Source organism: Lithobates pipiens, unplaced genomic scaffold, assembly GCF_037356315.1.
Source record: "Lithobates pipiens isolate NorthernLeopardFrog02 unplaced genomic scaffold, aLitPip1_a1.2 Scaffold_19, whole genome shotgun sequence".
Lineage (NCBI taxonomy): Eukaryota > Metazoa > Chordata > Amphibia > Anura > Ranidae > Lithobates > Lithobates pipiens.
Genome location: NW_027507764.1, coordinates 133,081,391 through 133,153,479, shown reverse-complemented (window position 1 = coordinate 133,153,479; position 72,089 = coordinate 133,081,391). Strand labels below are relative to the sequence as shown.

Sequence of the window (72,089 nt, the reverse complement as noted above, 5' to 3'; positions counted from 1 at the left end):
CTTATGCCAGTTGGGCAGAACCAACCCTGCCTGCTCCCTGGGTTCCTGCAATACCTTTATTCCCACTCTAGAAGACCCAGGGGCCCAGAGGTAAAATGAAATTATGCTGTCAAGTTTACGATAGTATGACTTTGGGACCCAGACAGGTGCATGCCTAAGGAAATATAAGATGACAGGGAGGAATTACATTTTTAATAAGCTAATCCTGCCGACTAGGGACAATGGAAGTTTAGTCCAAGTCTGTACCTTCTTTTTGAGTAGCTGTATTAAGGAGAGCAGGTTTAGTGACATATAGTCTTGAACTTTCGCTGTAACCTGGATACCGAAGTATTTTATGGACTCGACCCATTGCAGTGGTAATCTGGGGTCTCTGGCCACCGCATCTATTGGCAGAATAGAAGACATTCCCCAGTTCACCTTTAACCATGAGAAGGTGGTTAAAAGGTTCTATAATCCCTAGGGCCGCCTTCAACAAGTTTCGGGGTCATTTAGGAACAACAGCATATCGTCTGCGTAAAGCGCTAGGATCTCATCTATTGTACCTACTCTGATAGGTTTAATATCTCTGGAGAAGCGAAGTACAACTGGCAATGAGTCCAAGGCCAGAGCAAATAAAAAAGGGGATAAAGGGCATCCCTGTCGGGTTCCCCTGCCCACCTCAAAAAATCTGAGGTGGATGATCCCAGTCTAATCGCTGATTTTGGATGTCTGTATAGCATGGATACCCACTTTCTAAACTGTGGACCAAACCCCATGATTTCTAACACTTTAGACATGTATAGCCAATCCACAGAGTCAAAGGCCTTCTCAAAATCAATTGAGACCACTACTCTCAAATTGCTAGGCCCAGGCTGGATTTGTAAATGGGTGAAAAGCCTTCTTAGATTTGTGTCGGTTGACTTATCTGGCATAAAACCTGTTTGATTGATGTTAACAACTGAAGGGAGTATGTTCGCTAATCTAAGGGACAGTATTTTTGTTAAAATTTTTAAGCCCATGTTCAACAGAGCTATTGGTCGATATGATGCGCACTTCATGGGGTCCTTTCCTGGCTTCAATAGGAGGACCATGTAGGCCTCCAGCATGGAGTTCGGAAGGGTATTGTGTTTATGACCACATTCTAGAAGCAGATTAATTCTAGGAGCTAGCATTTCCATGTTAGCGTTGTATAAATCCACCAGTAGTCCGTCAGGGCCAGGGGCTTTATTTGGGGGAAATGTGAATATTGCTTTCTGGATTTCTTCAATTGTGATTTTAGCATCCAATATGTTCCTGTCATTTTCCGATAGTTTAGGCATTGGAAGGTCCCCTAATAAGGAGACCAGAGCTGAGGGGTCATAAGAAGGAATAGGGGAGTAGACTTGGCAATAATACCCGACAAACTCCTGCATAATTCTCCCGGGATCGCTAATCAGTCTCCCGCGCTGGTCTCTGATAACTGGAATGCAGGTGAGCGGGTGGTAGTCAGCTACCAGCATTGCCAGAAGTTTCCCATTCGTATCTCCCTCCGCAAAGACTGTCTGGGCCTTTTTCGCTATCTCTACTCGGGATTGACTTGTAAAGTGTATGGATAAAGTGCGCCTCGCCTCCATCAGAGCCTCATATGATGCTCCTGTTGGGGAGTCCGCATGTGCCTAGGCTTCCTGACTCTCTCGTTGCAGCAAAACATTTGTCACCTCATCGTCTTTTAACCGTGCCGTTTTGATGGCTGAGATAAACTCCCCCCGTGTTACTGCTTTAAATGCGTCCCATACCATCTGGGGGTCATCCGTATCAATGCTAGAGGACCAATATGACTGCATGGCCCCAGATACCTGAGTGGAGAACAGTTCATTTTGTATCCACCCAGGTCAGAGTCTCCAAGCCCCCGCCCCTGGCTGAAGCGTCAGGCTAACCGCAAGGGGTTTGTGATCGGTCAGACCCCCAGCCAGGTACAACACCTTAGTCACATAAGGTAGCATTAGGGTATTCCCAAAGGCTAGATCAGTTCTGGCCGAGGACCTGTGGGTTGACAACACATGTGAGTAGCAACCCTCGGCTGGGTGCTTCCAGCGCCACAGCACCGTGAGTCCTGCCAAAGACCCCTAGCCATTCAGATCAGCTGATTCCCCCATTTGGATTGAAATCCCCTAACCAAACTACCGGGAGATGGGCGTATGGCGCAATTTTGGACAATAAGTCATAAAGCATCTTAACCTGAAAAGGAGGGGGCACATATATATTTACCACTACTATTTGTCTATGACACACATCCATGACCACCGCCACAAACCTCCCTCCTGGGTCGGAAAAGACCTGATGTTTCATGCAAGGGGTACTTCTACTGATTAAAATAGAAACCCCTCTAGCAAACATTGAATACATTGAGTGTATAGCTCTCTGTATCCACGGCTTACGGAGAGAAAGGATCCTACTGCCATCTAAGTGCGTTTCCTGCAGAAGGATGATGTGTGGTTTGGACAGCTTAAGAAATTGGAATATTGAGGCCCTCTTAACCTTCTGACCAAGGCCCCGAAAATTCCAAGATACAATTCTTATATCATCCGCCATTACCTTGGTTAATGCTAAAAGTGATCCAGGATACCATTCGTAAGGGGGGCTTAATCACAAACAAAACATATAGCACATTTGCTAGGAAAACACAAACATTGTATGTACCCCCAAGTCGAGCTGTGACTCTCTCAAAACCCTCCCTTGCCAACAACAACCCCAACCAGTCCGGTATATAGCTTCTTCCCTAAACCAAAAAACAAAAAAACAGTTACAGCAAAATCCTGCCGCAGTGATTGAAAGTCTGGCAGTCCCTTGGTTGTTACCTCAGCATCTCCACATGCTCCCAACAGAAATTATTGGAGCCATATGCGGTAATACAAGATTTGACAATATGATGTGGTCAGAGGAAGTGCACCAAAATATAGATGGAACAAATGACAATGATTAAAGAGAGGTAGCCCTATGGCCCGTATCATAAAAAGGGGGTTGGAAGGCTGCCTCCTCAGGTGTAGCCAAGATGTAGCACTAGGTCCAAGCAGGAGGAGACCACCCGTGGTACTAGGTAGGTATTAACTAGGAAAGAAGAACCAGGAAGAGGGCCCTAGTTGGTGGCCCCTGACTGCTGTACGGAACTCCCATCACCCTTAAAAGTTGGATATTTAATATATCATAAGAACAATTATAACTCAGGTCTCTGTCTAACAGAAAAGTTATGGGACACAGACCCTTCAAAACTTTAGCAAAGGGCTCTGAGACTAAGGTATCCAAGTCAGAGTTCAAAATAACTCCATGTACAACATACCAGCTCCATCTGTGTCACAGCAGTGTAAACATAGGGCCTCAGAGTTCCTTGTCCATCCATTCGCTGGCTTATTCTGGGTGCTCAAAGAACTTTACTGATCCTTTGTGTTGAACCCTGAGTTTGCTCGTGTATAGCATGCTGTACTTGACTTATTTTTCTCTCAGGCGTCGTTTAACATTGTTGAAAGATCTTCTTTTCTGTTGCGTGGCTGCAGAAAAATCCGGAAACAGCATGATCCTCACGTTGTCATGGTGTAGCTCTTGTAATTTCCTGGCCTGGGTCAGGATCATGTCTCTGTCCCAAACGTTCAGAAAATGAACCAGGAAGGGCCGAGGGAAAGCTCCTGGGGGCCTGCTACCAGTGGGGAGCCTGTGTGCTCGATCGACCACATATGTAGGCGACATTTCTTGCATGGACAACAATTGTTTAAATAGATGTTCAGCGAATTGGGCAGGTTTGTCACCTTCAGCCCCTCTGGGAGCCCCACCACCCTGATTTTTATTTTGTCTTTGTCCAACCTCAGCATCTATGGCTTTATGTACATTCTCCTCCTCCTCCATAGCCTGCGCCATCTTTACTGCTATGGGTTTGGCGCACTGTCTTCAGCGGGGAAGACAAGATGGCAGGGGCGTGGCCAAGCACCATGTCTCTTGCAGCGCGTCTTCTGCTGGTCCGTGTGCGCCTTCTTGGCGGCTGATGAGGGCATCTCTGGCTTCAGCTCACCTTCCCCTGTCCAGCGGTACGGCTTGCCTTGATCACATCCGGCCGGAAGTAATGCTTTGCTTTCTAGCAAGAATTATGCCTGATATTTGCTCATCGGGCAATATCGCCTGCCGAATGCAACCCATTCACTTGAATGGGGCCACAACGCAGCTTCTCTGAAGAGAGCAGTCACCAGCACATGTGACACATCTCTCTCAATGTAAGTAAAGTCCCTTGTGCTGATTTAAAAAAACTAAAATAAAAAAATAATAAAAAAATAAATAAAAAAAAGACTAAAAAACATAAATCAGAACTAAAGTCAAGAATACTCAGCTATTCTCCAATGATCCTATGTTGGCATCTTGTCCCTGGCTTCTGCTGGGTACCAGTCCCTGACTGTCTTGATTGCACAGTGCGGGATGATGTCACTCATTCAACCTGGTACACGGAAATCTAAATGGTGCTGTGCATGCACAGCTCGGTGTCCATTATGTGGAGAATTGTGAACCGGCAGGTGAGAGTATTTTATGGAATGTCTCTCCTGCATTAATGAGCCTGCCTGTTGAGAGATTTCCCCTCCTGCTGACAATATCACTATACAGGAAGTGAGGGGAAATTTGCACCAGGAACACAAACAGATATAAAGATTGGACAGTCTGTCTATGTCTGTCAGTGGCTGAGTCCCCTCACCTCCTGTCTGGTAATGGGTTGTCAGCGGGACAGGAAATGAGGGTAAATCTCTGGAATTGAGCCCCATAACAATACATGAAATGGCCAGTTTCTTTAACCCTTTAACTCTCTGCTCAGACTAAGTTGTGCACAGGGTGATAACACCACTCTCATATCACTGTAGGATGTAGAGTTGTCATACTGATGACAGGGAAGATATCCTCTATTATAGGAGGACGCGGACTGTGTGATACAAGCCCTTAGGTGGTCCTGGTTCCCTTATTCAACCTGGAAACAGGAGGGTCCACCACTGGAGGGACAGTCTACTTCCTTCTACTTCCGGTGTGGGATACCACACCGCAAAATGTTTAGGAACCACAAAATGGTGTTTTGGGTGCTTCCAATCTTTGTAGGCAAATTTGTCAAAATAGGAGAGATAAGGAAACACTTTTGCCGTGTGAGCTGGCTTGTGAGTACCAAAATGAACTGCCACCTCCGCAACCACCACAGCTGCATCCTCCATCTTCAATGTCTCCAGCACAGATGTAAGAAGTGCGTCCACCAGCGCCTTCTCGTATGCCGCTGCAGTGACGGATCAGGGAGTGTGGCCTCAAGCCCCGCAGGGTGGGCCACGTCTGCGGCGACAGAGCCAGATTCAGGATCTGATGAGACAGAGGAGGCAGGAGAGGGCGGAGGGTGCTTTCTGCTAGCCCTCCACCCAAAAGCCACCTTCAACCAAGGAACAAAGGACTCTAGGACTGCAGGCAGTGCATCAATGGATGGCTGGGACCCCAAGGAGAGAACCCACCACACATTTGGAATCGCCAGGGGACTCACCTAACCAGAACCTACATTCCCCGCACTACTGCAGGGGTACTCAGAGCCAGTGACCCCGCTACCTGCAGCAGAGAGAAGGACCCCCACCGGAGGAGCGCTGGTCATCAAGCACCAGAGAGCCAGGGATCCAAGTTCAGCATCCAAGGGAAAAGGTAAACCCGGGAGTCAACAACAGGGGAACGAGGAGGGGGCCACAAGGCACTTATCATTGCTCCTCGGCTCCACTAGCATGGCCGCCACTCCTGTGAATGCAGGAACAACCAAACACGGCTGCTGGACCCCAAAACATGGCTGCCTGAGGAAAAGGGAAAACGACCGCCAAAGCGCCGCACCATGAGGCTCCCAGGGACAACAGCACCCATCTATGAAACCTAAGCTTATCACACCGTGGCAGGAGTGGGACTCGGGCAGAAAGACCCCACAAGCCGGGTAGAGCTCCCACCTGCACAGGGACAGTCCCCGCCGCCCCCCCCCCACAACAGTACAGTGCCCCATCACAAAGCGAACCCCCCAACAGCCCACTGGGCTACCCCTGAGGGGAAACACGTAGAAGGGAAGTGAGGGCAAGGGTGGAACTGCATAGGGAACCCCCCCACACACAGAGAGGGCCCAGGAGGGAGGAGGGGAATCCACAGGTCTGACCCTCCCGGGGGGTAGCCATGTCCACCGATCCACGGGAAAGGCGGGTACCACACACCAGACAGAACCCCCTCACCACCGAAATGGGGGGCTGTCAGCCAGAGGAATGCTGTGACTCGGCCCAGAGCCCGGTCATATGAGGCCTTGTGAGGCATTTAACTCGCTGGCCAGCCCCCGTTCAGTGGGACTATGTCACGGCCAACCCAGTGCATAGCTTCAGTCTGCGCACGCTCAATGGCCGGTCTGGGGGGACCACTGGATCTACATATCCAGCCCGGCAGTTGATTGTCGATCTCCACAAAAAAAAAAAAAACAGGAAGACATAAGAAAAAAAGAGAAAAAAATGCCAGAACCAGAGATCCCAGCAGGGAGCAAGGTCCTTACTCGTGAACTAGGCAGAAAAAAAACTGAAGGCCTATAGCAGAGAGGGGGGTAGCCAAGTTGTTTTTTTCTGCCAAGTGTCCTACTCCTGTAGGGGGAGATTTTACTGAATATGGAGCGCTGTGTCCATCAATGAATGAAAGAGAAATGTTTTTTTGTTTTTTTTTTCATGGAAAATAGGGACTTTGCACTTAATTGCAATTCATCTGATCACTCTACATAACATTCTGGAGTATATTCAAATTACCATCATAAAAACTGAGGCAGCAGACTTTCTGAAAATTATTATTTGTGTCATTCTCAAAACTTTTGGCCAGGGCTGTATATATACAGTAAGTGAAAAAGGAAAAAATACTGCGCTCCTAACTAAATAATTATAAAAAAAAAGTGAATAGCAGCAGCTACTATGTATGATACACACAAAAGAGTAAAATATAAAGGAAGGTAGCTGTGCTGACAATGACACCCCTGTTAGTGAATCAGAAGTAAATAAATAGGTAAATTAATAAACAATCAAATGTGAAATACCGCCAGCCAACGGTGTGCAAATAAATAGAAATTGTATTGTGAGTGATAAGAAATTATGAAAAATGAATACAATAAATATATAATATACAAATCAAATATTATAAAGTCCAAGTGATAAAATAAGTGGTTGTGATAAATTCATGCAATCTTCCGTCACCAATACGTGTTGACCACCATAAAGAATGCACGCTTACCAGAGGCAAGCATCAACCAGCTTGCAAACACCCCGATAGGGTCCCAATGAAAGATCCTGTATGGTAATTCAAAAGGCAGCAGGCCAGGAACACAAAGCACCCAATGGTCGACTGAAGAGACGTGAGACAATTGTCACCCAGAAATAAAACAAAAGGGACTTCCCATAGTGTAAAACTGGTAGACTATTTTAATAAAAATGGATAAAAGCACTTACAAACATATGAAGAAAACAGCGTATATGCCGGCAAGCAAGTGAGCGCCCGTTCGCTCAGAATTCCAACGTGATCGCGTCAGCATGTCCTAGCCACCCGACGGGCTTTTTGTCATAGGATGACATCGTCTGGGGTACAGGCGACACGCTGACGCCTCATGTTTAAATACACAATAGTGTTAACCAAGCCTCGATCTGAGGTGAAGGTGGAGACATAACTAATAAAAAATGGCATACTTGTGACTCCACATCCGCCATACTGAAATAAGGCAAAAGGAATGGCAAAGAGCAAAAAACAAAATATTAATCAAAATTAACAGCAAATGAGTACACATTAGAAAAGATTTAAACATTTGTTAATAAGAAAAATAAATTAATAAAAATTTATGAAAACATTTTTTTTTTTTTTTATGAAAAAAGAATTAAGCTGAATTTTTTTTAATTTTAACAAAAATGAAAATAATTCATCAAATAAAATAAGTAAAAAAAAAACATGGAAAATTGATATTGATGTAAATATTATAGAAAAAACCTTTTGTAAAAATATTTATTTTCTTATGGGTTTTAATAAGAAAAAAAAAATGTGGGAGGAGGATATCATCCATGTTTGCCAGAGAACCCAGCTAAAGCTGTGGGCTAGGTACATTGACGACATACTCCTCCCTATGGGAAGGTGACCATGTGGATTTGGAAGCCTTCATGGAGTATCTTAATACCAATACCAGGGGGATCAGTTTACTTTTCGATGCTAGTCAATCTAGTTTAAATTTTTTGGACCTGACTATCACCAAGTCCTCCGGTCAATTTATTACTTCCACCTATTTTAAAAGTACAGATAGGAACGCCTACATTTCGACTGACAGTTGTCAATCAAGAATCTTGGCTCAGGTCGATGTCAAAAAGTCAGTTTGTGAGAATTAAAGCGGAGGTCCACCCTAAAGTGGACCTCCGCTCATCGGAACCCTCCCCCCCTCCGGCGCCACAATTAGCACCTTTCAGGGGGGAGGGGGGTGCAGATACCTGTACAGTACAGGTATTCTGCACCCACTTCCGGGATAGCTCTCTGCGGAAAGGGGCGTAGATTACGCCCCTTTCCGCAAGTGCCCCGCTGCCTGCTGGGAAACACACAGATCCCAGAGGCAGCGGGGACCGTCCTTATTGAGCAGCGCGATTCGCGCATGCGCAGTAGGGAACCGGGAAATGAAGCCGAAAGGCTCAATTTCCTGATTCCCATACCCAAGATGGCGGCGGCAGCACCTTACAGACGATCTAGAGATCGGCTTCGGGTGCCGACATCGCGGGCGCGCTGGACAGGTAAGTGTCACTATTTTAAAAGTCAGCAGCTGCAGTATTTGTAGCTGCTGGCTTTTAAAAAAAAAAAAAAAAACGCGGAGTCCCGGTGGACTCCCGCTTTAAATGAAACTGCACTAACCCAGATCAGTTTCTGTTGCAGGCTGACATTTTGTCCAGACGGTTTCTGGACAAAGGATTTGCAGTTGACATGTTGAAAACCACCCTTGAGAGTGTTAAGGCCATTGATAGAGGTCTTCTTAAAGAGAGGGTCAAATTGTCTCACAATGATCAAACCACTGTTGTCCCTTTTATCACTATATATTTGGTGCAACATTTGGGTATTAAAAAATTGATCAACAAACACTGGCACGTTTTGAACAATGATCCTGTGCTAAATACAATATTACCAGACAGGCCCCCAGTAATATATAAGGGTGCTCCTTGTCTTAGAGATAGGTTGGCACCTAATATTTTAAACCCTCCAATCTCAAAGCAGGGTTTCTTTGAAAATCTTACAGACTTTTATCAGTGCAGAAGGTGTCGGGTCTGTTCATTTAATGGTTGCTCACATAGACAAACTCAATAGTTTTATTTCATCCAGTACATTACGTGAGAATACCATAGAACCTTTCATTACGTGCTCCACTGAAGGAATCGTTTATTTACTCCAATGTCCTTGTGGACGTCAATATGTTGGGAGGACTAAGTGACCCCTTTTTGTTTGTTTGAATGAGCACATTACTAACATCAAGAACGGCTTCCCTAAACATTCTGTATCAAAGCACTATCTTTTGGCCCATAATAAGGATCCTGCCAAAACAATACTTTTAGGCATTGATAGGTACAGTCCACATTGGAAGGGTAGCTCCCTTGTTAGGAGCATATCAAGGCTTGAAATGTCATGGATCCATCGTCTAAAAAGTTATGCCCCTTTTGGCCTTAATAATATTCAAGTGGATGTAAATTCTTTTATAGATAATTCATAAATTGGAAATTCTGAATTATGCTTGTGGACATATTTAATGTTTTATATTAATATTTCATATAATTATTTTTATTACTGGTAATTATGTTATAATTATGTTTTATCTACTCTTTACGGAAAAACATTCTGTGAACTTGATGTGAGTTGATGATTGGGACATTTAAATTAGATTTTTTTTTTTAACATCTTTTTAAAACCCATAAGAAAATAAATTTTAGTTGATGAATTATTATTTTCATTTTTATTAAAATTAAAAAAAATTCAGCTTAATTATTTTTTCATTATAAAAAAGTTTCATTAATTTTTATTCATTTATTTTTCTTATTAACATTTTTTTTGTGTTTTTAATGTGTATTCATTTGCTGTTAATTTTGATTAACATTTAGTTTTTTGCTCTTTGCCACTCCTTTTTCCATATTTCAATATGGCGGATGTGGAGTCACAAGTCCGCCATTTTTGCTTTAGTTATGTCTCCAGTTTCACCTCAGATCGAGGCTTGGTTAACACTATTGTGTAGTTAAACGTTATGCGTCAGTGCGTTGCCCGTACCCCAGACGACGTTCTATGACAAAACACGTGTCGGGTGGCTAGGATGTGCTGACACGATCACGTTGGAATCCTGAGCGAACGGGAGCTCGTTTGCCGGCTGGCTTTTATGCCGTTTTCTTCATATGTTTGTAAGTGCTTTTATCCATTTTTATTAAAATAGTCTACCAGTTTTACACTATGGGAAGTCCCTTTTGTTTTATTTCTGGGTGACAATTGTCTCATGTGGGGGCTTTGTTTTCCTGGCCTGCTGCCTTTTGAATTACCATATGGAATCTTTCATTGGGACCCTATCGGGGTGTTTGTTTGCAAGCTGGTTGATGCTTGCCTCTGGTAAGCGTGCATTCTTTATGGTGGTCAACCCATGCTGGTGACGAAAGATTGCATGAATTTATCACAACCACTTATTTTATCACTTGGACTTTATAATATTTGATTTGTATATTATATATTTATTGTATTCATTTTTCATAATTTCTTATCACTCACAATACAATTTCTATTTATTTGCACACCGTTGGCTGGCGGTATTTCACATTTGATTGTTTATTAATTTACCTATTTATTTATTTCTGATTCACTAACAGGGGTGTCATTGTCAGCGCAGCTACCTTTCTTTATGTATATATACAGTGCCTTGAAAAAGTATTCATACACCTTGAAATTTTCCACATTTTGTCATGTTACAACCAAAAAACTTAAATGTATTTTATTGGGATTTTATGTGATAGACCAACACAAAGTGGCACATAATTGTGAAGTGGAAGGGAAATGATAAATGCTTTTCAATTTTTTTTTTACAAGATAATATGTGGCGTTCATTTGTATTCATCCCTCCTGAGTCAATACTTTGTAGAACCACCTTTTGCTACAATTACAGTTCCAATGGGGTTATTTACTAAAGGAAAATCCACTTTGCACTACAAGAACACTTGAAAGTGCAGTCGTTTTAAATCTAAGGGGTATATCTGAAATGAGTGGAAGCTCTGCTGATTTTATCATCCAATCATGTGCAAGCTAAAAATAGGATTTTGTACTCACCGTAAAATCCTTCTCTCTGAGGTTCATTGACTGACATAGCACCTTAATCTTGACCTTAGGGTTATGTCGCCACCTTTGGGAGAGACTAGGCAGAACACAACAAAAAACAAGCACAGTACTGCCCAGGGGGCGGTCCTACTGGCTATAATCCCTCACTCCCAGCAGCTTAGTTAGTCAAAAAGCAGTACAAATAAAAATATAAATAGGAGGGGTGGATGCTGTGTCCATCAATGAACCTCAGAGTAAAGGATTTTACGGCGAGTACAAAAATCCTATTTTCTCTTTCGTTCATTGACAGACACAGCACCTTAATCTTGACCTTAGGGACGTCCCCAAGCAGTGCCAAAGTGGGAACACAAAGAAAATAAACACCCACAACAAAAAGAACTACCTAGCAGAGTCGTCGCAACCTCAGAAGGCTGCCTGCAAAACCTTGCGGCCGAGGCATGCATCCGAAGATGCACCCACATCGACCTTGTAAAAATTTGGTGAAAGTGTGTATGGACAACCAGGTAGCCGCCTTACACACCTGTGAAATGGACGCTTGATTCCGAAAAGCCCAGGAAGCACCAATTGCCCTGGTAGAATGCGCCGTGACAGGAAAGGGAGGCGCCTGCCCCCTTATGGCATATGCCTGAACCACAATCTGTCTGATCCACCGAGAAATGGTGGCCGACGAGACCGCCAGGCCCTTCTTCAGACCAGCCACTGAAACAAACAGTCCGACCTCCAGAAAGGAGCCGTAGCAGACAGATAAACCCACAGAGTCCAGACCACATCCAAAGAATGTAAAGCAACCTCCTTTGGATGAGACGCCTGAGGAAATAAGGACAGAAGCACAATGTCCTCATTTAGATGAAAGGCCAAAACAACCTTCGGAAGGAAAGAGGGCTGCGGATGCAGCACCATCTTATCCTTGTGGAGGATCAAGTAGGGAGACTTGCATTAAAGGCAGCCAACTCAGAAACCCGCCTTGCAGATGTAGTAGCCACTAGAAAGACTACTTTCTGAGAGAGTGTCAATAAAGGGATCTCCCTAATGTTTTTAAACGGTGGTTTCTAAAGCACAGAGAGCACCAGATTCAGAACCCACGGGGGCAGCGGCAGGCATACCGGAGGGGACACATGCCGAACCCCCTGAATAAACATACGCACCAATAAGTGAGTCGCCAAGGGTCGCTGAAAAAAAAGACAGCCACAGCCGATATCTGCCCCTTAATGGCGCTTAATGCAAGCTTCTGCTCCATTCCTCGCTGCAGAAACAGCAGGATCCTGGAAACTGAATATATACGTGAAAGCCACCTCATCTCCTCACAAAGGCCTTCCATGTGCGATAACAAATCTTCCAGGAAGAAGGCTTTCGCACCCTCAGCATAGTGGAAATTACCGTCAGCTCTCGGTCCCTCAGCACCTGGCTTTCAACAGCCATGCCATTAAAACCAGCAACGGTAAAGCAGGGTGGAGTATCGGACCTTTAGACAAAAGGTCCTCCTGCACCGGCAGCCGCCAAGGAACATCCACCACCATTCGTACTATCAGTGGCGTAACTAGAACCTTCAGGGCCCCGATGCAGGAAACCATGTAGGCCCCCCCCCCCCGACCTCCGGACAGGGCTCTTTTCTCCGAGCCCGATGGTGGAACACCAGGGCCCAGTCCCAATGGGTGGCTGCATATAAAGGAACCGATTTAAAAAACATCAATTACAGCCACTGTGCCCATCAAACGCCACCACTGTACCATCAAACGCCACCCCACGAGCGGGATCCTCCGTGCATCTCCTTCCATCCTCATCTCCCGTCCTCTCCTGATTGGTGGAGAGGCGGTTCAGGTTAGGAAAGTGAATATTAATTCACTTTTCTAACACACATGGTGCTCGCACTTCACCTTTTTTTGAAGCCTATTAGAGCCCATGGCTTTAATCAGGTGCTGCAAAAACACCCTCGCTGCTGTAATTCAGGCGCCCGGCACCCCAAAAGGGACCAGACACCTAAATATGGGGGTGGCAGCGGTGGCCATGGATAGATTCATGCTATGCTATGCATGAATCTATCCATTGGTCATAGAGGGGGTGGCTGGAGAGAGGGGGCGGCACCTGTGCACCCTTTTGGATGCACCGCCACTGATAAACACATGCACATTCACATACATACACATATATGCACACTCCCATACATGCGCGCACACACATGCATACAAGCATGCTCACATACATGCATGCTCACACACATACACACACAAGCATGCTCTCACACACACATACATGCATGCATGCTCACACACACACATACATGCATGCATGCTCACACACGCACACACAAGCATGCTCACACACACACGCACACACAAGCATGCTCACACACACACACACACACACACACATGCACGCACACACAAGCATGCTCACGCGCACACACACACAAGCATGCTCACGCGCACACACACACACAAGCATGCTCACGCGCACACACACACACAAGCATGCTCACGCGCACACATACAAGCATGCTCACACACAAACGCACATACAAGCATGCTCACACACACGCACATACAAGCATGCTCACACACAAACATGCTCACACACACACATACATGCATGCATGCTCACACACATAAACAAATACAGTAGCTAGTGTTATAAAAAAAAAAATGGCAGACCTTTACCTTGGCTCGTCCTGCTGGGTACTGCACTGTAGGGGGAGACAAAGAGCACACACTGCCCTTTCACTTTACTCTAATGTGAGGAGCTTCCCCATAGTGCCGATTACAGTTCGGCTGATGATCGGGTAGCTCCTCTCAGCCTCCCCTCCTATGGAAGAGTACAGGGGGCCCTCAAGGGCCCCCTGCAGCAAGGGGCCGGTCGCCATGGCGATCTTGGCGACCCCTATAATTCCGCCACTGCGTACTATGTCAGTGTACCAGGGATGACGAGGCCAGTCTGGGGCAACCAGGATCACCAGAATCCCCTCGGCCTCCACTCTGCATAGCAGACGAGGGAGGAGCCTGGGAGGAAGAAAGGCATAAATGAGCCGATAATGCCCCCATGGGGCCACCAATGCGCCTGGCACGTCCACCCAGGGATCCTTTGACCTGGTCACAAACCTCTGCACCTTCCGATTGAACCGAGAGGCCAGGAGATCCACATCTGGCATTCCCCACCGTAGGCAGAGCCGAAACACTTCTGGATGCAGTGACCATTCCCCGTGGTCCAGCAATTGACGCCTGCCAGTTTTCTATGCCAAAAATGTACACAGCTGACAGGGCCGGCACGTCCCGCTCTGCCCACTGTAGGATGCGAGACCTCCAGCACCACCGCCAAGCTCCTTGTCCCTCCCTGATGATTGACATATGCCACCGCCGTGGCGTTGTCAGACTGGATCCTGACCGGATCCTGACCGGATGCCCCTGCAGTCTCTGGGACCATGTGGAAAGGCACTGCCTGATTGCCCGAAGCACCAGCACATTGATCGACAGGAGGGATTCTTCCCGCGTCCAGCGACCCTGGGCCGTCTGGATGCCCAAAACTCCCCCCCAGCCGGTCAGGCTGGCGCCCGTCGAGATCACCGTCTATTGAAGAGGAAGGAACGATTTCCCGGACCGAAGGGAGATTTGCCCCATTTGGACAGGATCTCTTTCTGCAAGACTCAAGTGTGTTAGTACCTTTTGGGTCCCACAAGTCGGTAACCGCTAATACCTCTGCAGATGCCCCTGCCGTATCTTCTATGTTTAAGGTATAAAAAATGCCTACACTCCTAGCTGCCACAGACTGAGGGCCCCCCCCCCCCCCGCAGGACTCACCACCCTGACCAATGTGCTGCTGTGCCGCTGTCCATTCTCCCTTCTGCCTGCGTCCAAACCACAAGGTGTTCTGTGTCCGTTTTTGTGCTGTTCCTGGCTTAAATAGCCACCCAGCGCTAGAGACTAACAGAAATCGCCCCACGTGGCTACAGGAAAATGGCCACGGTTCCTGCAGTGAACACTCCCCCCTGCACGCGGCAAACAAAGGCAAAATTGAAGGGATAAACGAGCGGACCAAACGACGTTAAAAACGAAGTGATAAACGATCGGAACCACCAAAGTTAAAACGAAGGGATAAACGAGCGGAACAAAGGAAACGCACAGCACAGCCCCCTGCCAGGACCCAGAGACCAACCGGAGGACCCCCAGGCCAGGTACATGCTCCGTACCCCCTATGCCCAGCTACACAGCGCCCCCTTTGAATGGGGAGGAAGAAAAGAGGCAGGGAGAAAGATAAATACCCTAATCAACCTCCCAGAGAGTGCCCAGCTGCTCCATCCTGCCTAAACAGGTGGAAACATACTTACCCCTCCTGCAGGGATTGCTGGACGCACACACAGACATAACTATCAACCGAGCAGTACGGGGTGGCTGTCGGCTACAGCACACTATGACACAGACAGCAGTAGCCCAGTCACATGTGTGCCCCAGAGCATATAGCTCATCGGCCGCCCCTGGACCAGACTGGGGCCTGTTGTGGCTGAACCAGTGCGGAGCTAAGGTCTGCACGCACTCAATGGCCAGGCTGGAATTTAGCATATGGTACCACCTCGAAAGTGGATACCATGAGGCCCAGAACTCGCATGCAAAAACGCAGCAACGACCACCTGCGGGACATCAGTAACCGCACCGTGGATTGAAGAGTCTGCAGCTTGTTTAAAGGGTGAAAGATTCTCTCCTCTGAGTCCAGAATCAATCCCAAGTACTCCAGTCGCCGAGTCGGCAGCAACACTGGAGAACACTCAGCCAAACTCCTGAAGAGTCTGTATGGTGATTACCACATCCTCCCTTAGTTCTAAGGCAGAAGCTGCTCTCAGGAGGAGGTCGTCCAGGTAACCTACGATCGCGATCCCTCGTTGTCTCAGCAACACCAGAATCAGAGCCAGCACCTTGGTGTCGTCGCCAAGCCACAAATTGGTAGTGCTCATCCCCGACTGCAAATAGCAGGAACCTCTGGTGTCTCATGCATATGGGGACATGCAAGTATGCGTCCTGTTTTGTCCAAAGACGCCAGAAAATCCCCCTGATGAAGTGAAGCAACCACAGAATGAACCAATTCCATCCTGAACCTCCGAACCTGCACAAAACAATTGAGGGCCTTGAGATCCAGGACTGGATGGACCCCTTCCTTCTTTGGGATTACAAACAGATTGGAGTAGAATCCCTGAAACCTTTCCGACGTTGATACAGGCACTATAACCACACACAGTAGTAAGTCCTGTACTGCCCCAAACAGGGCCTCCCGATGAGCCGGAAGAAGATGAAAGTTGGAGGGAAAAAAAAATCTGTCAGGTGGACAAGAAAGAAACTATCTTGTAGCCTGATAAAACCAGCTCGCAGACCCACTAGTCGGAAAGAAGAGAGGTCAACCAGACTGCAAACTCCCGAAGACGACCCCCCCCCCCACCCGAGAGTCGGGCGGGGGCAAACCTTCATACGGCTGCTGATTTGTTCGCAGGTTTGCTCGGCTTGCGATACCAGTCTTTGGTACCCACTTTGGTCCCTTAGCGGGCACCTTGCCAGACTGGGAACGCTTACCTACCAACCCGGGTGAATGAAAAAGCGAGTGGAAAAAGAGAGCCCCTGGACTGTGCGAGCAAAGTACTCTTTCCCCCAGTAACATTCTTAATAATGTCATCCAGCGAAGCGACAAACAACCTCTCACCTTGGAAGGGCAAATCCACCAGCGCTTTCTTAGATGCCTGGTCCACAGACCAACACTTGAGCCAAATCAAGCGACGTAGCACTACTGCTGATACTGAGGCTCTAGAAAGCAAAGGGGCCGTATCCAGGGCCGCATCACAGACATACTTAAGGCCATGCACCAACTGGTCTGCCAGTTCCAAACAGACTTGGGAAAACTGTTTCTTCTCCAATTCACGGTGCAACAACTTAGCCCATTCAGTAAGCGTTTGGGACACCAGAATCGTGGCCAACACGACCGAAGCACTGACTCCACCATCGTAATAATGCCTTGGCCCTTCTGTCGACAGGGTCCTTGAAAGAGGGGGACCCTTCCACTGGAATCGTGGTCACCTTATTTAACCTAGATACCGGTTAAAGACCGGAGATGTCCATTTTTTCAGGAAACTCTTCCTCAAAGGGGTAATGCACCGCCATTCGTCTCGGGACTGAAAAGGCCCGCTGCGAGCTTTCCCACTCACACACTTGTAAAATAAACGTATCAAAATAAGTTAGGTAGGGAAACACCTTCGCGGTTACCGGCTTGTGGGACCCAAAAGGTACTAACACCTCTGCAGATGCCCCTGCCGTATCTTCTATGTTTAAGGTATCCCGCACCGCCGTGATAAACAGTGCGGGATACTAGCGCTTTTTCCTGCACTGAAACAAATGTGAAGTCTTCCTCCTCACTTGTCGAAGGGTCCTGGTCCACAACCTCTGAAGTGTCAGAACAGGGGCCGCCTGCCACAGCGGGACCAGAGTCTGAATCAGGGCTTTCCCCAGAAAATAGGGGTGGGGGGCGTTTTTTACCCACCTTGCGCCCGCACACCGCTTCCACCCTGGAAACAAATGATTCCAGGACCACCGACAGAGCATCCATGGGGATCGCAGGTGCAGGAGACCAGGTTGCTATCACTGTCTGAGGAAGAAGTGCCAGCCTCTGAGGCCATGCCTGACCCACTCTCGCCTGTCACCCGGGACCTAAGTCAAGAGACAAAAAAATGCCTACACTCCTAGCTGCCACAGACTGAGGGCCCCCCCCCCCCCGCAGGACTCACCACCCTGACCAATGTGCTGCTGTGCCGCTGTCCATTCTCCCTTCTGCCTGCGTCCAAACCACAAGGTGTTCTGTGTCCGTCTTTTGTGCTGTTCCTGGCTTAAATAGCCACCCAGCGCTAGAGACTAACAGAAATCGCCCCACGTGGCTACAATAAAATTCCCGTGGCTACAGGAAAATGGCCACGGTTCCTGCAGTGAACACTCCCCCATGCACGCGGCAAACAAAGGCAAAATTGAAGGGATAAACGAGCGGACCAAACGACGTTAAAAACAAAGTGATAAACGATCGGAATCACCAAAGTTAAAACGAAGGGATAAACGAGCGGAACAAAGGAAACGCACAGCACAGCCCCCTGCCAGGACCCAGAGACCAACCGGAGGACCCCCAGGCCAGGTACATGCTCCGTACCCCCTATGCCCAGCTACACAGCGCCCCCTTTGAATGGGGAGGAAGGAAAGAGGCAGGGAGAAAGATAAATACCCTAATCAACCTCCCAGAGAGTGCCCAGCTGCTCCATCCTGCCTAAACAGGTGGAAACATACTTACCCCTCCTGCAGGGATTGCTGGACGCACACACAGACATAACCATCAACCGAGCAGTACGGGGTGGCTGTCGGCTACAGCACACTATGACACAGACAGCAGTAGCCCGGTCACGTGTGCCCCAGAGCATATAGCTCCTCGGCCGCCCCTGGACCAGACTGGGGCCTGTTGTGGCTGACCCAGTGCGGAGCTAAGGTCTGCACGCACTCAATGGCCAGGCTGGGTAGACTACCAGGATATATATTATCCAGCCTGTCTGTTGATTGTAGATCACAGAAAGCAAAAAAACAGCAAAAAATAAAAAATTTCAAAGACCACTGGTCCCTACAGGGAGCCAGGTCCTTCTCCTAGACTAGGCAGAAAAAAAACTGAGCTGCTGGGAGCAGAGTGAGGGGTTATAGCCAGTAGAACCGCCCCCTGGGCGGTACTGTGCTTGTTTTTTGTTGTGTTCTGCCTAGTCCTCTCCAAAAGTGTCAGGGGTTCAGGCCATCCAGACGTCTCAGCTGTGTCCCTGCGCGGCAGAATGGCGCATGCGCATTCGCAGTCCAGCACTCAGGCGCACGCACATGAGCAAGCCTGTGCGCATTTCCACACGTTTAGTGTCCCCCTGGCGGCCTATAAAAGCTGCTCTGGCGCACACATTAATTGCTGGTTTGTCTTCAGCTCCTGTTACCTGAAAACCTGTTTGTGCATCTGATTACCCGTTGTGACCCGGATTGTTCTTTGACGCTGCTGCTTATCTCCTGGACTTGACCCTCGGCTTTGTTATATGGACTCCGCTTCTCTCCAGTGTTTAACCCTCTGCCTGTGACCCGGACTTGCCTCTCGTCTCCTGCCTCGACCCACGGCCTGTGACCTGGACTTGCTTGTGTCTCCCTAAGACACCTTACCTGAGCCTGTGCCTGTATCTAGGACTATCAGTGTTTGACCCCCAGCCAGGCGTTCTGCCCTCTACAGCTACCAGCCAGTTGCTACACAAGGTGTCCATCTCTACCAGACCTTCACGCAAGGCTTCCCCTGCCACCAGGGTTGCCTGTGCCTCTTTGTGCCATTTGCTTCCTGTATCACCTCCAGGGGGTGAACTGCGCTTAGTCGCAAGGGTGAACCACTCTCAGCATCTCAGCCTCGGTAAGTACTTCTCTGATAGTACAAACCATCCATGTCGGAGGCCGACAAAGCATATTCCCCTTTAGAAATCCTCTGTCAACAAGTATCTTCTCTCACCGATGCGGCTCAGAAACTGCAAGCAGGCTATACTCAAATTGGCAGCCGCCTCCAGCAGCTTACCGGGCTGTGCACGCCAGTTACCACAACCTCCGCTTCCACCAGTGGGGTCTCCTCTTCTGCAGCCTCTTCCAGCCCTACAGTGATCATGGCCTCTCCAGAACCCAGGGTCCGTACTCCGGAGCAGTTTTCTGGTGACTGCAAAAAATTTAGAGCCTTTAAAAACACCTGCTCTCTGTACCTGGCTCTCCAGCCTAAAACCTTCTCCTCCGAGGTGGTAAAAGTAGGGTTCATCATCTTTCTCTTGGCTGAAGAACCACAAGCCTGGGCCCACAGTCTAATGGAACAGAGGAACCCCGTACTAAATTCTGTGGATACCTTTTTTCGAAAGTATGGCACAACTGTACGATGACCCCCAAAGGGTGGCCATGGCTGAAGCCACCCTGCATAATCTGTCCTGGGGGCGGAGGCCGGTGGAAGATTATATCGTGGAATTCCGAAAGTGGTCGGCCGATAGCGGCTGGAATGAACCTGCCTTCAAATACCAGTTTCGTCAGGGGTTGTTGGAAGCCCTCAAGGACGAGCTGGCTCAGATGGACACTCCTGCCACCTTGGAGGACTTAATACAAGCAGCCACTAAACTAGACAGGCGTATGCGAGAACACCGTTCAGAACGCTTCCAGGCATCTTGTCCCAGCTGGGTGTTGCCTAAACCAGTTCCTGTCCATCCTTTATACACGGCTCTACCTGTCTCCACTTCTGAGGCTGAGCCCATGCAACTAGGACTAGTGCGGGCTCCCCTCACCCTAGAAGAACGCTTACGCAGGCGACAGGCCAACCTGTGCCTTTACTGTGGGGGTTCAGGACATTTTCTCCGCACCTGCCCTGTGAGGCCCAGTAAGTCCTCTTCTCAGTTTATTATGAACTATCAAGTCTCTGGCTTTTCTCAAACTTACATCACCCTCTTTGTTTCTCTACAGTTAATGGGAAAGGAAATCAGCCTGCCAGCCATAATTGATTCTGGAGCATGCAGCTGCTTTCCGGATGCCTCACTCGCTACCAGAATACACATCCCTCTTGTCCTCAAGAACCAAAGTCTCCAGGTACACCTTGCGGATGGGTCCATCCCTCGCTCTGGACTTGTTACGCAGGAAACCAGACCCACCATCATTTCAACAGACTACGGCCACCAGGAGTTCCTCCGCCTTGATATTATCCCTTCTCCCTTGTTCTCCATCATCTTAGGGCTCCCCTGGTTACAGGCACATGAACCACAAATCTGTTGGAAAAGTAAAGAGGTCTCCTTCCCTTCTCAGTATTGCTCCCAACACTGCTTCCGACCTGCTCCAGATTCTTGCTCCATGTTGGCACCTATACCTGACAGTCTGAAACATGCGCCTCCTACTTACCTGGAATTTAGGGACGTCTTTGATAAACAGCAGGCTGACCGTCTACCACCCCACCAGTCCTATGACTGTCCCATTGATCTTTTGCCAGGCTCTGAAATCCCTTTTGCCGGTATCTTCCCGCTATCAGAAATTTAACTAAAAGCTCTCAAAGCATACATCAACGAAAACCTGGAGAAGGGGTTTATTCATCCATCCTCATCACCAGCTGGAGCTGGTATTTTCTTTTTGGAAAAGAAGGACGGCTCATTAAGACCCTGTATTGACTATAGAGAGCTGAACAAAATCACCATCAAAAACAGGTACCCGCTTCCTCTCATCCCAGAATTGTTCCAGCGTTTCCGATCCGCCCAAATCTTTTCTAAATGAGATCTCCGCGGGGCCTATAACCTCATCCGGATCCGGGCCAGAGACGAATGGAAAACCGCCTTCAGATCCAGATTCGGGCATTATGAGTACCTGGTGATGCCTTTCGGGCTCTGTAATGCCCCAGCAACCTTTCAGTACCTGGTAAAGGACATTTTCCGGGAATATCTTGATGACTTCTTAGTAGTATACTTGGATGATATCCTCATCTTTTCAGCTACCTTGAAACTCCATCAAGTGCACGTTAAGCAGGTTCTCGCAATCCACAGAAAGCACAAACTTTACCTTAAAGCAGAGAAATGCGAGTTTGAAAAAACAACAGTACAGTTTTTGGGGTTCATCATTTCCACCAATGGGGTCACAATGGACCCCCAAAAGGTCAAAGCCATCCAGGAATGGCCAGCTCCTGTGGACAAAAAAAAGGGTCCAATGATTCATCGGTTTCTCAAATTTCTATTGGAGATTCATTGCCGGATTCTTGTCTATTGTAGCTCCTATTACCCAGCTGACACGCCAGCACTGTCGTTTCCACTGGCCCCCGGAGGCCCAAGAAGCCTTCCTCAAGCTACAGCATCCAGATCCTGCTTTATCCTTCATACTTGAAGTGGATGCCTCCGAAACAGCCACCGGGGCTATTCTTTCCCACAGGCAGGGGCCCAAGGCTCTCTTACACCCAGTAGCCTTCGCTTCCCAGAAACTAAGTCCTCCAGAGAGGAATTATCATGCGGGTGATAGGGAATTGCAAGCTATCAAATTTGCTCTTGAGGAGTGGAGGTATTTGCTGGAAGGGGCAGCCTATCCTGTCATGATCTGGACCAATCACAAGAACCTGGAATATCTTAGGACGGCCAAACGTTTGACACACCAGGCAAGCCCGATGGGCCCTCTTCTTTTCCAGATTTAATTTTCATATTGGCTATAGACCCGGTTCAAAAAACGGTAAAGTGGATGTTTAACGAGGCCGCCCAGGAGACTGAACCCAGTACCATCCTATCCCCACAAAACTTCTGTCTAATTACCCAGGCCGATCTCATGTCAAATCAGCCTCCAACCACCATCCCGACCTCAAAGAACTTTCCTTGGAGAGACGTGATGACTTACTCTGGACCAGAAATAAAATCTTTGTTTGATCTGAAGTAAGGCCCTTGATCCTCAGGACTTTTCATGACCATAAATTAGCCGGTCACTTCGGGTCTCTAAAGACTGGGGAACTCGTCTTTCGCTCTTTTTGGTGGCCAGCCTGGAAGCGGGACTGTAGAGAGAGTAGGTTTCTTTCTGTATCCCATGCCAACGCAGCAAAGGATCCAATGCCAAGCCATGGGGTCTGCTTAAACCCTTGTCTATTCCTGAAAGGCCTTGGGCAGAGGTCTCCATGGACTTTATTGTAGACTTGCCCCCATCGGGGGGATTAACTATCATCCTTGTCATCATTGACCAGCTCTCCAAGATGGCACATTTCATACCCATTGTGGGGACTCCCTCAGCTTCAACCACTGCCAATGTCTTTCTCAAAGAAATTGTTAGACTCCATGGTGTCCCCAAAAGCATCACCTCAGACAGAGGTGTCCAGTTTACTTCTAAGTTCTGGAGAGAGCTGTGTAAATCCCTGGAAATTAAAGTGTGCCTCTCTTCTGCATACCACCCTCAGAGTAATGGCCAGACAGAGAGGACTAACCAAACCTTGGAGCAATATCTCCGTTGCCTTTGTTCCAAGTCCCAGGATGATTGGTCCACTCTTCTGCCATACGCTGAATTCGCATATAACAACTCGGTTCATACTGCTACTAAACAGACACCCTTTTGGGCTAATTTTGGTTTCCACCCCTCGTACCTTCCAGGATACCTCCCTGAGGCCTCCGTTCCTGCGGTGCAAGACCGCATTGCTTCTGTACAATCAAATTTTCTAAAAATACAGGGGACTATGCAAAAGGCCCAGGATGGGTACAGCAAATACTACAATAAAGGTAGGAAGGAAAATCCAGCTTTTAAAATTGAGGGAGAGGTCTGGCTGTCATCCGCTAACCTTAAATTGCCTATTCCGTCGCGAAAACTGGAACCTAAATTCATTGGTCCTTTCAGAATCAAGAGGATGGTTAACCCCGTAGCTTTTGAACTTGATCTACCCAAATCCTATAAAATACACCTGGTCTTTCATGCATCCCTTCTGAAACCTGTCGTGCCTAGCCCTTTTCCGGTTCTTACTGATGGTGAAACAGAGTTGCAGGAAGGTGGGCAAACAACTCCAGTATCTGATTAAATGGAAGGGGTATCCTGCTAAGGATAACTCATGGGAACCCTCTAAGAATCTACACGCCGGGCGTAACCGGACGTGCATGGTAGTGAGAATGAGCGAGGAGTGAGAGCATGGTGTAGCTCTCCCCCTCTCCACCCTGCTTAGTCTGAACCTGCCGCTCTGACCCTCTACCATCTGGGCTACCTGATATTGGTTGAAGGTCTCCTCCATCTCGTTTTTTTGGGTGGCCCCCTTGCTTGTGCGGACACTGCTCACCTGTTCGGGATTCGCCGCTTTTGGGGCTCCGGGATCTGTCGGGCTGGAGTTTGGCTCCACGGGCGCTGGTAGGCTATTGGTGGAGAAGGGGCTGTGAATCTCGCAGAGGATATCGCGAGATCTTGAACGGCATCTGCGTTCCCGCAACACCGCTCGCTGCTACTGCCGAGATAGGAGGTCTCCTCGCGCTGCTGTCGCTCCACGCCGCAGAGGTAAAAACCTTGGCTATGAGTCTCGTCGGTTGGTGCTCCAGGCTTATGCAGTATTGAGGTCAAACGAGAGAGATCAGAGAGAACCTCCTTTGGACGTGCGGTGTGGTCTCGTTTTTATCTTTATATTACATATTGATGAAATTTGCTGCCCTGCTTTAATTGACTAAATAATATGTAGGAGAGTGGAACCAAATTGCTTGAGGGCATAGACCTCAGTGTTATATCTCATTGCTATCTTTTTTTTTTTTGGACTGTACCGCTTGACTTGACTGTACTGCTTATATAATATTAGCTTATATATAATCATTAGCTCCTTGCTGTTTGAGTTATCCTGCCTGGGGTTAAAGTGATCGGGGTCTATTCATCTATTTTTCCTAAAGTGGCTGTCTCCCCGCGCACTTGCTCATTGGGTAATGCACCCCCATACTGCTGTTCCCCTCCGTCTCGCTCTCTAAGACTTAAGTTTAAGTCGTACGGAGTCGCATATGCCGCTCTCTTTATAACTGCTTTATATACTGTCTGCACTTTACGATCAAATAGTGCTGAGAACTTCCCTGCTTGTAAGAACGTTCGAGCTACGACCCAGCTTATCGTTTTCTGCCCCCTCCCCTTACAAGGGGTCCCTTGTAGGATTTGGTTACTCCCGGATATGTTGGGTTGGGGTGACATGGTGGTCTATTGATGCTCTAGAGGGAAAAAAATTCTAGTCGCTATTTAAAGTTAATCATGTCCAGGAAAAGATCCCATGGAGGGGTCTCAAATAACCCGTTCGGCTAAGGATAAAGCCAATCATATGGCTTTGACTGCGGCCGCAAAACTAGAGCGATATTCACACCCGGGCCTGGTCTCACCTTCAAAGACGGGTAGCCAACAAAACATTCTACAGAATAAAGACTCTAAAAACCCGTCTGGAGATAGAAAGAGCCAAGGATACTCTGAGACTAACCCCCCCACTCCATCAGTTTCTAAATCTGATGGTACTAAGGGATCAGGGGGAGGAAAAACTGCAATGGCCACAATAAACACGGAAGCGATCGATACATCAGCTAGTATTTATACATCTATACCTGCTACACTGGAAGGGGAGCCTACACTAAGAGACATATTGAACGCAATTAAAGAATGTAAAGTCTCAATATCTAGATTTGACAGTCAGTTGAGATCTATTAAAGAGGAATTATTATATATGAGACAAGAATTAAATAGGACTTTATTAAGGACCACCGATCTTGAGGAACGCGTAGGCGTGATCGAGGACGAGTTGAGTCCTGTGAAGCATGAAGTCAAATCCCTTAAAAATATGATCAACAGTCAAGCGGCTAAGTTGGATGAGATGGAGAATAGGAACCGAAGAAACAACATTAGGGTGATAGGCCTCCCCGAGCATTGCGAGGGCACTAACTTAATAGGTTTTCTTGAGGGGTGGTTCCGTGACCTTTTTGGGGTTACTGCTCTTAGTCCCTTATTCGCAATAGAACGTGCACATCGAGCCCCTGCCAAAGCTCGCCATATGGGGGGATCATCCTAGGCCTATATTGATCAAAGTCCTTAATTATAATGATAAAGTGTCCTTACTGCAAGAAGCCAGGGAGAAGGGCACCATTAGATTTGAGGGAGCTAGGGTCTCTTTATATCCTGACTTCTCGCCAGATCTCCAGAAACGAAGAGCCGAATTCATTCCAGTCAAGCGTAGTATGATTAAGTATAAGATAGATTACGCTCTCCTCTATCCAGCTCGCCTGAGGGTAATAGCACTCGGTAGGACGCTTTTTTTTAAGGCTAGAAGAAAAAAAAAAAGGAATTATAGACCTATATAACTGGGTTGTTTTTCATGATTTAATACATTTTACTGTTTGCAATTTGCCGTGTGGGGGCTGAGGGGGGTGAAGATAGGGCATGAGATATCAATAATTTTCTGCATGCTTACTTTATGTATAAAAAGGAGTGTGGGGGGGGGGGGGGGTTGTACTGTGAGGGATTGAGGTTAAAAGAATGCATATGGGTGAGTGTGGAGGGGTGCATTTGTGCTCCTCGCTTTTGGTGTGGTTTTTGATTGAAGCATTAAGTAGAAATAGTGTAAGTAAGTGGTGGATGGGGTGTAAGAAGGTCACGGGTCAACCCCTAGGGGGGAGCCCTGTAGGGCAAGATAGGAGGGTGGGGAGGGGGGAGGTTCTAATTTTAGGATTTGGGAGGGATAGGGAGGGAAGGTTGGAAAATACTGCACTAATATATGTATACACAAGATTGAGGATCTACCTCCTGGGAGGAGGTGGGAGAAGGCACCACAACTGGGGGGGGGGGGTAAGAATCAAATTTATGTACTTGGGAATGGCACGATTGTAATCGTGTGGGAAAGGGAAGGTCTCTTGTTTTTCTTTTTTTTCCTTTTTCTTTTTTTCTTCTTCTCTTTTTTTTCTGTCTCAACTTGCCGTTATATAGGTTGATAAGATGAGATGCAGGTGAAAATAATTAGGGTAATGTTTATGGAATGTCCGGGGTTTGGGAGATCCGACCAAGAGAGCTGTGGTATTATCAGCATTAGAGGGCATAGGGCCCGGATTGCTCTGCTTGCAGGAGACGCACCTGACTGCAGAGACGGTTCTGCTCCTCTGTGGCCGGAAATTCCAAACTCAATTCCATTCGGTATTCTCTTCATATGCAAGAGGGGTGAGCATCTTGATTGATAGGGAGGTCTTGTTTTCCTGTTATAATAGTCGCGTAGACAGAAAGGGTCGTTAAATTTTTTTTATATTACTGTATTGAAAACAATCCATATGTGATAGCAAATATATATGTCCCACCTCCATTTAAGTTGGAGATTCTACACGAGTTAATATTATTCACAATAGATAAACCTGATATCCCCGTTATAGCAGTGGGGGATTTTAATGAAGTTCTGGACAAGTCCCTAGATAGATTCCCAACGGTAACTCCAACAACGACTGGGAACGAGACGAGACTATCTCGCTTCTTACACGAAGTGGGGTTATGCGACTCGTGGCGTACTGGGTATCCGTTGGAGCGACAATACTCCTGTTTTTCAATGTCTTTTTTTACTCTATCCAGACTCGATATGGCTCTGGTGAACAGCCAAGCTTTGGCCTTGGTGGAGGCAGTACAATATGGCCCAAGGGGAATATCAGACCATTCCTCTTTAACATTGACGCTTATTGTGGAGAAAAAGCAGTATTCTGGGCAATGGAAAATTGATCCTTCGTGGTTAGAGATATTGGACGATCCAGAGCAATTAATATCTGAACTGAAATACTTTATTTATATTAATGCGGGTACTGCAGCGGCGGGAGCGGTCTGGGATTCATTAAAAGCGTTTTTAAGGGGACTCTTTATCCAGCAAATTGCTGGAAATAAAGCTGAGATGAAGAACTGGGAGGAGGAGGCTAGGAAGACTGTGCAAGGGGTAGAACAGCAGTATATTATTAACCCAACCCCATTCACTCAGAAGGTATGGTTAGAAAAGCAGCAAGAGTACAAGATGACCATTAGGAGAAAGATAGATAATAGACGTATATTTCAGAGACAAGTGAGTTTTGGGGAAGGAGAAAAAGTGGGCCGTTTACGGTCTCTATTGGTTAAAATAAACCCCAGAGGGGGGGGGGGAATGATTGCTGCTTTTATGGGAAATATAAGCATACCAACCTTATCAGCAGAAGATTCTATGTTAATGGAGGCTCCAATAACTATTGATGAACTTCATAAAGCCGTGGCTGAGATGCCCAACCTAAAATCACCAGGACCTGACGGGATACCTATTGAGGTCTATAAGAAATATGGCGAGGTTCTGTTGCCAGAATTGCTGGAGGCATTGACTCAGGCTTTGGCGGTGGGGACGTTGCCTTCCTCAATGTTGGAAGCCACCATAGTGGTTGTCCCCAAGGAGGGAAAAGATCCTATGGATCCTGCTTCGTATCGCCCAATTTCGCTGTTATGCACTGATGTAAAGATCTTAGTGAAAATACTGGCAACACGTTTAAAAAAGTGTATTCATAAGCTCATCCATTCTGACCAGTCGGGATTTATCCCGAACAGGTCTACCAGTATTAATATACGTAGGGCCCATTTGAATATCCAGATCCCGGCAGACAATGGAGGCTCCAGGGCCATATTAGCCCTGGATGCAGCCAAGGCCTTCGATTGCCTTGAGTGGGAATATTTGTTTGCGGCTCTTGTTAGATTTGGGTTTGGGCCGACTTTTATCAAATGAACAAAGATGCTCTACACTAATCCAAGCGCGAAAATAAAAATCAACAATGAGTACTGCGATGTGCTCCAACTGGTACGAGGCAGGGTTGTCCCCTTTCCCCTCTGCTTTTCGTCCTGGCAATGGAACCATTGGCCATAGCTATCAGGGCTAACCCTGACATACAGGGATTTAGGAGAGGTCAGATGGAGGAAAAGATCGCATTATTTGCCGATGATATTTTGCTCTTCTTAGGAGAAGTCCAAATCTCGTTAAAAGCGGCAATGGGAATGATTAGGGAATTCGGCCAAATATCTGGATTGACTATCAACTGGGATAAATCTGCATTACTTCTGATAGACACGGGGGTCACTGACGTATTATGAGATACCTTTAACTTGAAGGTGGTGGAGAAATTTAAGTACTTGGGAGTTTGGATGGCAAGGGATGTAAATGGGTACCTGGAAGATAACTTAGCCCCTCTCCTGCTGAAGCTCAAATATAAGGCGGATATTTGGAGCCACCTCCCCTTATCGATGGCGGGACGTTGTAACTTGGTCAAGATGGTGTGGCTCCCTCAAAATCTATATTTTCTCCATAACTTGCCGATATGGATTGGTTCGAGGTGGTTTAAGAAAATAGAATCTCTGTTTAGAGATTTTATATGGAGAAAGGGGCCGCCTAGGATCAGTCTACGGACGTTGCAGCTACCGTTGGGGGAGGGGGGATGGCGGTTCCACATCCTAGACTTTGTTATTTGGCAGCACAGTTGCAGCACCTAGCAGGAGCAGGAATATCAAGCGAGGGTATGCCTCGTCACAGCCTGCTAATGTTAGGATGCCCACATAATACACTTATTGAGGCCCTCGAGGCAAACTCGTTTGGTATATGCTGTCCAACGATTAACCAGATTGTTAAACTCTGGAAAACAGCCAAGGTTTTACTAGGATACCAGGGGTTATCTGTATTGGCCCCTTTATGGAATAATAGAATGGGTGAACCAAGGGATAAACCAACTAATGCAAATATTTCAGGGTTCAGATATTAAATCATTCACTAGTTTAAAATTGGAGTTCTCGCTGTTGAACCGTTCGTTTTATAAATATCTCCAGGTCAGACATGCATTCCAGTCACAATTTGGACCTCAAAAAGGTACAGTGGATTCAGATTCCTGTGCTACCACAAATTATGTCCCAGGACACGCTTAAGGGACTGATTTCTTACATGTACGCTAGATTAGGGGATAAAATGCTAGATCATGAAGCCCTGCTGAAAAGTAGGAAAAGATGGGAGAATGACGTGGGTCCGCTGTCCAACTCCAAATGGGATCGGATAATCGATCACGGAACTAGAGTTTCGATTTCCCCTTCCCAGAAAGCTTCCCACCTTTACTTTTTTTATAGGGTATATCATACCCCCAAGAAAATGTTCAAATTAGGCTGGAGAAACAATGACCACTGTCCTAGATGCGGCTCAATTTCATCCACATGTTTTGGAGGTGTCCGAAATTATTTAGGTACTGGACGCAGGTTATAGCCCAGATTAACAGAATCTTTAACCACTACAATACAGGGCACTTTCACCCCCTTCCTTCCCAGCCCAATTTTCAGCTTTCATCGCTCTCGCGCTTTCAGTGACAATTGCGCGGTCATGCTACACTGTACCCAAATGAAATTGTTATCATTTTGTTCGCACAAATAGAGCTTTATTTTGGTGTTATTTATTCACGACTCCGTTTTTTATTTATTGCGATATAAGCGCAAAAAAAGCGGAAATTTGGAAAAAAAACAATATTTTCTTTTTTCTATTTGAAAAGAAATCCAATAAAATCAAATTTTGTCATAAATTTAAGCCAAAATGTATTCTGCTACATGTTTTTGGTAAAAAAAATTCTGTTAACTATAATAATTGGTTTGTGTGATCACGGACATATGTACGCAAATGATCATGTACATATGTGTGCAGGTGATCACGTACATATGTGTGCAGATAATCATTGGGACATGTGATTTTAGTGGGACATATGTGGGGGACATGTTTTTATTATTAGGGACATGTGTTTTTATTATTTGGGGACATGTATGTTTTGGGGACATGTGTGGTTTGGGGACATATGTGGGAACTGTGTTTGTACTGTGTGGTGTGTTGTGTGTTGACACTAGACTGATGATCAGTGAGTAAAAAGCTGTAAAAAGCAGCCCATACTCACTGATCATCAGCCGGCTGCAGCGTTCTGCTCTCCTCTCCTCAGCGATGACTTCCGTGTGAGGAGAGGAGAGCCGATTGCCTAGCAACCGGCTGTTTGTTTACATCACATGACGGCCGTGATTGGACACGGCCGTCATGTGATCAGGAGGGCCAATCACAGAGCCCTCCTGCCGATCTCAGATGTGCCGTGTCCGGGTGACACGAGCACATCGGGATCGCGCCGCTGCGCGGGCACGCGCGCGCGATCCCGCTACTTCTGAATGACGTTCAGGAACGTCCTATCAGGAGTAGACGGCTCCCACCCGGCCGTATATATGCATTGGCCGGGTGGGAAGTGGTTAATCTAACACTGAATGCAACGGTCAGGACTTGTCTCCTGACTATACCTGAGGGACTCACAATCCCTAACGTCACTAAAATACCAGTGATTAGATATCTCTTCCAAGCAAGGAAGTTAATTGCTCAACAATGGCATTCACATTTAGGCCCGTCAGTTGAAACTTGGCTGGCAACCATAAAAACGACAATAGGTAACGAAAGGGTCTTTTTCATCAAACGGCAATAACAAGAAGTTTATGAGTTTATGGGGGGTCTTGCTTGCGGAAGTTGGGGATCCTACTATAAGTAGACGGGCTGTAATAGCTTTTGCCATAGAAAACAGACTCTCCTCCCTGGCGTCTGGTGTCTCTCTCCTTTCTGCTGTGATCCCTTTATTATCTCTTTATTTTATTTTTTTCTCTATGAGTGTTTTTTCCCATTTCACGAAGGGTGGGCCCTTCCTCTTTTAGGGCTTCCCTGTGGGTCTCTCCACGACTCTGTTCGTTAACCAGAGAATGATTTTGCTATAGAACTGGGGAGAGGAGAGAGGAGGCTATATTTAAATTAGGTATACGAGGTGATCCTATGGGGATGGAGGGGGGGTGGGGGGAGGAAAATTCAATATAGGTATAAGATGCCAGGGCAAAAGGTATAGTCACTGTGTATATTCCGAGAACACCAAGGGTGTGGAGGCTTCTTTCTGTATTTCTTAAATGCTATGAATTTTTTATGTGACCACAAGGAATCTTTGAGAAAATATAGGAAATTAAATAAGCCACGATGATGTGGAATTGTGAACGAGACACAAATGAGCAGCAAGCTGAATCTAGTCTCCGGTATAAAAACACTGATGTGGCAGGAAAAAAAGAGAAAGGGAAAAGGAGAGAAAAAAAAAAAAAAAGAATCTACAACGCCCCACGCCTGATCCAGGCGTTCCACCAAGCTCATCCAGAGTTGATGTCCAGTTTGGGTGTCCAGAGGCCACCCCTCAGGGGGGGCGGGGTCACTGTCAGGGGTTCAGGCCCCTCAGCAGTGTCCCTGCGTGGTGGAACGGCGCTCCAGTGCACGCACAGCACAAGCCTGTGCAAATTTGCGCACGTTTAGCGACCCCCTGGCGGCCTATAAAAGCTGCTCTGGCGCACACATCAATTGCTGGTTTGTCTTCAGCTCCTGTTACCTGAAAACCTGTTTGTGCAGCTGATTACCCATTGTGACCCGGATTGTCCTTTGACGCTGCTGCTTATCTCCTGGACTTGACCCTTGGCTTTGTTATACGGACTCCGCTTCTCTCCAGTGTTTTACCCTCTGCCTGTGACCCAGACTTGCCTCTTGTCTCCTGCCACGGCCTGTGACCCGGACTTGTTTGTGTCTCCCTAAGACACCTTACCTGAGCCTGTATCTAGGACTATCAGTGTTTGACCCCCAGCCGGGCGTCCCACCCTCTACAGCTACCAGCCAGTTGCTACACAAGGTGTCCATCTCTACCAGACCTTCAAGCAAGGCTTCCCCTGCCACCTGGTTTGCCTGTGCCTCTTTGTGCCATTTGCTCCCTGTATCACCTCCAGGGGAGCGAACTGCGCTAAGTCGCAAGGGTGAACCACTCTCGGCCTCGGTAAGTACTTCTCTGATATAAAGGTGGCGATATAACCCTAAGGTCAACATTATGGTGCTGTGTCCATCAATGAACGAATGAGAAATCCTGTTTATTTTCCTTGCATGCCCCCCCTCAGATCTACAGTGACTTTACTTCCAAGGTCACTTTCAGTGCACTTGTAGTGCAAAGTAGATTTGCCTTTAGTAAATAACCTATACCTTTTTGGGGGATGTCTCTAGCAGATTTGCACATCTAGAAAGAGTGACATTTTTGCCCAACCTTTCCAAAATAGTTTAAGCTCTGTTGGATTGACTTGGATTAACAGACTCTGCGGAAAAACCTGCCAAAAAACCCACTGCCCAAAGGAGGAGAGGGAAGGACTTCAGAATTTGTTCTCTTGAAGATCCTGCCGACAGATGCGTTTGTATTTGTGTCAACCAAACTTCTAGGTTTCCAGCTACACAAGTAGACGCTAGGGCTGATTTAAGATTTACAATAGATGAGTCCCAGGTCCTGTGTAAAAAGGATATAACCTCTTTTTTTTTTTTTCCATCGGATCCCTAAGCATGCCCATATTGTCAAATGCTAGGTCCGAATTCTTAGAAATTTTTGACAGAGGTGCTTCTAACTTGGATTTTTTTGTTTCAAGGCTGCGCTGTGTCCTCCTCAAATGGAAACCTTTTTAGGTTACCGGAACAAGAATGTTTTTCTCTCTGGATTTTCCCACTCCAGCTTGTACCTTGAGCCCCTGATGGATTCTCTATCCCTGGGCACCGTCTTACCCCGATTCTTCCAGAGAAGAACAGGTAGATCTGGCTATAAGTATTTGCAGGTCAGGCACCCACTGGAGCAGCAGTTTAGAGGGAGGACCTTAGAATGGAGCGCAATCCCAGTTCTTCAAAAAATAATGCAGAAACAGGAAAAGGTTTAATTTTGAAAATATACCCACATATAAACAAGGGGAGAATGGGAGGGATAGAGACCCCTATGTACAAGAGGAAGTGGGAAAAAGATGTGGGAGATATCTCCGAAATACAATGGGATTGAATTCTTGAACTGGCTCCGTTGGTATCACTCTCTCCCTCTCAGAGGATGTCACATCTGTTCTTATTATATAGAACCTATTATACTCCTCGTAACCTCTTTCAATTTGGCCGATGGCCGGATGCAAGCTGCCCCCTCAGCGGGGACACGGAGGGAGACATGATTCACATGTTTTGGAGATGCCCGAAGTTGATCCGCTACTGGACGGAGGTGACAGGAACCGTTGATCGGGCGTTTGGAACCTCCACCAGGATGGAGGCGAAGTACTGTCTCCTGGGATTAGTTGAGAGAGTTGGAAACCCAGGAAGCAGCCAGACGGCGGTCCTGAGATGCCCATTTCAGGCAAGGAAACGGATTGCCCTAAGATGGTTGTCGGTGTCGCATCCGTCCAGTAGAGAATGGATAAATAACATGAATGTGGTAATTCTTAAAGAGAAAGCATTATATATATATATAAAACAAGGGACTTTAAAGAAATATGACAAGATGTGGAAACCTTGGTGGGAAGCCAGAGGGATTGATATGTGAATAATAACAGTGTGAAAAATAAATATTTTAACGATGAAAAGTGAGTCAATAAGAATTAAAGTAAGAGGGCAAATGAAGAGGGTGGAAGTGTGCGAGAATGGGGATGAGAGGGAAGTGTGATAGAGTGGGAATCTAGATTACATGGAACATCAGCTAGGATGGCCCTCATGATACCAATCCCCTCTTAGGCCACCCAAGATATGAACCATGCCTTTTTATATTTTTATCTGATAAGGTGATGGGAGGGGGATGTTCAATTTTGATGTATTTTGTAAACAAAATAAAAAACTTAAGAAATAAAGTTTAAAAAAAAAAGTTGACTTTTCAGTATTAATGATCCAGCTTAAGCTTTCCAAATACTGCACTGTGCATGTTATGCTCTGTTCTAGAGCCTGTAGTGAGTGATCTCTGAGCAGTAGATCATCCATATACTCAAGCACCAGGATCCCTTGAGCCCTTAAAAGACCCAGTACTGGTGCTAGGACCTTTGTGAACACCCGGTGAGCTATAGCAAGTCCGAAGGGTAGAGCCACAAACTGAAAATTACCTTTACTGCAAATCACAGAAACCTCTGATGAGGCTGAAAGATAGGTACAAGTAAATACGCGTCCTTTATATCAATGGAGGCTAGAAAGTCTCCCATCTGGAGTGAGGCTACTACTGAGCAGACAGAGGACTGGATCAGTAGATATTGGTTTAGGGATCTTAGGTCCAAAATGGGCCTTGTGTCCCTGTTTGGTTTTTGAACCTTAAATAGGTTTGAGTAAAACCCTGTGCCCCCTTTCGAGAACCCCTACCATTTCACAAAAAGTGTCAAAAATAGTAAAGACAGGAGACACTTTGGGACAAGTCCTTTACTAAAAAATAAAATTAAAATGTTCATTCATCTTCTATCATGCCACCCGACGAAACGGAAAAAGAAAAAAAAAACCGCAACAGCTCCGCCTGCATGGGAGACTACCGAGTGACGCTTCTCGGTGACAGACGTCCGAAAATAGTTCTAAAGCCTTAAGTGGTTTTTGATCCTAATGCATTCCCTGCATGAAGATTAAAACGAAACAAAAAAAAAAAAAAAACACCCCATTAACTTTTTCACCCCCCCCCCAAACACGTACCTGTGTGGGCTCGCCTAGGAAGCATCTTCCTATTAGGGGGCTACGAGAAAAGGAAAGCCAAGAACGCCAGCAGGGGACCTTAGAAGAGGAGGTTTTGGGCTGCTCTGTGCGAAACCAAATGCAAGTATAAGAAGTTTTTTTTTTTTTTTTTTAATAAAAAGAATCGATTTAACCACTTCCCACCCAAGGCACATCATACTTTAAGCGGGGATATCTGAATGATGCCTGCAGCTACAGGCATCATCCAGATATCTTTTCGGCCGGCAGATTCCCTGCACCCCACGAATAATCATGGGGGCAGTTCAGCAGCTTGATCATTTTTACAGGCAGTGGGAGGGGACTCTCGTCCCCCCTCTCCCGCCGTCCTCTGGTCCATGCGACTGGCGAGCTGGATAATGAATCAGTCACCGCCAGAAGTAGAGCATAGAGATTTCTGGTGATCAGATGGTCATCTCTATGACCCTCAGAGGCCCAGGAGCGACGTTATGACATTACGTCTGGGCCGGTGGAAGTAAACAATGCTGGGGACGGGACTGGAAAGGCTGAGACACAAATGTAAACGGTAGTCAAAAAACCTGTAAAAAAATTAAAAATTATGTTAAAGCGTCATCTATGGAGAGTTTTAAGTACCAAATTTTGGCGCCATTCCACAAGTGTGCGCAATTTTTATGACATGTTAGGTATCTATTTACTTGAGGTAACAAATTCTTTCACATTATACAAAAAATTTGGGCCAACTTTACAGATTTTTTTAATTCATGAAATTTTTTTTTTTTTTTTTTTTTTTATGCGTTTGAAAAAAAAAAAAATAAATAAATAAAATCGCTGCACAAATATCATGCGACATAAAAAGTTGCAAGGGCCGCCATTTTATTCTCTAGTGTCTCTGCTACAAAAACACACACTATATACATATTTATCTATTTATATTAATATGTTTGGGGGGTTTTGAGTAATTTTCGAGAAAAAAAAATATGATTTACATGCAAGAGCAAAGTGCCAGAATTGGCACAGATGTGAAGTGGTTAATAACACTTTAAACGTATTTATTAAAGAGGTTGTAAACTTTGAGAAAAAAAAAACAAAAAACCTGCAACACAAAGACATAATGAGCATACTAGCTCATTATGAAACACTTAAAGCGGGATTCCACCCTAAAGTGGAACCTCCGCTGATCGGATCCCTCCCCCCCTCTGGTGTCACAATTGACACCTTTCCAGGGGGGAGGGGGGTGGAGATACCTGTCAAAGACAGGTATTTTCACCCACTTCCGGGCATAGACTCCCACGGGAGTCTACGCCATTTCCTGCGCTGTCTGCTGGGACACACACGGGTCCCAGTGACAGCACGGAGATTTCCTATTGCGCGGTGCACAGTAGGGAACCGGGAAGTGAAGCCGATTCGCTTCACTTCCTGATTCCCTCACCTAGAATGGTGACTACAGCAGCCGAGAGCCGAGCGATCGATCGGCCTCGGCATCGCTGGAACCCGGGACAGGTGAGTGTCCATTTATTAAAAGTCAGCAGCTGTAGTATTTATAGCTGCTGGCTTTTAATATTTTTTTTTTTTTTATGGAATCCCTCTAACTTAGAACGATGCCCTGAAGCAGCGTCGGCACTCCAAGTACACTGCCGACATCTTCCACAGGAGTTACTTCCGGGCTCGCGGCTCCGGCGATCTGACTGGCCAGAGTCGCAATGACATCACTACCGTGCATACACGTGGGAGCCACCAGTCACGGCATGTCTACTGAAGAAACAGCACCAGCGGCCTGTTTCTGCAGTGCATATGTGCCAATGACGTCAACAGCAGCGTATATACCAAATATCTCCTAACCAGTACAAGTTTAGGAGATTTTCACGGTTCCTACAAGTAAGCCTTGTTAAAAGTGGTGTAACAAAGTTTACAACCCCTAACTATCTTTTTACATAAATACCCTAGTGTGAATTCATGTATGACTCAAGGATTTAAAATGTAAGCGCTCCAGTGGGAAAGGATTTATGTGGATGGCAGAGCATCTGGAATATGTTGGCACTATAATAAGAAAATATACAAAACTTAAAAGGTGAACTCTAGCCGTAGAAACACATTGTGTTACACTTGTATCTAGGGTGTAACATGTTGCTAAGCAACCCCCCCCCCCCCCCCCCCCCACACACAAACAGCTTGCCTAGGGTCATTTTCCTCATAGCAGCTGTAGCTTTTGAAATTAGCACGGCTGTGCTAAGTTCTGCTCACATCCACATTTATTTACAGAGATCCAACAGACTTGTAGTTCTCAATAGAATACGAGGGAGGTGATCAGCGCACTCGTGGTTTATCAATACTTCCTCCAGCTTTCAACTTAAAAATCTATATGGGCAGAGAGCTGGGAGGAAGTTTGCAGACTCCTGTAGGATAAAAAAAAAAAAAAAAGAAGGAAAAAGCACCAGATATTTCCCCCCTCCCCCCCATGAATTTAAAAAAAAAAAAAAAAATATAAATATAATATATATATATATATATATATATATATATATATATATATATATATATATATATATATATATATATATATATATATATATATATATATATATATATATATATATATATATAATTTATATATATATATTTTTTTTTTTTTTAACAAACTCAACTTGATGTTGAAAATTTCACCCTAAGATTTTCAGAAAAAACAAAAACAAAAATTCTAAATTCTGAAAATATGTTTAATATATTAAATGAACAGCCCACACCTCAATAAACAGGCTTGCTTTGCTATGCCACCTTTAAAAGATCTGCAGGTGGAGGGCACGTGGGAATGTTCCCTAGTGAAAACCTCTTGGATACAAACTGTAAGAGTTCTTTGTCAGAGAGTTCAGACTGTGGTGTAAAAACAGGATTTTTACTGCTGGCTTCTGATGTTGAGGTCACACTTGGTGGACGGCTTACTGACGCACCTGATGCTTGTCCAAATAATGAGGTAGTGGCAGAGCTTGCAGCACCCGCTTTGAATAAATCAGACACAGCACTTGTTTTTGACCCAAATCCTGATGTTACTGTATTAGCAGCAGGACCTCCAAAGCCAGAAGTACTTGGACCACCTCCAAAGACTGATGTGGCACTTTGCCCAAAACCAGAAGACACCGTTGTCCCCCCAAAGACTGATGTGGCACTTTGCCCAAAACCAGAAGCCGCTGTTGTCCCCCCAAAGCCTGATGTGGTACTTTGCCCAAAACCAGAAGCCGCTGTAGTCCCTCCAAAGGCACCTGTGACGGGAGAAGATGTACTTGCAGGCAGAGCAGTTGCGGCTGCCCCAAACCCAGAAAAAGCAGATGCTCCAGCACCTGAGGTGGTGGTGGGTGCAAAGGAAAATGTAGAAGCCGAAACTGCCTTTGTATTGTTGAAGCCAGATGATGCTCCATCAGAAGCGGTCGTTCCTGCAAAAGTAAATGAAGCTGCGGATCCCATCACTGCATTGCTAAAACCGATTGCTGGTTTGTTGGCAAATCCTGAAGCAGTGGGAAAACTGGAAATAGGCCCTGCACTAGGTGCCTGAGAATCCGGCTTGAAGCTGAAACTACTGGCAGACTGGGGTGCACTGCTGGCGGAGGAGCCTGCAAAATAAGAGATTACTGTTAAATCAGTGTAAGGCAGTAAAACCGTGGATCAGCTGCCTGCTCTTTCTGCCCCCTGAAAGCACGTCTGAATGAGCTCTTAGAAAACATTCATAAAGACAGGCTATCATGGATTACTATGCTATAAACCGCTTTTTTTTTTTTTTTTTTTTTATTGAACACTGACTATTGCACATGTTCAGCATAGATGCCTGGAATCTGTAAGATGTCCCATTTGGCAGGACAATGTAGCTCCAACACACGTGTAGAAGTTACATTATCAGTGCCTGCCCACTTGCTGAAGAAGGAAGATGTTGGTCCAGTAGAATAATTCCAAGAGCATGGCAGCCACTGCAACAGAGTGGCAATAGGAAGCCAGGAATGGTCATTGCTGGAAGAGGATAAACTTGGGAGGTAAATGGGCCATAATGCGCAAGATGCTGTGTATGCATACACATTATCACAAGTGCTTCCAACTCCAGCCAAAATCTTTTTTGATCGAGTGTAGCAGGGTTAGAAAGCTTAAAGTGATACTAAAGTCAGTTTTTTTTTTGTTTTGTTTTTAATAACAAACATGTTATACTTACCTGCTCTGTGCAGTGGTTTTGCACTTGGCAGCCCAGATCCTCCTCTTCTTGGATCCCTCTTCCTGGCCCCTCCCTCCTGTTGAGCGCCCCCACAGCAAGCTGCTTGCTAAAGGGGCACTGGAGCCCAGTCACAGCTCCGTGTGTCCATTCAGACATGGAGCTGTGGTTCCGCCCCTGCCTGATTGGCTAATTGACTTTGACTGACAGCAGCGGAAGTTAATGGCACCACTCCTGTGTCTCTGCCAATCAGGAGAGTCCCAGAAAGCCAAGGCACTCATGCACATCACTTGATAGAGAAACAAAAACAGGCAAACAGCTTGTCTTCAGCAAGCAAAAACTATCAAGTCCTGGTGCAAAAACAGTCCACACACCTCCAGTCCCACTCATTTTCAAGTTTCCAGCTGCCTAAGGGCTCCTTCACACAAGCGTTGAAATTAGGTGGTTGTGTCGTGTTTTATTGCTTCCCAAGCTCCTATTAAATTCAACACTGAATTGTTACAATAGGGAGCGGAGGAATGTGTTCACACTGCAGCGTTAGCATTGCTGTGAGGCAAAAATAATGCTGCCTGCAGAGAGTTTGGTAGCCATTGACACTTTGCAACGGTCTCCATTCACTTCACGACAACCGCACCTTAAACACACTGTAAATGTGTCTATGGCATTTACAGTGTGGTTGAAAAGGGTCAAAAGTGGCAAGTTCCCATATTGACCTTAAAAAAAAAAAAAAAAAAAAAAAAGACACACGGGGCATCTGAGAAGTGTTTAGCAAGTGTGTCTGGGCCACAAGCTTGTCCACATTGCTCACTCATCTGTGTTCTGCTCTCTCCCTCACAGACAGGTGCCATCTGTTTCTTCTTCCTTTTCTGGACTTGGTCTCCATAATCAGGGTTTGAAGATTTTTCCCTCCCAAAACCCTTGAAAGTCAATAATGTGGACTTACCAATCCAGAATGTACTTAAAAAAAAAAAAAAAAAAAAAGAAGTCCTCTTCTTCAGCCAGACTACCCCAGATCCCCTCACCCTGCATGATTGCTAACCCCTGAGTACTCAACAATGTCTTCAAACTGTCCCCCTTAAAAAGGGACCACAACCCAAATAGTGAGGAAATATACCTGCTGTCCAGGACCCATCTCTGGCATTCTGTGCAACATTTAAAAGGTTTGTTTGTTTAGTTAAGGGCCAGAGATTAGCTTGCATTTAAGGATATATTAGTGAATTTGACTGAAATATTTTGCACTGAAGGGCCAATTGTACAGTGCAATAGTCAATTTTTCAGGGGTTTAAAATGTCACATTTGAACAGGATGTTTCTGCATCTAGAACACAATGGCTGTTTACTGAAGCTAAATCTAAAATAGAATTAAAACTATGTAAACAATGGTGCCATATGGGGTGTCCCCAAGTAAAGCTGATGATTTTTTATCCACCTGATACAGTAATCCTGTCTGTGCTGGCCTACTGGTGTTCCCTTTATCGCATCGGTAATCAGTGTGAACAGTATCCACATACGAAAATGTATGACTTGCATAACTTTAATGGAAACTTACTTGCAGTGGGAAAGGAAGAGTTTTGTTGTCCTCCAAACATGGGAGCTGAGCTAATGGCAGGCTTGGTTAGCTCTTTGACCTGAGGAATAATAGACCAAGAATTAAAAAAAAAATGCACGACTGCAAATGTATTCTTTACAAATATTGCTTTAAAACTTAGTTGTTCAAGGCCCAGTCAAAGGTTCATTTACACTGCCAAAAAATATGCAAAAACTATCATTCCAGTTCAAACACATCGTGTTTTTTTTTCTTAAAAAAGTGTTTTGAGTCTGCATAAAGAGTGACATAAAAACACTTGTAAAAAAAAAACTGTGTAACACTACAGAAAAAAAAAAAAAAAATTAAAAATAAAAAATCAGATCCAGCCTTTAGGCCTCATGCATACTGGATGTTTTTGCAGCAGCCGTTTTTTTTGCTTCAGACATTTTTTTCTACAGTCAAACTCTCCAGCATTTTATCCTATGTGTCCATGCACGCATAGGCTGTTATCAACTGTTTTTGGCTGAAAAAAAACCCCCCACAACTAGTGGGTACTGAGAGGCAGATTTCAGCTCTAAAAACGGTCCAACGTTAAAAAAAAAAAAAAAAAACACACACACACACACACACACACACACACACACACACACACACACACACACATAACGTTTTCGATCCTTTAAAAAAAAATATATATATTTTTTTTAAATGCTAAAAAATGCTATTGCAAAAACTTATAAAAATGCCAGTAGCTTTGCAGTGAGTTTTTCAAAGGTTATTATAACGTCCAGTCTGAAGCTTACCCTCACAGTACTCGGTTTTCCTTAGTCTTCTGAGCTAAAGGACACCCAGTGTATATCTGTTGTCTCAGAGACTGAGGAGATCCTGTTTGCTCAGGCTGGTGGCCTGCATTTACTATTTAGTGATGCAGAGCACAGCACTGAACTCATTACATAGGAGCCATTTGAGGATCACCTATCTCCAAATGAAGACTGAAGAGGACCAAGCGAATTGCCAGACTAGCCCAACGATTTTGGATAAAAGGCAAGTATAATTTAAAATAATAAAAGCATAAAATACTGATGGGTGAGTGTCCAGGCAGCTGAGCCCAGAGTTGTGCTTTACAGGGAAAAAAACAAAAACATTTAAAATCTGAAAAACCAAACTACAGCAACAGAGAATTGTCATACTTGTTTTATGCAAATGTAAAATGCAAGCCTAGGAGTCACTTCAGTGTTTTGAAACAACAGATGCTAGGGTAGACTTGACAATAAAAAATACAATTAATATATTTTAGAGAAGTTCACCTTCATGTTCCCACTCCTGCAGCTCCCACCCAACGACAGCATGCCGGGGGGTCTACTCCCTGCACCCGCTTTCACAATTTAAAAACACTGCAGCAGTGTGAGACTCTGCCAACATGGCTGCATTATTCACAAGAGTCAATAGACTACAAGTACTGACATCCTTAGCAGCTGAAGGCTTGTAGCTCTCAATGAACTACCAGGGCGCTGGTGAACATTATTGTAGTTCATTGGATCTTCCTGGACTGAGGTAACCGCTTGCCCATAGTGGAGGTATGAGCAGACAGCGACACTGACAAGTTTGCAGGAGCCTGACACTGCACCACTTTCTTCTGATCGCTGGTGCAATGCTTTCCAGGCTCCTAAGAAAAGGAAAAAAAAAAATTGTAAATGCTAAATTTTTTTACCTGCAATAAATGTACAACTTATACTTTACTTACCTGTAAATTTAATATCTTGGAATACAGTGCAGGACATAGCCTGAGCAATCATGGATCCTAGCTGGTACCTTCAAAGTAAATCAATGCTGGAAATCTTTTGAGGACAAGGCCGTTGGATGTGTCCTCTAAGCCTACCTCACTTTGCGAGTCCTCCGTTTTGTAGCAAGCTAAGCAGCATAAGCCCGGTTCACACTGCCGTGACTTGTCATGCGACTGGAGCAGGGGTCCTCAAACTGTGGCCCGCGTAGGTCATTTACCCGACCCGCGGGAGGTGTGTTCAAGTGAGGCACGGCGGATGCTTTGATTTCAATCACTACTTCCAGGCCAGTCTTCTCATCTGGCCAACGCCATCTTGACCACCTCCTGGGCTTTATGAGCTGCAACCACCCCCCCGGTCACACTCATCAGCTTCATCCTGTCCCTAAGACTGTCTGGGGCTGGCCGGCTGGCCTGCCCTGTCCCACAGATCTGCCTGATATTTTCCCCATCCTCGCAGCCAGGCCTCATCTTGGCTCCTCTGTTGCACAGGTGTGGCTGCACTGATGGGCCCCCGGAGAGGCTGCACTGATGTCGTGTACCTCTGTGAAGAGGGAATGCCTTTGATAACCATTCTTTGGTGCGTACCTGTGCCCTTGGTGCCCTGTAAAGCCTCTGTATCCAACTGATGCATTTAGTGCTAAATCCATAGCGTTTCAGGACCTCCAATAGATAGACCCACTCCACAGAGTCAAATGCCTTTTCCGCATCTAGTTAGGCGATTACCCTAGCACTCTGATCATCGTGGGGAATGGAGAGGTTGAGAAAAAGGGGTCTTAGACTAATAACTGTTCCCTTGCCCGGCATGAACCCCATCTGATCAACATGGATCAAATCTTCAATCACAGTAGAGAGGCAATTCGACAATATTTTTGGCGTCGACATTTAACAGCGATATCGATTAACAGCCTATACGAGGCATATTGCTGAGGGTCCTTACCAGTTTTGGGAATGAGCACTATAACCTCTTCCAGCATAGACTCGGGGAGTACATCCAAGGAGGATAGATCAGAAAAGAGTGTTGTAAGTTTGGGGGCCACTACTTCCTTAAAATTAGCACAGAATTCAACGGGAAGCCCATCTGAACCCGGGGTCTTACCCGCCTGTGATCTACCTATGGCCGTTTGGATTTCTTCCAAGGTGACGTTGGCATCGAAGTGTTCTCCAGCCTGATCATGCAACATTGGAAATACAATAGGCTCTAGAAAGGTATCTAGGTCATCCTGCGACTATGCAACCCTGGAGCTTGCGACTATGCAACCCTGGAGCTATACAAAAATCGCAAAAAAACAAAACAAAAAACAAACCTGCCAAAATTCCTTATTAATCAATTCTGGGGCTACTATGAGGTGTCCTCCATATTCAAATACTTTTTGTTGGGAGTGGAACAGGGCCTTTTTAGTATTATCCACCCTCAAAAAGGGAAAGCTGTCTCAGGGTTCGCTGCCAGGCCCGATTCCTCTCCAACCCCGGATAGGTAACATACTCTTCCTCCAGTCCTAAGTCTCCAGAGATTCTAATGAGCGGGACGTCTCCCTCTAAAGTGCATTCTCCATTAGTATTCCAGAAATGACACACTGATTCCACCATATGTTCCTGCAGTCTATCGCCCGTTGCCCAGAATCATGGAAAGACGCCATAGTCTAGAGCCCGGGGAGGCAGACAAGGAGAGGGTCAGGCTAAGTGGAGCATGGTCAGAGATGCCCCTAGAGCAGTGATGGCGAACCTTGGCACCCCAGATGTTTTGGAACTACATTTCCCATGATGCTCATGCACTCTGCAGTGTAGTGGAGCATCATGGGAAATGTAGTTCCAAAACATCTGGGGTGCCAAGGTTCGCCATCACTGCCCTAGAGAGTATATCGGCCTCGGTAACCCAATTAAAAGCAGCAGGGGATGCAAACGCCAAATCCAACCTCACTAGGTTGGATTTGGAGACACAAGCAGCTGGATGCATGCCTCTCCAGACATCGCATAGACCACTTTTTAGTGAACTCTTTGAAAGGACAAAGCTCTGCGATGGTTTTGGGAGGAGTGAAAATCTTTTCTGGATTGACCCATCATAAAAAAAAGGAATTGTCTTTTTGGATTAGGGGCTGTTTGTACGCAAAGGAGCACAGCAAAAACAGGGGAGATTTAAAAAGGAGTTTTATCACCTTAATGCATCCTATGCATCAAGTTGAAAAAACACCTGGCAGTGACCTGAGCCCTGGAATTTCCAATGCCGAGGACGTGCTGTCCCTCTGCCCGGGGTTCTTGGCACTTGATTGGAAAGATATGTAGCATCGCAGCCATTGGCTCCTGCTGCGGTCACTCAAATCCAATGACGTGGGCATGAGGTCGAGTTATACATTCAGTGGCTATGGACATCAAATGCTGGACTTGGAAGCATGCCGCAAGGTAATCCCCCCCCCCCAAAAGCTTGCCAGTGTCCTGTCAGCTAAAAAAGGATCAGCCTATAACCGAGGGGCTAGCTAGGAATACTCAGGCTGTGTCCTGTAATATTACAAGTACACCAGTCATAAGATAATATTAATTAAGATATCTGTGAAGTTTTGAATTGATAAAAAGATTTCACGGGTGGGAGAAAATAAATAAATGGAAAGACAAATTGTGTTTAGCATTTAAAAAAAAAAAAACAAAAAAAAAAAAAAAAAAAAATGAAAATGGGAGAAAAAAGCAAAGCAATCTGTGCCCCTGCAGACAGACAACAAATAACAAAATTTTTATTTGGTTATTTACCAGTGCAGTTTGAGCTGAAATATTTGTGTTTTTAATCGCATGTATCCTCTGTTTCCACTGTGTGGCTAGTTGCTGTACTGAATTCACCTACCAAGAAAAGAACAGATAAAAGGCTTTGCAAATACCAGTGTACACTAAAACAGCTATAACAAAGACACCCTAACATTCATATAATAGAAAGGTAGCTGAAAAGGTTGCTCCCCTGGTGAAACCTTTTGAAGTTTTAAGAAAAAGATTGCACAATATTTAGAACGTCTGTAGTGGAAAAACTGGATAACCATGGGAAAAGATTAGAACCTCCACTGTCATTTTTACTGCTCTTTGGGCCTTTTAGATTTTCCTCCACTTAAACAGCCCATAGATCATACAGTTTTTTTTTTGCATTCAACAAGAAATTTGAATGGAAATAAAGAAAAAAAAACAGCTGACTGAGTATGTGGATGGGGGAATCCTCCTCACTGAATTATTGTATTCTGACAGTAGGCAGATTTTCCTTTTCGTCAGAATAGACTGATCAATGCTGGCTGCTGATTGAGCGGGCAAAATATAATAGGGTGGTCCATACATGGATAAAAATTCTGCCAGTCCCTACTGAAACATCCAAATTTTGATCCATGTATGTCCAGCTTTTGCTGCCCCTGTGACACCGGTTTCCCCAGACAGGATGTATATTGTAACAAATAACTTTATGACCTGTAAGATACCTGCTCTGGCAAAGTCAAAGTACATTTTCATTTTTTTGGTTTTTTTTTTTTTTAATTACATGTACAAGTCACATTTAGGGCCTGTTCACACCAAAATGCCTTGTATCCTGCCTGACCAAATTACACCATTGCATGCATTACTTTTTTCAAATGCAGTGCAATGCAGTCCACCACTTTGCACCACGGCCAACAGAACCAAATGAACGGTCACTGAGGGGAAGATTTACTAAAAACTTGTGCACTCAGAATCTGGTGCAGCTGTATATGGCAGCCAATTCCCTTCTAACTTCAGCTTGTTTAATTAAGCTTTAACAATAAAACCTGAAAGCTGATTGGTTTCTATGCAGAGCTGCACCAGAATTTGCACTCTGCAGTTTTAGGCTGGGTTCACACTATTGAGAATTGGATGCGGGTTTTCCACATCCAACTCGCATATCAGAAGATTGTGACCGGCTCCCAACGGAGCCGGTTCACACATCTCCAGAGCAAATTACATGGGAGTCCTGTGTGTCTTCTAGTCTGTTTCAGCCAAAAATTCAGACCAAAATTGGACGTGAAGCAGTGAACAGGGACGCACCGGGACCCTGCTGTATGCCGCTCCGTATGGCAGCGTGAACCCAGCCTTAATAAATATACCCCTCATGTGACATTCCATAAAAAAAAAAAAAAAAAGAAAGGGGGGGTATAATGGGGTGTTTAAAACCATACAACGTACCACAATCCTACCACACACCAGCGGCTGCATTCACTGGTGTGAACAAGCCCTTAGGAGATAAACAAAAAGATATTCCTCAAAAAAAAAAAAAAAAAAAAAAAAAAAAATCACACTAATCTGCCAAAATTAGGACAATTACATAGTTTTGCATATTTCCAGAATCTCGTGCTGTATAAAATTCCAGGCGCAATTCTTCTGGTGAAATATCTGCAAACCCTGTAACATACAAAACAAAGAGTGAACAAATGATAAAGAAAAAAAAAAAACACACACAATAAAAAAAAAATCCAATTACAATACTTCCTAAACATATTTTTTTTAAATACAAATGGAAAAAAATAGAAAAGCCCTTTCAGTGAGCCCTTGTACTTGATTTGTAACATTGTTACAAACAGGTCAACTTCCCTAAAGTGGCATACACACTATAAGAAAATAGGGTGAACGATCATCCAATTTTCTCATTATTTCACAGCAAATGAACCGATGAATGAAAATTGATACGAAAAGGCTTTTCTTTTGTCATTTATTGTTTCTGATCATGCGCAGTCTCTCTTTTCTGATTCTACTTGTACGAAAACAGTATACATTAAAACAAAAATCGATTTGTCCCCGTACAAGATACATTTTTTGGAGCTTGTCCCTTCGGGAATCTTCATACTAAAATTCAGAATTGGCTGCTGAAAGTGGTGTACACACTGTACAAAAATTCTCTGGATGAAAAACGTTCGCCTGATTTTCTTGTAGTGTGTACGAGCCTTAACAGAGAACTACGTCTCATCTCCTTGAGCCTATTCCCACCCACCATTCTGCTGTCCAATGAGAGGAGCCTTATTGGCTACTGACAGGTTAGCTCCAAGTCAAGTCTTTAGACACAAAGTAAAACAGCAGCAGCACATATGCAGAATTACCTTGGTCTTCAGTCATTCTGAATGAATGAAGGCCTAAGTCATTCAGCAAATGCACTGCTGCATGAATGACTTGTTCTGTGCTGACATATAAATGTGCTGACATATAAACAGTGCCTGCTGATTACGTGCTACTGCTTGCATGTCAGTGCACATAGAGTCTATTGCGCTACAGACATGTGAACATTAACACGGAGGTTTACACTCATACAACATGAAATATGGTCCAAATATAAGACCATGTCATGACCCCTGGTTTCATTGGCTTACAGAGCTAAATGCCGCAGACCAAAATGGAGTAGTGTGAATGGGCCCATACCATACTGCTGTCTGCAGATCCGTATAAAATTACAGATCTGAATGCAGGAAATTGTACGCTTGTGTGCAGAAGCCCTTAGAGGGCCCAATGGAAGATGATATCTGCAAGTTAAAATAGTAATGGCATTGTATGTATCAGTTTAGGCATACTGTGAACAGTTCTTCTGGAAAGGGACTACTTAGTCAGGAAATCAAAATTAAAATCGGCTTTATGAGTAAATAATCAGTTTCTTCCATCATGAAAAAAAAAATAAAATAAAAACTCAAGCATTATATAGTAAAATAATACCTGTTGCATTACTTGTATCCTTGTTGATGCAATAAACAGAGAAAATCCATTGCCCAGAAGATTCCCAGACATCCAAGTCACGTTTTATATCCTCACTGCATAAAGAAAAATGGCCAGAGTGATTTATTACGTTATCTATTAATCCAATCGTCCCTTTAACCTTGACAGTTAAAAGACACACGGTGCCACTACTACAGGATTTAGGTCCCTATGCCATCACTAAAAATGTCCTCATCATAGCTCAATCTAAAGTGATCATGTGAATCAAACGAGCCCATTAGGGGAAAAAAAAAAAAAAAAAAAAAAAAAAAAGGGGGGGGGGGGGGGGGGGAAGGTCAATAAAGCACAATTAAGTAAATATAATATATACACTCATTTTTCCAATGACACTGGCTGGTAAGCGGTTAACATCAAGTCCAATAAAGGGTTAACTGTGTGACTAACTTGTGGTTTACTATACTATGTGATGTTTTTACTAGGGAAAGAGATGGAATTTACTCCCTGCAGGGACACAAACTCTATCCATTTCCTACTGTCAGAACGGTGATCCACCTTGTTTACATAGACAGATCACTGTTCTGTCTCTCGGCGGACATCAAGTACCCAGCACCCGCCGACTGGTTTCTGCTGTGTGTAATAACAGCAGAAGCGAGCCCCCCACCTGGAAGTTTTGGAATAGAATAAAAAAATATATTATATTATAATACCGTGTTTCCCCGAAAGTAAGACAGTGTCTTACTTTCTTTTTATCCCCAAAAGCCCCACTATGTCTTACTTTCGGGGTATGTCTTATATTGGAAAAAAATTGTCGAATTTTTTGTTTTAACCATAAAATTAACATTTATTAACAACCTGAACAGTATTGTATTCACCACAAAACAGTTTTATAAAAGGAAGTGCCAAGAATGTCTTGTTACAACATTGCATAACATGTAAAACAATGAAAAATGGTAAGAACGAACAGTGGAATACTGGAAGATAAAACAGATTTATGTGTGATACAGTACCACCTGCTGTATTTAATCCAGTGTGACACCTGCTGATACCCACTGGGTTACAGCAGATGATACCCCAGTATGCCAGTGTGTATGTTTTACTGATGTATGATTAATACTGTGTGCATTACCGTATTTTAAGCAGGGGGCGGCAGTGACAAGTGCAGGGGACGGCGCGGTGACGTATGGAGAGGGGGGACGGCTCAGGCGTGGGCAGGAGGCGGCGCTCATTAAGATCAGAGGGAAATGGCAGATGCGGCGACGTATGGAGAGGGGGGCGGTGCGGACGTGGGCAGGAGGCGGCGCGCAGGTAGATGAGAGGGAGGCGGCAATACCCCCGTGTTTCCCCCGAAAGTAAGACATATGTCTTACTTTCGGGGTACGGCTTATATTAGCCGACCCCTCTGAAACTCCCGATACGTCTTACAATCGGGGGTGTCTTACTATCGGGGAAACAGGGTATGTATGTATATATATAATATATATATATATATATATATATATATATATATATATATACACACACACACACACACACACACACACACACACACATACACATACATTTTTTTTATTTTTTTTCTGGTGCACAGCTGACCCCCTGCTATAGTGCAGATGGGAAGGGGTTAAAGTCATGGGTTTTATTTTGTTTCAACTAAAGCAGACATGGGTTAGAGCCTGTGGACAGGGTTTTATTGTCATTGGTTTCACTGAAGAGATTTTCCCTCATTTCTTGTCAGAGCAGGAAAAGATGGCAAATCACACAGAATTTTTTACCCCTCCACTGACTTAAAAAAAATATATATAAAAATGTAATCAGCTGTCACCCATAACCCCAGAATTGTTTATTAGAGCCAGAGATGCTCTAACAAGTAAAAGCAATCGTAGCGACTAATTAGCCAGATTGCTTCTACAGGTGACGGAAGGGGAGATTTCTAAGTATTGTAGCTTGTTGCTATTCCACAAGTGTGCACAGCTTTAAGTCCTCATGCACACTGGACGTTTTTACAGCAGCCGTTTTTGGCTTCAGATGCAGTTTTTTGGCATTAAAAAGCAAAACAAAAAAAAAAAAAAAAAATGGATTAGTGGGTTCTGAGAGGAGTTTTTCCAGCTGTAAAAATGCTCCAACGTCAAAAACCACTGATAAATGCCGAAAAAAAAAACGCAGCTCACTAGCGTTTTATGTTTTTGATCCATTGAAAAATAAAAAAATAAAAATGCTAAAAAACACCAACGTGAAAAACGCTAAAAAAACAAACAAAAAAAAAAAAACTATTGCAAAAAGGTATCTTAACCACTTCCCGACCGGCGCATGACGATGTACGTCGGCCGAATGGCATGGGGTGGGCAAATTGGCGTACAGGTACGTCCATTTAAAATTGCCACTGATCTCTGCTCCCTGTGATTGGAGCAGAGATCAGTGTTCACTAACACACAGCCACACCCCCCACAGTTAGTAACACGCCCCTAGGATACACTTAACCCCTACACTGCCAGTGTCATTTACACAGGAATCAGTGCATTTGTATAGCACTGATTGCTGTATAAATGACAATGGTCCCAAAAACGTGTCAAAAATGTCCAATGTGTCCGCCATAATGTCACAGTCACAATAAAAAAAAAAAAAAAAAAAAAAAAAAAAATTTTATTATTATTATTATTATTATTATTATTATTATTAATAATAATAACCGCTGATCGCCGCCATTACTAGTAAAAAAAAAAATTAATAATAAAAATGCCATAAAACTATCCCCTATTTGGTAAACGCTATAAATTTTGCGTAAACCAATCAATACTCACTTATTGTGATTTTTTTTTTTACCAAAAATATGTAGAAGAATACATATTGGCCTAAACTGAGGAAAAAAAAAAAAAAAAAAAAGAAGTTTTATATATTTTTTGGGAATATTTACTGTAGCAAAAAGTAAAACATTTGTTTTTTTTTCAAAATTGTCGCTTTTTTTTGTTTATAGCGCAAAAAAAAAAAAAAATTAATAAATAAATAAACGCAGGGGTGATCAAATACCACTAAGCCCTTGTACACACGGTTGGAGAATCTGTCGGAATGTGTCATCTGATAATCCGACTGTGTGTGGTATGCATCGGACTGATTCCGTCAGAATATCCGTCGGACCCAATTTTCCAACATGTTGGAAATATTTCCCGACCAACTGGGCTGATCGGACATACTCCGATCATGTGTAGAGCATTTTGATCGAACCAAGTGCCAAGCATGCTCAGATCAAATTCCTACATCAAAGCTATTGGCTACTCGCCTGAATGTAGTCCCATCGTAACGAAATTACGTCATCACGTTCTGAAAGATCGGATTTTTTCCCCAACTTTGTCCGACCGTGTGTATGCAACAGTTTCGGACAAAATCCGACGGACAAAATCCGACAGATTTGGTTGTGGAAATCTCTGACCGTGTGTACAGGGGCTAAGAAAGCTCTATTTGTGGGGGGGGGGGGGAAGAACGTCAATTTTGTTTGGGAGCCACATTGCACGACCGCGCAATTGTCAGTTAAAACGGCGCAGTGCCGAATCGCAAAAAGTAGTCTGGTCTTAAGCCAGCAAAATGGTCCGGTCTGAAAGTGGTTAAAATTGTTGAAAAACGAACTGCAAAGCTACTGATGGTTTTATAACGTCCAGTGTGCACGAGGCCTCAAGCAAGACATTAGGTATCTATTTCCTCTGTGCAACAACGTCTTTTACCAAAACATTGTATATATGTGTGTTTTTTTCCATCAAGATTCATTAAAATTGATTTTGAAAAAATGCTGCACAAAAAACAGACATAAAAAATTGCAACAACCACCAATTTATTCTCTAGGGCAGCTTTTCTCAACCTTTTCAACACAGAGGAACCCTTGACATAGTTCTCCGGTCTCTACATTAGTGCAGGGGTTGACAAATTTGCTTGGAATCTAGGAGCCAGCTAAAAAAGTTAGGAGCCAGGTCCGTGACGGCGATCTGGACCTGTCCCTGGCCTGACATGGAGACGAGTGAGGGCAAGATAGCCCCCAGCCCCCCACCTGTCTCCAAGTCATTGCCCATAGCTCTTAGAGGGACATTTTTAAATTGCATTTTAGTGTAAATATGAGATGTGAGGTCTCTCTGACCCCAGATCTCATATATAAAAGAGGACCTGTCATGCTTCTTTCTATTACAAGGGATTTTTACATTCCTTGTAATAGGAATAAAAGTGACACACATTTTTTTTTTTTTTTAAAAAGAACAGTGAAAAAAATAAAAATAAAAGTTAAAATAATAAAAAAAAAAAATTGTTTTAAATGCGCCCTGTCTTGCCAAGCTTGCGCGCAGAAGCGAACGCATATATGAAAGCGGTGTTCAAACCACACATGTGAGGTATCGCTGCGATCGGTAGAGTAAGAGCAATAATTCTAGCCCCAGACCTCCTCTGTAACTCAAAACGTGCAACCTGAAGAATTTTTTAAACGTCGCCTATGGAGATTTTAAAGGGTAAAAGTTTGTCGCCATTCCATGAGCGGGCGCAATTTTGAAGCGTGACATGTTGGGTATCGAACCCCTACACTGCCAGTGTCATTTACACAGGAATCAGTGCATTTGTATAGCACTGATTGCTGTATAAATGACAATGGTCCCAAAAAATGTAATCGCCCCTGTCCCCGTGAGCTCGCACGCAGAAGCAAACCAATATCCAAGTCCTGCCCACATATGAAAACAGTGTTCAAACCACACATGGGAGGCTAACGCTAGAGCGAGAGAAATAATTCTAGCCCTAGACCTCCTCTGTAACTCAAACACATGTAACCAGTAAAAAAAAAATTTAAAGCTTTGCATATGGGGATTTTTAAGTACCAACGTTTTCTGCCGTTCCACAAGCGTGGAAAATTTTGAAGTGTGACATGTTGGATATCTATTTACTCTGCGTAACTTCATCTTTCACATTATGCAAAATTTGAGCTAACTTTTTAATGTGTGCTTTATTTTTTATTTTTTTTAAAGCATGAAACTGCTTTTTTACCAAAAAAAGTGTCCAAAAAATGCTGTGCAAATAACGTGTGAGAAAAGTTGCAACGACCACCATTGTATTCACTAGAATCTTTGCTAAAAAAAATATATAATGTTTGGGGGTTCTCATGTAGGAGAGAAATGTCAGAATTGGCCTGGGTGCGAAGTAGTTAAAACCAGAGTTTTTAATGTCGCCCTAAAGGAAAGGTTCCGCTTATTCTCCAAACCCCCCCACCCACCTTTTACCTTTTTTTGGGGTTTTGACAGGTACCCCCACTTCTGGTTGGAATCGCCATGGCAATCTTAGCCCCCCCTTTTCCCTGTTGCCCTCTGGAACACAGAAAGCTCCAGGACCATTCAGAAGCCACAAGCAATCCCATCCGCCTGCCCACAGTTAGTATGCCAGCACCGGGGACTGAAGCCTGGTGAAGAAACCAGCCAGGTGTGGACATAACTGGATCCTGGGTCTTATAATAGAAATCAGTAGCTACAGTTTTTGTGTGGCTGAATTAAAATTTTTCCAAAAATGACTGCAAAACTGCTTTTAATGATAGGTGGGAGTAACCTCAGATGGGCCCTGCCATATTTTGATCACCCGCAGACTACAACCAGTACTTGTTTCACAATTTACTGACCTGAGCGTAATAATATAGAAACTGACTGACTGCTGTTAATTATGGTGTTTTACACATATTCACCATACACTTTACTAGCTTTTTAACCACTTGAAGACCCAGGCCTATTCTGGATTCTGACATTTTTTGTTTACATGTAAAAATCTGTATTTTTTTTTTTTTTTTTTTAAGAAAGTTACTTGGAACCCCTAAACAACATATATTTTGTTAGCATAGGCCCTAGAGCAGTGATTCTCAACCAGGGTTCCTCCAGGGGTTGCTAGGGGTTCCTTCAGCATTGGGCAATTTCTGCCTTTCAGATAAGTTCCCACTGACACTATTGATCTTTTTAGCTCTCTGTAAGGAGGTAATTCTTCCCAATGACCACAAGTGTAAGGACCATTCTTCCCACTGACCATCACACTAATGCAGTGCTCGACAAAACCCGGTCGCCAGGTCGCATTGGCGACTAGAATCAGCGACCTTGCGCCTGGGGCAGCATAGCTGGGGGTATCCCGTCTCCGTGGACCCCCCCGCGCGATCGCGTCGGGCCGCGCCGCAGGCGGCCGGTAATTGAGCCCCCGGCTTTGAGGCCTTCTGTGATCCTATGGTTCCTTCTGGAATCTGGCGCCCTCTTGTGGTGGCCGTTGGAATTACAACCAACAATGCTAATGGGCCAGTCTTTCTCCATCCCTTTACTTAGAACCCCTAAACAAAACAAAAAAATTATATATATATATATATATATATATATATATATATATATATATATAACACCCTAGAGAGTAAAATGGTGGTCGTTGCAATACTGTCTGTCACACCATATTTGCACAGCGGACTTACAAGCGCACTTTTTTTGGGGAAAAATTTTTTATTTAATAAAAAAAAAAAAAAAGACAACAGCAAAGTTAGCCCAATTTTTTTTTTTTATATTGTGAAAGATAATGTTACGCCGAGTAAATCGATACCCAACATGTCACGCTTCAAAATTGCGCCCGCTCATGGAATGGCGACAAACTTTTACCCTTTAAAATCTCCATAGGCGACGTTTAAAAAATTCTTCAGGTTGCACGTTTTGAGTTACAGAGGTGGTCTGGGGCTAGAATTATTGCTCTTACTCTACCGATCGCAGCGATACCTCACATGTGTGGTTTGAACACCGCTTTCATATATGCGTTCGCTTCTGCGCGCAAGCTTGGCAAGACAGGGCGCATTTAAAACAATTTTTTTTTTCTTATTTTAACTTTTATTTTTATTTTTTTCACTGTTCTTTTAAAAAAAAAAAAAATAATGTGTGTCACTTTTATTCCTATTACAAGGAATGTAAAAATCCCTTGTAATAGAAAGAAGCATGACAGGTCCTCTTTTATATATGAGATCTGGGGTCAGAGAGACCTCACATCTCATATTTACACTAAAATGCAATTTAAAAATGTCCCTCTAAGAGCTATGGGCAATGACTTGGAGACAGGTGGGGGGCTGGGGGCTATCTTGCCCTCACTCGTCTCCATGTCAGGCCAGGGACAGGTCCAGATCGCCGTCACGGACCTGGCTCCTAACTTTTTTAGCTGGCTCCTAGATTCCAAGCAAATTTGTCAACCCCTGCACTAATGTATCATGAGTTGTAGATTTCTAATTTTTAGCAGGGGTTCCCTGAGACCGGAGAACTATGTCAAGGGTTCCTCTGTGTTGAAAAGGTTGAGAAAAGCTGCCCTAGAGAATAAATTGGTGGTTGTTGCAATTTTTTATGTCTGTTTTTTGTGCAGCATTTTTTCAAAATCAATTTTAATGAATCTTGATGGAAAAAAACACACATATATACAATGTTTTGGTAAAAGACGTTGTTGCACAGAGGAAATAGATACCTAATGTCTTGCTTGAGGCCTCGTGCACACTGGACGTTATAAAACCATCAGTAGCTTTGCAGTTCGTTTTTCAACAATTTTAACCACTTTCAGACCGGACCATTTTGCTGGCTTAAGACCAGACTACTTTTTGCGATTCGGCACTGCGCCGTTTTAACTGACAATTGCGCGGTCGTGCAATGTGGCTCCCAAACAAAATTGACGTTCTTCCCCCCCCCCCCCCCCCACAAATAGAGCTTTCTTAGCCCCTGTACACACGGTCAGAGATTTCCACAACCAAATCCGTCGGATTTTGTCCGAAACTGTTGCATACACACGGTCGGACAAAGTTGGGGAAAAAATCCGATCTTTCAGAACCTGATGACGTAATTTCGTTACGATGGGACTACATTCAGGCGAGTAGCCAATAGCTTTGATGTAGGAATTTGATCTGAGCATGCTTGGCACTTGGTCCGATCAAAATGCTCTACACATGATCGGAGTATGTCCGATCAGCCCAGTTGGTCGGGAAATATTTCCAACATGTTGGAAAATTGGGTCCGACGGATATTCTGACGGAATCAGTCCGATGCATACCACACACAGTCGGATTATCAGATGACACATTCCGACAGATTCTCCAACCGTGTGTACAAGGGCTTAGTGGTATTTGATCACCCCTGCGTTTATTTATTTATTTATTTTTTTTGCGCTATAAACAAAAAAAAAAGCGACAATTTTGAAAAAAAAACAAATGTTTTACTTTTTGCTACAGTAAATATTCCCAAAAAATATATAAAAAAAACTTCTTTTTTTTTTTTCCTCAGTTTAGGCCAATATGTATTCTTCTACATATTTTTGGTAAAAAAAAAAAAAAAAAATCACAATAAGTGATTATTGATTGGTTTACGCAAAATTTATAGCGTTTACCAAATAGGGGATAGTTTTATGGCATTTTTATTATTAATTTTTTTTTTTACTAGTAATGGCGGCGATCAGCGGTTATTATTATTATTATATTTATGAACGGACTTTTACCGCCCGGAGAAAAGTCTGCTCATTTTGAGCACGTCTCCAGGTAGCCGGGGCCAGCGCAGGAGGCGTTGCTGGCCCCGTCACCTGGTATGGACTTAAAGGGGACCCCCTACGCCGAAAAATTGGCGTGGGGGTCCCCCCCCCCCAGGTCCATATCAGACCCTTATCCGAGCATGCTACCCGGTCGGCCAGGAAAGGGGGAGGGGACGAGCGAGCGCCCCCCCTCCTGAGCCGTACCAGGCCGCTTGCCCTCAACATGGGGGGGTGCCGCGCGGCCCCCCCACCCCAAAGCACCTTGTCCCCATGTTGATGGCCATTGGTTGTCGAGGTCTGCGGGCGGGGGGGGCTTATTGGGATCCGGGAGCCCCCATTAAATAAGAAGAGAAGAAGAACAGAAGACGACAACAGAAGACCGGCTAGAAGAAGACAGCTAGAAGGCGGCGCGGTGGCCCGGCAAGAAGAACCGAAGAGGGGGACAAGTCCCCTAAAGTCAGAAGAAGAAAGCTGGGCTAGTAAAAGAGCTAGCAGAAGATACCGGAGGAGTCCGGCGAGAAGACCCCCGAAGCTGTGCAATAAACTATTTTAAACCGTTGTGTTTTTTTTTTTTACTTTTTTTCATAGGTGAATGGGTAAGGGTACATTGTAGACTACATAGGATTTTTCGGCGTAGGGGTTCCCCTTTAAGTCCATACCAGGTGAAGGGGCCAGCGACGCCTCCTCCGCTGGCCCCCGGCTACCTGGAGACGCGCTCAAAATGAGCGGACTTTCCTCTGTGTGTGTGGGCAAGTCCGTTCATTTCAAAAGTACGGCGGATAGTCCGGCGGACTTAGTACGCCGTATTAGTCTGCTGAAAAAGTGCCGTGTGTGGGCAGGTAGCCCGTTCGGGAAGTCCGCCGGATAGTCGGCTACGTGTGTACGTGGCATTAGAAACGATTTTGTGAAAAGAGTACAAAGCCATTAAGTAATAGACATGTTTGAACTTGTTTTGGAGTATAAGGAAATCGTTTAGTGTCACTTCACCAAGTAGATCATCGTCAGGTCACCCTGCTGTAGTAAGAGAATAAACAAACAAACAAGTTACTCACAAGAGGCTTCCATCTTTGTCTGATTGTGTGTCTTTGGAATGATCCTGGGAAGGCAGAGTAGAAAACCGATTTTGATTTTGAGTAGAGAAGGATCCTGCTGAGGAGCCGGAATTGTAATGTCTGCTTCTATTATCGTGGGAATCAGAATGCTGCGCATATGATGTTTGGCTGTTATCCCTGGACCATGTCGTAGACTTGGAAAAATTAGAAGGCTGTACATATCTCTGGTTGGAGGATGTCCATGTTCTGGAAGCAGCTTTAAAAAGAGAAAATAGAATATAATAAACCTGTGTGTGACCAGAACTAGGATTTGTGTGCAAAGTATGCACGGAGTTACTCCATAGCCATACAGAGTTACAAAACCATATGCAAGCATCCTTGGGTTGCCATCTCCATAGTACAGAGCTCAAAACATGGGAGATTGTCACAGTTCCCAACCTAAACAATGTGCCCAAGAAATATAAAGCATCCCCTAACACTGTAAGTATACCTGTCGCCTAGTTGCAAAAATGTAAATGTAGCCATCTTTAAAAAAAAAAAATAAAAAAAATAAAAAAAAAAAAGAATACGCAAGAGAGATCCTCCACACACTCAACTGTGTGGACATGGACAGTTGGCCATGCCGTGTGGTTGTGGGTATATGGTGCAAATCACTAAAAAAATTTGCACCAGACAAGATAAATTGTAATTTGTGGAAAAACTAAACAATTCTATAGAAGGTCCCAAAACAGTTGTGAAGAGCCCACAAGGTCCATATAATTAAGAGGAAGCAGGAGCCAATAAACTGTGTCCCCTTTATTAAAGTGGATCTCCAATGCATCAGAGCACCACGAACGCTATTTAATTCATTTTTATTTCGATGAGAAATCATTTTGTATAACACACCTCTAGCATTTCTGGCCATGGCCATCTTGAGCTAAGGGCAGATGATTCATGTAACATTTGCTTCCTGGAATCCAATCGCCCTTAGCTCAAGCATGCATTCAGGAGAGTGTGCTTAGCTGAGAAAACCCCTCCTCTTCTCCTAAAGACTCCTGAGATGTATGACATAATTTGCCTAGGCAAGAAACCAGGACATACTTTAAGAAATAAGCATTACAAAAAAATCAATGTTGATTGGGAGAGTGAAGTTCCACTTTAAAGCGGCTGTAAACCCCAGACATGAAATATGATCAAAGCATAGCCTTCTATAGTGTGTACTTGTCTCAATTAAGAGGATCAAAGTATAACCAAAAGGCAAAACTTTTTTTTTTTTTTTTACTTTGGATAAAGTGGAGAGAGATTAGACCAGTCAGTTTTTATTGCTGGCTGTGCTCCCATTAGGTTGGATTCACACCTATGCACTTTTTGTGCTTTTTGCTGATTTTTCACTACAGAACGTGTCCCATAGGAAACCATGTTAAATGGACTGTAATGAAAATCTGCAAAAAGCACAAAAAAAAAAAAATGCATAGGTGTGAATCCAGCCTTAGGGAGATTCACCCTCTCTATTGGTCCGGTTTACCATTCTCATTCAAAGTGAAAGTACAAGAAAATCACAAACTTTGGGCTGTCCCCAGAAAAGAGGGAAATCCTTCCAATCAGGACACTAGTTCTGGTTACCTGGGGGTCCCCAAGAAATTCCCTTAATTTGCAGAGATTTCGTCTCACTTCCTGCTTGGATATGGGACAGGAAGTGAAGGGAAATCTTTGCAATGGGACACAGATGGCATCAAAAAGCTGACAGGTGTTATAACTCTCCCTTGCTCTATCCAAAATTAAAAGAAAAGTTTTGCCTATAATTCTACTTCAGGTGTCATTTCTGGCTGCTGCCTCATTCTTCTGCTATCTGCATGAACACATTTTCCTAACACATGTCACCCATGTATTTTTAGTGACTTGTACCATATACGCGCAACCACACTGTGTGACCACCTGTTATATGCTCCACACAGCTGAGTGCGCTGATCATTTCTCTTGTCTTCTTGCATTTCCAGGACTCTTTGGTAAAAGTTCTAGTGGCACCAGTCCATTTGGACATTTTATATGCATTTGTGGTCATATAGTCCATTTATTTCGTTATCACTAAGCCCAGTTTAGGCCAACATTGTCTTATTGGGTGAGATTTTTCTTGCTCTTCCAATACATTGTCTTAGTGCCATCACGTGACTGGTTTCATTTTAAGAAAATGAAAATGTATACTTTGCTATTTGGAATTGAGGGGAATCTTCCATTGGGGACAGCAACAACGGTCATAGGAGTCTTTTCCCTCACTTTGGAGATATTTCTCTCACTTCCTGCTGCATCTACAAAAGACAGACAAGTAAGGTTCCATCCACACTAGTGCGACTCCAAAGTCGCATGATTTCCAGTGCAACTTTGATGCGACTTTACACTCTCTGGCACTCAAGTCGTATCAAAGTAGTGCAGGAACTTTTTCATAGTCTCTGCAACTTTAAGTCTCATTAATTGGAATGGGTGCCATTGAAATTACTGAGCTGCGAATTGTGCAACTTTATGTGTCCAAAGTCACATGACAAGTGGCACTAGTGTGAACAGAGCCTAAATCGTCAACAAGAGGCATAAATAACTGGTTATAACCAATCCCTACTCTATCCAAAATGACAATAAAAATGTGACCCCAGTCTGAGCAAACTATAAATGGAAAATAAGCATACCTGTTCCCCGGAGGAGACTCCCTCAATGAGCCCTTCCTCTCTTTACAATCACTCAGTCCTCTCCCCATCTACTCCTCAAATAACTTGAATCCATCCTCAAATGTATGTATGCACTTGTTTCCCTGTTTTCACAAAGTCCACTTTCTCTGAGCCCATATCTCTGATTTCACTACCTCAACTTAAGATTAAAGTCATAAAATGGTCAGTAGCTACATCTTATTAAAGTGGTTATAAACCACTTAATGCATTCTCTAACATTAAGGTAAAAAACCCTTCTCTGGACTGGGCCCCCTTATAGTTACCCGATCTCAATCCAGCAATGTGCATGAGAGCAGTGAGAACTTTCTCTCCCTCCTCACTGGGCAGATTGATAGCAACAGGAGCTGCTCCCACAGCTGTGAACAAAATCCTGTGACAAGGCAACAGGGGGCAGTGCTGAGCCCTGCTGTCTTGGTCTATAGATTTAGGCAGCAGGGCTTGGGAGCCCCCACAGGAAGTGGCTTCCTATGGGGGCACTGGCTGAAGATGAGGAGCTAGGAACACCAGCGGGGGGGGAGACTCCAGAAGAGGAGGATCCAAACCGTACTGATCCAAAACGCAATCCATGAGCATCACATCTGTGTGAAGCACATCAATTGAAATGTGAATCTGTGCATTTTAACCACCTCCCGCCCTATAGCCGAATGACGGCCGTAGAGCAGGCGGGTTCCTTCGCCTGGCCGTCCCTGGACGGCCTTGTGTTTACTTTCGCAATGCGCGCCGCCGGGGGCGCGCATCGTGTAAGTTTTGTATTCGCCGTGTCTCCCGGAGACAGGAAAACACAGATCGCCGTGAACGGCCAATCAAAGCGGCCGTTCACAGCGCGATCGCAGCTGCCAATGGGAGATTATCTCAAATGTAAACATATGAGATCATCTCCCATTGCCGTGTCTCTCCCTCCTCACACAGAGACAGCGTGTGAGGAGAGAGAGGATCTGTGAGTCAGCCCCAGTGCCACCTGCCAGCCCCAGTGCCACCTGCCAGCCCCAATGTCGTCAGCCAGCGCCGGTGCCGTCAGCCAGCGCCGGTGCCACCGCCATCCGTCAGCCCCAGTGCCGTCAGCCCCAGTGCCATTTGCCAGAGCAATTAGCCAGCACCATCTGCCAGTGCCAACCCCAGCGCCATCTGCCTCCAGCGCCACGTGGGGTCACTTTGTGGGCATTTCTATTGTCCTGGTGCTCCAGGGCCTTCAAAACTGTAATAGGTGGTTGAGAAATAAGATGTGTAATTTATGCTCCTAGAACGCCTGATGGTGCTATTTCAATATTGGACCTCTGTATGTGGCCAGGCTGTGTAAAAGTCTCACACATTTGGTATCGTTATACTCGGGAGGAGTAGTAGAACGTATTTTGGGGCGTCATTTTTGCTATGTACATGCTATGTGTTGGAAATATCTTATAAATGGACAACTTTGCGTAAAAAAAAAAAAAAAAAAAAAATGCGTTCATTTTTTTTTCCACATTTTCCCAAAACTTCTGGAAAAAAAAAATGAACCATTCAAACGACTCATTATGCCTCCTAGATTATACGTTGGGGTGTTAGCTTTCCAAAATGGGGTCACTTTGTGGGCATTTCCATTGTTCTGGTGCTCCAGGGCCTTCAAAAATAGGTGGTTGAGAAATGAGATGTGTAATTTATGCTCCTAGAACGCCTGATGGTGCTATTTCAATATTGGGCCTCTGTATGTGGCCAGGCTGTGTAAAAGTCTCACACATTTGGTATCGTAATACTCAGAAGGAGTAGCAGAACGTATTTTGGGGTGTCATTTGTGGTATACACATGCCATGTGAGAGAAATAACCTATTACATTGAAAATTTTGTGAGAAAAAAAAAAAAAAAATCTTCATTTTGCTAAGAATTGTGGGAAAAAGATGACAGCATCAAAAACCTCACCATGCATCTTAGTAAATACCTTGGAATGTCTACTTTCAAAAAAGGGGTCATTTGGGGGGCATTTGTACTTTCCTGACTTGTTCGGGTCGCAAGAAATGAGATAGGCCACCAGCACATCAGGTGTGATCAATTTTGTGCGATTCGCACCACAGCTTGTAGACTCTCTAACTTTCACAAAGACCAAATAATATCCACTAATTTGGGTTCTTTTTACCAAAGATATGTAGCAGTATAAATTGTGGCCAAAATTTATGAAAAAAAAAATTATAATTTGCAAAATTTTATCACAGAAACAAAGAAATATGCGTTTTTTTCAAAATTTTCGGTCTTTTTTCATTTATAGCGCAAAAAATAAAAACCCCAGAGGTGATCAAATACCACCAAAAGAAAGCGCCATTTGTGGGAAAAAAAGGACACAAAATTAATTTGGGTACAGTGTTGCATAACTGAGTAATTGTCATTCAAAGTGTGAGAGCACCAAAAGCTGAAAATTGGTCTGGTCAGGAAGGGTGTTTAAGTGCCCAGTAAGCAAGTGATTAAAATGCAAATACAATCACACATGTATAAACCGGAGCTGCAAAAGGCAGTGGACAGGGGAGTACACATATCACGGCCACAACACTTTGCTTTCTAGCAAGAATTATGCCTGATATTTACCCCGATTAAAAAAAAAAAAAAAAAACTAAACATAAATCAGAACTAAAGTCAAGACTGCTCAGCTATTGTCCAATGATCTGATGTTGGCATCTTGTCCCCGGCTTATGCTGGGCACTGGTCTCCGACTGTCTTGATTGGACAGTGTGGGATGATGTCGCTCATTCATCTTGGTACACAGGCATGGTGCTGGGAATGTGAATGGTGCTGGGAATGTGAATGGTGCTGGGAATGTGAATGGTGCTGGGAATGTGAATGGTGCTGGGAATGTGAATGGTGCTGTGCATGCGCAGTTCAGTGTACATTCTATGGAGAATTGTGAGAGTATTTTATGGAATGTCTCTCCTGCATTAGAGAGATTTCCCCTCACTTCCTGTGCTGGTGACAACAACGTCAGTATGCAGGAAGTGATGGAAAACCTGCACCAGGAACAGATATAAAGATCGGACAGTCTGGTCCCCTAATCTACTAGAGAAGGATCTCTCATGAGTGTCCCTCACCTCCTATCTGGTAATGGGTTGTCAGAGGAAATCTCTGGAATGGAGCCCCATACATTGCAATACATGAACCCTTTCACTCTCTGCTCAGAATAAGCTGTGACAGGGTGACAACGCCGCTCTCATATCACAGCAGGAAGAAGAGGTGTCACACTGCTGATGACACAGAAAGGGCCAACACGTAACAAAGCCTCTATTATAGGAGGAGCGGGGGACACACCGGAATACACGGACCCCTCCCCCTCCTCTCACCCGGGGGCTGTTGGTAGTGGTAGCGGCTCTGCTGCTCCTGCCGGCCGCCGCCTCCTCCTCCTCCTCCTCTCGGATGTTCGTTCCAGCACCGATCTCCATACCGGCACCGGCCCTGCAGAAAGTAGTTGCAAATCACCATCGTGCCCGTTATCAGCCACCGATCACTCAGAGAGAATTAGTTACTACAGGTGGTTTGCCCCGCCCTCCACTAACGTCACTTCCTCCGCGCACATGCGTTGTAAACAGTCCTATCACTTAGTGTCCCCCATCACATAGCGTCCGCCCTCAACTGCGCATGCGCACTACGCATCACAACCCATCACCTACCACTCTCCGGAAATTGCCGAAACTAAACAGCTGATCATTCACGCATGCGTACTTCCCATTAACTCGCCTCACAACCACCCGCACGTTCACGAGGCTCGGACACATTCTGATAGCCTGTGTGGGACGGTGAGAAACAAACGTGACGCATGCGCACTGCGCAACGGACACATTCTGATAGCCTGTGTGGGACAGTGAGAAACAAACGTGATGCATGCGCACTTCGCAACGGACACTTTCTGATAGCCATACAGTGTGGGTGGTGTTAAGGGCACATGACGCATGCGCACTTACATACGGACACTTTCTGATAGCCATACAGTGTGGTCGGTCATAAGGGCACATGACGCATGCGCACTTACATACGGACACTTTCTGATAGCCATACAGTGTGGGTGGTGTTAAGGGCACATGACGCATGCGCACTTACATACGGACACTTTCTGATAGCCATACAGTGTGGTCGGTCATAAGGGCACATGACGCATGCGCACTTACATACGGACACTTTATGATAGCCATACAGTGTGGGTGGTGATAAGGGCACATGACGCATGCGCACTTACATACAGACACTTTCTGATAGCCATACAGTGTGGGTGGTGTTAAGGGCACATGACGCATGCGCACTTACATACGGACACTTTATGATAGCCATACAGTGTGGGTGGTGATAAGGGCACATGACGCATGCGCACTTACATACAGACACTTTCTGATAGCCATACAGTGTGGGTGGTGATAAGGGCACATGACGCATGCGCACTTACATACGGACACTTTATGATAGCCATACAGTGTGGGTGGTGATAAGGGCACATGACGCATGCGCACTTACATACGGACACTTTATGATAGCCATACAGTGTGGGTGGTGTTAAGGGCACATGACGCATGCGCACTTACATACGGACACTTTCTGATAGCCATACAGTGTGGTCAATCATAAGGGCACATGACGCATGCGCACTTACATACGGACACTTTCTGATAGCCATACAGTGTGGGTGGTGTTAAGGGCACATGACGCATGCGCACTTACATACGGACACTTTCTGATAGCCATACAGTGTGGTCGGTCATAAGGGCACATGACGCATGCGCACTTACATACGGACACTTTATGATAGCCATACAGTGTGGGTGGTGATAAGGGCACATGACGCATGCGCACTTACATACAGACACTTTCTGATAGCCATACAGTGTGGGTGGTGTTAAGGGCACATGACGCATGCGCACTTACATACGGACACTTTATGATAGCCATACAGTGTGGGTGGTGTTAAGGGCACATGACGCATGCGCACTTACATACGGACACTTTCTGATAGCCATACAGTGTGGGTGGTGATAAGGGCACATGACGCATGCGCACTTACATACGGACACTTTATGATAGCCATACAGTGTGGGTGGTGATAAGGGCACATGACGCATGCGCACTTACATACGGACACTTTATGATAGCCATACAGTGTGGGTGGTGTTAAGGGCACATGACGCATGCGCACTTACATACGGACACTTTCTGATAGCCATACAGTGTGGTCGATCATAAGGGCACATGACGCATGCGCACTTACATACGGACACTTTCTGATAGCCATACAGTGTGGGTGGTGTTAAGGGCACATGACGCATGCGCACTTACATACGGACACTTTATGATAGCCATACAGTGTGGGTGGTGATAAGGGCACATGACGCATGCGCACTTACATACGGACACTTTCTGATAGCCATACAGTGTGGTCGGTCATAAGGGCACATGACGCATGCGCACTTACATACGGACACTTTCTGATAGCCATACAGTGTGGGTGGTGTTAAGGGCACATGACGCATGCGCACTTACATACGGACACTTTCTGATAGCCATACAGTGTGGTCGGTCATAAGGGCACATGACGCATGCGCACTTACATACGGACACTTTATGATAGCCATACAGTGTGGGTGGTGATAAGGGCACATGACGCATGCGCACTTACATACAGACACTTTCTGATAGCCATACAGTGTGGGTGGTGTTAAGGGCACATGACGCATGCGCACTTACATACGGACACTTTATGATAGCCATACAGTGTGGGTGGTGTTAAGGGCACATGACGCATGCGCACTTACATACGGACACTTTCTGATAGCCATACAGTGTGGGTGGTGATAAGGGCACATGACGCATGCGCACTTACATACGGACACTTTATGATAGCCATACAGTGTGGGTGGTGATAAGGGCACATGACGCATGCGCACTTACATACGGACACTTTATGATAGCCATACAGTGTGGGTGGTGTTAAGGGCACATGACGCATGCGCACTTACATACGGACACTTTCTGATAGCCATACAGTGTGGTCGATCATAAGGGCACATGACGCATGCGCACTTACATACGGACACTTTCTGATAGCCATACAGTGTGGGTGGTGTTAAGGGCACATGACGCATGCGCACTTACATACGGACACTTTATGATAGCCATACAGTGTGGGTGGTGATAAGGGCACATGACGCATGCGCACTTACATACGGACACTTTCTGATAGCCATACAGTGTGGGTGGTGATAAGGGCACATGACGCATGCGCACTTACATACGGACGCTTTATGATAGCCATACAGTGTGGTCGGTCATAAGGGCACATGACGCATGCGCACTTACATACGGACACTTTATGATAGCCATACAGTGTGGGTGGTGATAAGGGTACATGACGCATGCGCACTTACATACGGACACTTTATGATAGCCATACAGTGTGGTCGGTCATAAGGGCACATGACGCATGCGCACTTACATACGGACACTTTATGATAGCCATACAGTGTGGGTGGTGTTAAGGGCACATGATGCATGCGCACTTACATACGGACACTTTCTGATAGCCATACAGTGTGGGTGGTGATAAGGGCACATGACGCATGCGCACTTACATACGGACACTTTATGATAGCCATACAGTGTGGGTGGTGATAAGGGCACATGATGCATGCGCACTTACATACGGACACTTTATGATAGCCATACAGTGTGGGTGGTGATAAGGGCACATGATGCATGCGCACTTACATACGGACACTTTCTGATAGCCATACAGTGTGTTCGTTGATGAGGATGGGACCTCCTATTTTTGTACTTTCTGTGGTTTGGTGAGAATGCTGAAAACAAACGAATGCGGCGCATGCGTAATTCGCACCGGACACTTTTCCATATCCATATTTTTTGACCCAAAAAATAATAATTGAAGGGCCAGTGTGTGGGGCGGGTTATAAGGGGGATGCTTCTATGTTCTTATAACAACCTGTCACTACACAACAATGCCTCCTGCTATTGAGTAATAATCCTATAGTTTATTTTTTAACACATTTCACATTTGTTCTAAATTATTATTGATTTTGGTAATATATTCCCCTATGTGTGCCTATATAACAATGCGTCCTGCTATTTAATCCTAATGTCTCTTTTTAATATTTTTTCCCAATATTTATTTATTTATATATTAGCCTACCAGAGCCCATACAACAATGCGTCCTGCTTTTTATTACTAATCTTTATTTATTTATGTTTCTATTTAATAGTAATTCCCAAAATGTATTTATTTCTATATTAACCTATGTGTGGCTAAATAACAATGCATCCTGGGATTTATTCCTAATCTTTAATTGTGTATATATTACCCTATATGTGCCTATATCAAAATGCGGCCTGCTATTTATTCATTATATTATCTATATACACACACACACTACTGACAACACATATCATTAACTGCAAACATACGTCATCTCATTACTAGGGGTGCAACGGATCAAAAAACTCATGGATGGGATTGTTCCTCGGATCTGAGTCACGTATCGGATAATTTTTCTGATCATCAAATAATAATTGAATTTGCAAAAATCTGTGCAAATTCCACCAAAATATAGTCCCCACTGTAATATCCACATCATCTTCCACACTGTAATATTGGCTGAAAATGGATGGGTATGGCTGTGTATTGCCTAGTATTGCTGGGTATTACCCAGTATGGCAAGGTATTGCCAGGGTATGAAGGGATGTCTGTGAGACAGCAATTTTCACAGAGCAGCGCTGTGGGCACTACAGATGCATCCCACAGCACTGCTGCCATCTGATTTCTACCCTCCACTGTACAGATCTGTACAGAGAGGGGAGAGAGGAACCAACGTCATCATGACGCTATTTTTTTCTAACAGGTGTTCACTCCGTCATTTGATGGAGCAATCACATTCTAAATGCCGACAGGTGCACTAACATGCCCGCCGCTCCAGAACTAGGCCGAAGCTGCAGCCTTTCCTAAGGCCGAGACCGCATAGCGCTCCAAAGAATCACGGTGCATGTGCAGATCCAAACGTGGTGACCCGTTTGGATCAGGGATCAGTTCCAATCCGTTGCACCGTACTCATTACTCAGGTTCGCACATGTTGGCGTGGCCTCAAACTTTTGAAACAGGCCTCCAGGCTTATTCACCACCAGTGCATCACTCAATCCATAAAAATCATCTTCTAGGCGATCAGACTTTGTTTTTATTGTCCCTGGAAAGCGGCAACATTATTATTGATCAGGCTTAAACTATGTCTTTGGCAGTCTCTCAAAATAAAGTCCCAGATGATATTCTTTTCTATTAATCATAAGGAAACACTCGGGTGAAAGTCCACTCCAATTCATCCACAATCAGGAAATCAGATGCATCTTCCTCAGGCTGTCTTCTCGTCTTCCTCCTCCCATCCAGCATGGTCTTCTGCTTTGCGTGCTACACTTCTCGATGCTCAGTACCTGAAAAGAGTAAGAGAAAAAGCAGATTATATGTTCCTTACAACTAGAGCTGCAACTAACGATTAGTTTGTCTGTCGACTAATCTATCGATACATTTTTCAACGACTATCCGATTATTTCATTTATTTACTTTTTTAATGAATCTAGTGGTTTTTTGTTGATTAGCTAATTAATCCTTTGGATAACCTTGAGAGTATTGTATTGGGCTGGCAGAGTATTGTATTGGGCTGGCAGAGTATTGGCTGGGTATGGAGGGATAGCTGCTTCCATCTGACCTCTCCCCTCCACTGCACAGATCAGTACAGAGAGGGGAGAGGGAAACCGTCGTTATGTCACGACACCAGTTTGTTTTCAAGCGATTGCTCCGTCGGAGTGATCACATTGTAAACGCCTGGGTGTGGAAAGATTGTCGCCGCTTCGGAGCCGAGACCGTGGAGCTCTCCGCGGATCGCGGCATGTGCCGATCCGAGCGGGGTGACCCGTTCGGATCACAGATCGGTGACGATCTGTTGCACCCCTAGGGACAGCGGCACAGAGGGGGGTGGCAACACGGAGGACTGCGGTAGATACTAAGCACTGTGACGCATCGACGCCCTGCACGCACGTTGACGTATTTTTGTAGTCGACGTAATCAATTACGTCGATTCATCGTGGCAGTTCTACAACTGTACCATAAACATAGCACACATTTCTACAAGCATGAAATTAGACCCATCTTTTTCATGCGCTCTTCTGGTCTGCCTCCTCCCATCCAGCATGGTCTTCTGCTCTACCTGCTCCACCTCTCGATGCTCAGTACCTGGAAAGAGTAAGAGAAAAAGCAGATGATCTGTTCCTTTCAACTGTGCCAAAAACGTCTAACATTTCTCTATCTGGCCAATGGTTAATGTAAAATTGTCGTAGGGTGCCTACTGTTGCATTGAACAATTTCACCAAAAAGGCAATGACTACAAAAGCAACTAATAAACAGGAAAGTCGGGGCGTGTCCAAGATGGCGGAGTGAGAAGACGTGTGCCAGAGAGCTCTGCTGCCCTTTTTATCCTGTAACCTGCTAAACCGTTTGGATTGCTGTAATTTTTGGTGGTTGGGGTCGGTGAATGCCTTCCAGACTCCCAGGGCGCGGAACTGGGGGTAAGAGACTGAAATTTCCCCCTGATATCCCTCCGGAGACCGGACCGGTTCCCTCTGGACCTAGCGACCGGCCGCCCCGCTGTAACATGGCGTCTCAGACGGACGCACGAGGGGACACTGCTGCATCAGCCCCGGGCATCCCCGAAGTCATGGCTGCGATTGCTGCGTGTCAGACGGCCGTTACGTCCTGCCAGGCGGCCCTGACTAATAAGATTGAGGAGGTGCAGATGGACGTGGGCCTTCTCCGGCAGGACCTGGATAAAGTCCGCTCCCGAGTGTCGGAGGCTGAGCACAGAGTGGGACTGGTGGAAGATGCGGCGGGGCAAAATACAGTCGCCATCCGTTCCCTGCAAGCTAGAGTCAAACTACTGGAGCACCGAGCCGAGGATTCTGAGAACAGATGCCGCCGGAATAATGTGCGCATCGTGGGTCTGGCGGAGGGCGCGGAGGGCCCGAATCCGGCTGTATTTGCGGAAGAGATGCTCCGTTCCCTGCTCCCTGCGGCTCGGTTGTCTCCCTACTTTACGGTGGAGAGGGCCCACAGGCTGCCGCCGCAGCCCGGTCTGCAGGGGCCCCCTCCCCGTACGTTCATCCTACGCCTGCTAAATTTCCGGGACCGAGATGAGCTGCTTCGGGCGGCTAGGGCGGCGGGGGAGCTGACTTACCAGAATAACCGGCTGATGCTGTTTCCTGATTTCTCCCTGGAGACGCAGAAGCTCCGCCGCTCCTTTGATGCTGTGAAGGCAGCTCTTCGGGCGAAGGGCATCAAGTACAGCGTACTCTTCCCTGCCAAGCTCCGGGTGATTGATGGAGAAACTACCAGATTCTTTCTGTCCCCCAAGGAGGCGGCCGCGTGGGTTGAAACTATCCCCCCTCAGGGATGAAGACTTACCGAACACCTGAACCAAGTTACCTTGTCTATTAGGCTGCTGGACTGTGAGTACTGGATGGATTGACCTATTAAGTGGGGTGGTTGGGTGCTTCTGGACTTGTGGGGGGGGGGGACTCCATTAGTACTTGCTTTGGACGCCTGGCATGAAGGAGGGGGGAATTGTGAGACTTGCACTAGCTCCGTTGCAGATGCTGTTATCCCCTGGGTTGTCCCCCCCTGTGCTCCTGACGGGATGAGCAATGTGGCTGGGTCGGGGTGAAGCTGGGGGATGTTTCCTCTGTCCCCCCCCCCCCTGCACTTTCAGTCCGTTTGTGCCCGCTGCTTCCCAGGCCAGAGATGGTCCTCCGGTACGTTCCTGCAAAGCACAAGGTACTTTAAGTTTGCACCCCTGGCTTAGGCCGGGTGATCTTCTTGACACGGTTACATTTTCAGGCAGCATCTCTTGGACTTGATGCTGTTTTACACTGACATGAGGGCAGTAAAGATTGAGAGACTCTAACTGTTGCAGCTGAATAGGCGATGCACGTTGCTGCCTCTTGAGTACACACACGCCTCCTGCTATTAGTTGCCTTCGGGCCGGTTTTTTAGGGAACTATGCAGACTTACCTTGGGTGGGCTCTGCGGGGCGGGGGGGGGGGGAGGTTGGCCGTTGCCGACTGGGGTTCGCTCACTCTGTGGGCGTTAGTTTGTTATGTTCTGATTTATTTTCTTATGTTTTGTTGTTATGTTCCTTTAAGGCAAGCTCAAATATTCAATATGGTTGACTGTGGGACGGGGTGGGGGCGGTGGGGGTGGTTCAGTGTTGCTCGGTTGGAGGGGGCACTGGCACTATCTGCTGCTGCACCTGTCCGGTCCTGTGTGC

The 72,089-nt window shown here is 45.2% G+C and overlaps 1 protein-coding gene and 1 pseudogene across 1 annotated transcript; both read right to left on the bottom strand.

Annotated features, from left to right (window-relative positions):
• LOC143998029 (uncharacterized) overlaps positions 1-1,592 on the bottom strand; it is a 78,114-nt pseudogene extending 76,522 nt beyond the window's left edge.
• A 36,444-nt stretch (positions 1,593-38,036) lies between these two features.
• On the bottom strand, positions 38,037-64,304 carry NUP42 (nucleoporin 42). Its single transcript, XM_077491281.1, has 7 exons — positions 64,074-64,304; positions 58,082-58,337; positions 48,510-48,604; positions 47,137-47,213; positions 45,579-45,665; positions 41,078-41,156; positions 38,037-38,945 (listed from the first exon to the last, which is right to left on the bottom strand). The coding sequence occupies exons 1-7, from the start codon at positions 64,210-64,212 to the stop codon at positions 38,107-38,109; spliced, it is 1,572 nt and encodes a 523-aa protein (XP_077347407.1). The 5' UTR covers positions 64,213-64,304; the 3' UTR covers positions 38,037-38,106.
• Positions 64,305-72,089: the final 7,785 nt, after the last annotated feature.

Coding starts and splice junctions, on each gene's coding strand:
- NUP42 (XM_077491281.1), bottom strand. CDS start 64,212: ATGGTGATTTGCAACTACTTTCTGCAGGGCCGGTGCCGGTATGGAGAT. Junction 58,338..64,073: donor CCACTACCAACAGCCCCCGG/GTGAGAGGAGGG, acceptor CTCTTTTTAAAG/CTGCTTCCAGAACATGGACA. Junction 47,214..48,509: donor GGATACAAGTAATGCAACAG/GTATTATTTTAC, acceptor TGTATGTTACAG/GGTTTGCAGATATTTCACCA.